This window comes from Colletotrichum acutatum, assembly GCF_030867785.1.
Source record: "Colletotrichum acutatum strain CBS 112980 chromosome Unknown BDZ83scaffold_111, whole genome shotgun sequence".
In the NCBI taxonomy this organism is placed as follows: Eukaryota; Fungi; Ascomycota; class Sordariomycetes; order Glomerellales; family Glomerellaceae; genus Colletotrichum; species Colletotrichum acutatum.
The window spans coordinates 1-65,173 of NW_026849105.1; the positions used below are offsets into that span (position 1 = coordinate 1).

At 52.6% G+C, this 65,173-nt stretch overlaps 21 protein-coding genes across 21 annotated transcripts in view; 13 read left to right on the plus strand and 8 right to left on the minus strand.

Moving 5' to 3' along the window:
• Window positions 1–1,404, plus strand: BDZ83DRAFT_634206 (uncharacterized protein; the record flags this gene model as incomplete). The annotated part of the gene is made up of 4 exons (XM_060509082.1): window positions 1–229; window positions 293–673; window positions 738–860; window positions 918–1,404. Coding segments are annotated over 4 exons (1,044 nt in total), but the record flags the coding sequence as incomplete, so codon positions are not given.
• A 738-nt stretch (window positions 1,405–2,142) lies between these two features.
• BDZ83DRAFT_587077 (heterokaryon incompatibility protein-domain-containing protein) lies at window positions 2,143–3,756 on the plus strand (the record flags this gene model as incomplete). The annotated part of the gene is made up of 2 exons (XM_060506005.1): window positions 2,143–2,653; window positions 2,735–3,756. Coding segments are annotated over 2 exons (1,533 nt in total), but the record flags the coding sequence as incomplete, so codon positions are not given.
• Window positions 3,757–3,993: 237 nt separating this feature from the next.
• On the minus strand, window positions 3,994–7,179 carry BDZ83DRAFT_634215 (uncharacterized protein). The gene is made up of 7 exons (XM_060509083.1): window positions 6,707–7,179; window positions 6,252–6,654; window positions 5,950–6,166; window positions 5,565–5,894; window positions 5,407–5,478; window positions 4,310–5,351; window positions 3,994–4,254 (listed from the first exon to the last, which is right to left on the minus strand). The coding sequence occupies exons 1-6, from the start codon at window positions 6,886–6,888 to the stop codon at window positions 4,450–4,452; spliced, it is 2,106 nt and encodes a 701-aa protein (XP_060360721.1). The 5' UTR covers window positions 6,889–7,179; the 3' UTR covers window positions 3,994–4,254; window positions 4,310–4,449.
• A 1,376-nt stretch (window positions 7,180–8,555) lies between these two features.
• BDZ83DRAFT_587089 (P-loop containing nucleoside triphosphate hydrolase protein) lies at window positions 8,556–10,697 on the plus strand (the record flags this gene model as incomplete). Its single annotated transcript, XM_060506007.1, has 7 exons — window positions 8,556–9,473; window positions 9,528–9,699; window positions 9,772–9,960; window positions 10,022–10,081; window positions 10,150–10,197; window positions 10,246–10,401; window positions 10,453–10,697. Coding segments are annotated over 7 exons (1,788 nt in total), but the record flags the coding sequence as incomplete, so codon positions are not given.
• A 1,153-nt stretch (window positions 10,698–11,850) lies between these two features.
• BDZ83DRAFT_38219 (5-methyltetrahydropteroyltriglutamate-homocysteine methyltransferase) lies at window positions 11,851–13,764 on the plus strand. The gene is made up of 2 exons (XM_060502715.1): window positions 11,851–12,925; window positions 12,973–13,764. The coding sequence occupies exons 1-2, from the start codon at window positions 12,265–12,267 to the stop codon at window positions 13,539–13,541; spliced, it is 1,230 nt and encodes a 409-aa protein (XP_060360723.1). The 5' UTR covers window positions 11,851–12,264; the 3' UTR covers window positions 13,542–13,764.
• A 412-nt stretch (window positions 13,765–14,176) lies between these two features.
• BDZ83DRAFT_707548 (uncharacterized protein) lies at window positions 14,177–16,224 on the minus strand (the record flags this gene model as incomplete). The annotated part of the gene is made up of 5 exons (XM_060511549.1): window positions 14,177–15,119; window positions 15,174–15,257; window positions 15,319–15,404; window positions 15,481–15,648; window positions 15,709–16,224. The coding sequence occupies 5 exons, from the start codon at window positions 16,222–16,224 to the stop codon at window positions 14,177–14,179; spliced, it is 1,797 nt and encodes a 598-aa protein (XP_060360724.1).
• Window positions 16,225–20,443: 4,219 nt separating this feature from the next.
• Window positions 20,444–21,312, minus strand: BDZ83DRAFT_634225 (uncharacterized protein). The gene has a single exon (XM_060509084.1). It carries the CDS (start codon window positions 21,262–21,264, stop codon window positions 20,995–20,997), a length of 270 nt encoding a protein of 89 aa, XP_060360725.1. The 5' UTR covers window positions 21,265–21,312; the 3' UTR covers window positions 20,444–20,994.
• Window positions 21,313–21,871: 559 nt separating this feature from the next.
• On the plus strand, window positions 21,872–22,329 carry BDZ83DRAFT_755875 (uncharacterized protein; the record flags this gene model as incomplete). The annotated part of the gene is made up of 3 exons (XM_060514675.1): window positions 21,872–21,914; window positions 21,987–22,103; window positions 22,202–22,329. The coding sequence occupies 3 exons, from the start codon at window positions 21,872–21,874 to the stop codon at window positions 22,327–22,329; spliced, it is 288 nt and encodes a 95-aa protein (XP_060360726.1).
• Window positions 22,330–27,112: 4,783 nt separating this feature from the next.
• Window positions 27,113–27,889, plus strand: BDZ83DRAFT_722675 (uncharacterized protein; the record flags this gene model as incomplete). Its single annotated transcript, XM_060512492.1, has 3 exons — window positions 27,113–27,116; window positions 27,173–27,533; window positions 27,589–27,889. The coding sequence occupies 3 exons, from the start codon at window positions 27,113–27,115 to the stop codon at window positions 27,887–27,889; spliced, it is 666 nt and encodes a 221-aa protein (XP_060360727.1).
• A 1,530-nt stretch (window positions 27,890–29,419) lies between these two features.
• On the plus strand, window positions 29,420–30,939 carry BDZ83DRAFT_634235 (uncharacterized protein). The gene is made up of 2 exons (XM_060509085.1): window positions 29,420–29,796; window positions 30,283–30,939. The coding sequence occupies exons 1-2, from the start codon at window positions 29,623–29,625 to the stop codon at window positions 30,802–30,804; spliced, it is 696 nt and encodes a 231-aa protein (XP_060360728.1). The 5' UTR covers window positions 29,420–29,622; the 3' UTR covers window positions 30,805–30,939.
• Window positions 30,940–31,141: 202 nt separating this feature from the next.
• Window positions 31,142–36,009, minus strand: BDZ83DRAFT_587074 (glycogen debranching enzyme; the record flags this gene model as incomplete). The annotated part of the gene is made up of 3 exons (XM_060506004.1): window positions 31,142–31,249; window positions 31,300–35,683; window positions 35,780–36,009. 3 exons carry the CDS (start codon window positions 36,007–36,009, stop codon window positions 31,142–31,144), a joined length of 4,722 nt encoding a protein of 1,573 aa, XP_060360729.1.
• A 6,419-nt stretch (window positions 36,010–42,428) lies between these two features.
• Window positions 42,429–44,697, plus strand: BDZ83DRAFT_634252 (glycerol-3-phosphate dehydrogenase). The gene is made up of 2 exons (XM_060509086.1): window positions 42,429–42,916; window positions 43,036–44,697. Exons 1-2 carry the CDS (start codon window positions 42,780–42,782, stop codon window positions 44,255–44,257), a joined length of 1,359 nt encoding a protein of 452 aa, XP_060360730.1. The 5' UTR covers window positions 42,429–42,779; the 3' UTR covers window positions 44,258–44,697.
• On the minus strand, window positions 44,640–46,775 carry BDZ83DRAFT_634254 (uncharacterized protein). Its single transcript, XM_060509087.1, has one exon. It carries the CDS (start codon window positions 46,322–46,324, stop codon window positions 44,960–44,962), a length of 1,365 nt encoding a protein of 454 aa, XP_060360731.1. The 5' UTR covers window positions 46,325–46,775; the 3' UTR covers window positions 44,640–44,959.
• Window positions 46,776–47,178: 403 nt separating this feature from the next.
• On the plus strand, window positions 47,179–47,670 carry BDZ83DRAFT_38680 (uncharacterized protein). The gene has a single exon (XM_060502749.1). The coding sequence runs from the start codon at window positions 47,371–47,373 to the stop codon at window positions 47,629–47,631; it is 261 nt and encodes an 86-aa protein (XP_060360732.1). The 5' UTR covers window positions 47,179–47,370; the 3' UTR covers window positions 47,632–47,670.
• A 39-nt stretch (window positions 47,671–47,709) lies between these two features.
• Window positions 47,710–49,956, minus strand: BDZ83DRAFT_755881 (uncharacterized protein; the record flags this gene model as incomplete). The annotated part of the gene is made up of 1 exon (XM_060514676.1): window positions 47,710–49,956. One exon carries the CDS (start codon window positions 49,954–49,956, stop codon window positions 47,710–47,712), a length of 2,247 nt encoding a protein of 748 aa, XP_060360733.1.
• A 1,018-nt stretch (window positions 49,957–50,974) lies between these two features.
• On the plus strand, window positions 50,975–51,859 carry BDZ83DRAFT_722680 (mitochondrial import protein Pam17-domain-containing protein; the record flags this gene model as incomplete). The annotated part of the gene is made up of 3 exons (XM_060512493.1): window positions 50,975–51,571; window positions 51,634–51,706; window positions 51,759–51,859. The coding sequence occupies 3 exons, from the start codon at window positions 50,975–50,977 to the stop codon at window positions 51,857–51,859; spliced, it is 771 nt and encodes a 256-aa protein (XP_060360734.1).
• Window positions 51,860–52,083: 224 nt separating this feature from the next.
• Window positions 52,084–53,631, minus strand: BDZ83DRAFT_587081 (ThiF family protein; the record flags this gene model as incomplete). The annotated part of the gene is made up of 3 exons (XM_060506006.1): window positions 52,084–53,086; window positions 53,152–53,365; window positions 53,421–53,631. 3 exons carry the CDS (start codon window positions 53,629–53,631, stop codon window positions 52,084–52,086), a joined length of 1,428 nt encoding a protein of 475 aa, XP_060360735.1.
• Window positions 53,632–53,990: 359 nt separating this feature from the next.
• BDZ83DRAFT_587000 (ribosome biogenesis protein SLX9-domain-containing protein) lies at window positions 53,991–54,584 on the plus strand (the record flags this gene model as incomplete). The annotated part of the gene is made up of 1 exon (XM_060505996.1): window positions 53,991–54,584. A coding segment is annotated over one exon (594 nt), but the record flags the coding sequence as incomplete, so codon positions are not given.
• Window positions 54,585–56,497: 1,913 nt separating this feature from the next.
• On the plus strand, window positions 56,498–56,844 carry BDZ83DRAFT_548619 (uncharacterized protein; the record flags this gene model as incomplete). Its single annotated transcript, XM_060503468.1, has 2 exons — window positions 56,498–56,532; window positions 56,652–56,844. Coding segments are annotated over 2 exons (228 nt in total), but the record flags the coding sequence as incomplete, so codon positions are not given.
• A 3,247-nt stretch (window positions 56,845–60,091) lies between these two features.
• Window positions 60,092–61,644, plus strand: BDZ83DRAFT_761067 (Ulp1 protease family protein; the record flags this gene model as incomplete). The annotated part of the gene is made up of 5 exons (XM_060515175.1): window positions 60,092–60,130; window positions 60,456–60,483; window positions 60,731–60,780; window positions 60,831–60,850; window positions 60,922–61,644. The coding sequence occupies 5 exons, from the start codon at window positions 60,092–60,094 to the stop codon at window positions 61,475–61,477; spliced, it is 693 nt and encodes a 230-aa protein (XP_060360738.1). The 3' UTR covers window positions 61,478–61,644.
• Window positions 61,645–63,153: 1,509 nt separating this feature from the next.
• Window positions 63,154–65,173, minus strand: part of BDZ83DRAFT_722684 (uncharacterized protein) — a gene marked incomplete at both ends in the record, with an annotated part of 2,598 nt that continues 578 nt past the window's right edge. The window contains one exon of the mRNA XM_060512494.1: window positions 63,154–65,173. This exon is cut by the window's right edge and continues 578 nt beyond it. Coding sequence (XP_060360739.1) covers window positions 63,154–65,173 — 2,020 coding nt within the window.

The following is a 65,173-nucleotide window of genomic DNA, read 5'->3' on the forward strand; positions in this document are numbered from 1 at the left end:
ATACCCACCGGTTCTACGATCCTCGTTACCGGGGCCAATGGATTCATCGCATCACATGTAGCCGATCAATTCATCAAGAATGGCTACAAAGTTCGCGGTACTGTTCGCGACATCGAGAAGAGCAACTGGCTTAATGCCTACTTTGATAAGACTTATGGCAAGGGCCACTTTGAACTGGTCTCAGTTCCAGATATGCTTGCAGAAAACGCTTATGACGAAGTCGTGAAAGGTAGTATTTGAGTGCCTACTGTTAGGTGGATGAGCACTGTGTTAATATGCTGTTACCTGCCAGGTGTCTCGGCCTTCATTCATACGGCATCCATAGTCAGCTTCGACCCTGACCCAAACAACGTTATTCCGACCGCGAAAGAGAGCGCCTTGGTTGCCCTCAAGGCTTCATACAGGGAGTCGAGCGTAAAGCGCTTCGTGCTCACTTCATCATCATCAACGACATTGGCCGCGAACCCTGAAACTTTTATGAAGATGAAGGGAGCGGTTGTGACCGAAGACACCTGGAGTTCTGACGCGAAAGAATTGGCCTGGACGCCGGGCCCGTGGGGTCCTGAGCATGGCGCTTTCGTCTATGTTGCTAGTAAGGTTGAGCAGGAGCAAGCCGTTTGGAAGTATCACGAAGAGAAGAAGTCCAAACGCCCTGACCTTGTTGTCAATTCTGGTAAGAAAAGCTTGCATTGTGAGCTCCTATGCATTTCGGTCTCGGATATTAACCACCATACTAGTCCTGCCCAGCATGAACTTGGGAAAGAGTCTTGATGTTGTAAATCAGGGACACAGGTCTACTTCAGGTTTCATCATGCCTTTCCTCCAGGGACAGAGAATGCCTCCTCACTTTAGCCACCCCCGTAAGTGATGAAAGGGAACGCTGGACAGCCGGCGCTTTATGGCTAATTTTGTGCTAGAATACTTCATTGATGTAAAGGACGACGCTATCCTGCACGTGGCTGCCGCTATTCTGCCCGACGTCAAAAGCGAGCGCATCTTTGGTTTCGCCGAGTCGTTCTGCTGGGATGATGTCCTCAAGATCTTGCGCAAGCTGCACCCGGGCAAGAACATCCACGAAAACTTTGCCAGCGAACCTTTCCCAGTTATCATCAAGCCCGTCGACCGCGCCGAGGCACTGTTGAAGAGGCTGGGACAGCCTGGATGGACTTCTCTGGAGGACAGCTTGCGGATGAACACAGAGGACCTCAAAGCTGAAATTTCTGCCTGAAAACAGAGCTTGTATGGGTTTCGATATTTGGATGTGGACGTCAAGGGTTGGTAACTTGAAATCGAAGAATTCACGTTTGAATAGACAGTCTGAGGCTGAAATCTCACATTGATATCAACCAATAGTTACTCGTCAGCCTACAGGTCGCAGTTCAGCTGCGCACTCTAAAGCATCCAGCATCACAAACTTACCCCTCATGTGCGCCGACTGCTGCCTAGACTCGGGGGATTTGTAGCCAAGCTGCAAATTCGATCAAATTGGATTTCTTCTGGCCAGCATTGACATCAAGATCTTCCTGATACTAACATGTATTGTTTTAGTTTCCTATCGTAGGCTCAGAAACAGTACCGAGAGTGGCCGACTGACTTAAAACCACAACATACCGGGGCAGACATGGATCCATGTAAGATTTGCCGATATTTTATTGAGTATACAGCCCGTTTGAAGTCTCCTTTCAAGTTTCAAACACCATGGCTCGTCTGGGAGCAACAAACCAACGAACTCTACGTTTCTAAAAAAGACTGCCCGTTGTGCGCGGCTCTTTGGGAGTTTCCGATTGAACATAGTCTGAACCAGGCTAGAGAGCGTTTCAAACACGTCACAACCGAAAGCTCACATCCCATTTCTCTGAAAGTACTAAGGGTAAACAACACCGATGGGGTTCTTTGGGCAAACCTTGAGATTGCATTGGAGATCTCACGAGACAGTTTTGTGTATCTTTCAGAGGCATCAATAGGCATCTCGTCACAGGATTCAGATGAGGGTAAATCTCCGCCCAGTCCTCGTTTCTAGACTAATACGACAGAAAGCTTCACACTCATGTACTGACGACTGGCGACTAACTTCTGCCCGTAGCAAACCAGCATCCTTCTTTTTGGACATCAGGTCGAACATATCCACATCGGACTTTGGCAGAAGACAGAACATTATGCGCGAGGACTTGGTTGAATACTTGTGAGAGCACGCACGGTAGCTACTGTCAACCACGCAAGGGAGAATTACCAAAACGTTTTATCGATACGATACCAGGTCAGCCTTTACGCCTAGTGCATACTAGTCAGCAACTCTCCGGTTCTGTGCGTTATGCAACATTGAGCTATTGCTGGGGAGTCTCGATTCCGTTAAGAACTACCAAAGTCACGGACGAACACTTTAGCGTTTCTATACCCGAGAACCTTCTTCCCAGAACTTTCCGACACGCAATAAAATTTGTCCGCTCATTGGGTATTCGCTATCTTTGGATCGACTCTCTGTGTATAATACAAGACGACCAGGCAGAGTGGGAGTCGGAGGCATCTCGAATGGGGGATTTCTACGCTGGAAGCCTCATCACCATAGCAGCAAGCGACGCGTGGGATAGCGAAGGAGGCTGTTTCCCAGGCGAAGACGATAGCATGGAGGCGGTCATAGATGACAAAGGCTCAAGTCAAGAAGACAATACCAGCCCTGAGGATTTAGCAGAAGCTAAGGCAGATCATACTGTCCGGACGTTCGTCTATAAGGAAGAAAACGGCTATTCCCAAAAGTTCTGCACTAGGATGATCCGTTTTCAATCTCTCGACCCCCGCGAAATTTCACGCCAGGCACATCTCAGCACACGTGGATGGGCCCTTCAGGAACGAATCTTATCCCCGAGGATTGTTCACTGTCTCAAATCGGGAGTTCACTGGCAGTGTCAATATCTATACGAAACTCAAGCGACTCAGACCTACGAACTCCACCATTTTACAGCGAGTGATTCGATATACCCAATCTCGCAAATTTCTCAATGGTGGCCCGAATGGATCGAAGATTACTCTAAGCGAAACTTCACTATCGCCTCCGACCGACTGCAAGCTTTCGCTGGGATTACCAAACACTACACAAACTTAACGTCAAAGAAACCGATTCTCGGAATTTGCCCGGGCAATCTTGCTCGAGACTTGGCTTGGATCAGAAATGGCCACATCAAGGGGCCTGGTGTTTGCGGCGCACCCTCTTGGACCTGGTTCTCTTGTAATGCCCCAATCATGGTAGATGATTGGGGCTTCAAACTTCAACGCCGATTCAAGGTCTCCAATGACGTGGAATTGGTCGCCTTTGGCATCGAGTGGAAAGGAATCCCGATGACGTCCCAAATTGAGTCTTGCCATCTCATCATACGTGGAGTTGTCAAAAGTATTTCGGTCCGCATACCGCCAGAGGCCATGATATACAATCCACCATACATGCTGCTCAACCATGAGGAGACCGATTTCTCCAAAGGTCCAATACCTTGGACCTGCTCAGGACGATTTGACGATCCCGGTCATCCGACAGATTCCAGACTCTCATACCCTTGCTTGCTTCTCAGGACGAGGATAATCGAGGAGGCCAAAGGTGGCACGCTTTTCAAGGAGACGTTTCTGATTCTCTCTCGCGACAATGAGTCACCAAGAGCGAAGTCGACTGAGCATATAAGGTTCCGACGCATTGGAATTGCATCATCCAGAGGAAAGGACAGACTTTTCGCGGACGATATCGACAGGGAAACAGTATTTCTCGTCTAAAGAGGCTATGCCAGAAAGGGCCATGCCGTGTACCTACATCGAAAAGAAATATTCAACGCTCAAACTTCTATTTGAGAAGGTGATCCTAAAAAGTACAGAATAGGCCTCCAACATTCCATCTGGTTCCTACTTTAGGGAATAATGTTGCATTATATTGTCAAAGATATCAGTCCTTCCACGACTGTCATGCGTAAGATGTCACGTAACAAGGATAGGGACCGCAATCCACAAAGTGTCTGTCACGTGCTGTATCACGTGTATTTCACTTACATCCTGTACATATACCTTTCTCTTTTGTCCATTTCCACTTTGATAGGTTAAGCCACTTTACCACACTCCGTATGCCCATTGCTGTGTGCCATAACTCGTGACATAAGAAGAGGGTTTGCCACTAGGGAAAAATGTGCAAGAGTCCAGTGCCAGCTGCTGTGAACATTGAATACGCTTGCTCAGGGCTTCTGAGGGGAGATCAAACTGATGACTCAAATGTTAGTCGAGCTAACCGAAATGATTAGATTATACCTCTTGTATATGATCCTGAGTTGCAACATACCTACTTGATTACGCTTGAAACAGTTTCGGTGAATTTTATGTAAAATAGCGCCTAGGAAGGGCTAGATGTATTGTAGTAATGTTCACTTGCTAGGAACTCTCAGCCTCGACTCAAAAAACCGTCCGGTACTTTACTATGCTTTAGCGATCGTCCTCGTTGCAAAAGAATACAGCTGGGGGACTTCCTGACTGTGCTCTATCGAATTGCCTTCGCACAGGTGTAGTCGGCTGCAAGCCATAGGTCAAACCGGATCTTTCCTGCCTAGTGACGGTAGGAAGAAAGACCACCATCTCTCCTGGTATCCGCTGCGATATGTGCTGAGGGACAGGAGACGTCAGAAGAAGCTTCAGCTTCACAACGGGAGATTGTTCTTGGCAGACCCAGAGTAAATAATGCATGGTGTCCTGCAGCTCATCCTCGTCCGTGCAACGTGAACACCCATCAATCACGCAGAAGATCACCGCGCCTGGCATAGACAGCAAAGCGGTTTCGAATAGCTGCCGCAAGACGTTAAACCCCCACTCAGACTGTCGAGCATAATCGACATCCATGGCAAATGCTTGCTCAGCTGGAAATTTCTCAAGCAACTGAACGATCAGACTACGCAAAAGATGGAAGCGACCCTGCTCGCTATCCTTGCGGAGGATACCACAAAAGTAGTGAAGAGTGACTGTCGGCTCCAAGTCTTTGAGGCTAGCAAGCAATGAAGAGCAAACACTCGAAAGAGGTGTGATCAGTTTCCCAGGCTCATAAATCCGGAGTAGCAAGACCTGTGACTGGTTTGACTGCATCCACGCGCGAAATTTCCGAATTTGCGTCAATTTCTTCACGAGATCGCTGCCGCTGATTCCTTCTACTCTGCCAATTGACCTGACGCTTTCTAGTGACCATTCTATGCGCTGAATTGAGACATCAAGCCTGGCTTGAAGATGTTGCCGAGTAAGTTGTGTCTGCTGCGGTGCTTGTTGGGGCCATCTGAGAAATGCTTGCTGTGATGATGACATTTGCTGAGCTTGTTGCTGACTGAGCAACATCATTTGTTCTGCTCAGTCGGGTGGTTAGCCTTCTTCATAATAATCACGCCCAATTAGACCTACGTTGTCCTTCCAAGATTGCGCCTTGGACTGCCCTGAAATTCGCAAACTCTCTCTCCAAATTCGCCAGCTTCCCTGTTCGATTCTGTGATTAGCGTACATCATGGTTTCTGGTAAATACTCGCATTTTAAATTCTTCTCGGATACTAAGGATTACTTACAGTCTGATTCAAGCGCGATGGAGCGAAGTGCGTTGTTCTCATCGCTCAGGAGAGCCAAGGTGCTTCCATGGGCCACGACAGCTGCCGTCATGCTTTGAACAGTCCCTTCAGTCCTCCTCCCTTGCTCAAAATTCCGAACGCTATTCACAAAAGCTTCTTCCACAAAGGGCTTGATTTCTTTTGCTGTCTTGAAAGTCTGCACCACAGCAAATTCGGCACATTCGCTTGCGAATTGGCGAAGGTCAACAGAGTACTTCTTAATATTTTCAACATACTCTGCAACCTTTAGTCCATAGTTGTCTTGTAACATAAGAGACTTCAACATCTTTTCTGAAATCCGGTAAGCGTCATAATGTCTCTCCATGATATCTTTACAGTCACTCACTGAACGCATGTTGATCGAGCCAAGCCAGCATAGCCTCGATGGCAGTGAGAATGCCAACATATAGGTTTAGTGCCTTCATTTGTAATGCTTCCCAATAATATTGATTCAATGCCTGGTCGAAACGGGCGAGACACTCTCTTGTTGTCTCCAAGTCATCTGGCAGGCGTTCGATAGCGCCTATGATCTTGGTCCTGATATTCGCTTGGGCATTGGCTGCCTGTTATTGTGTGAAGATTTTGTGTTAGTTGACCATAAGGTAGGAATCAAATGAAGTTTCAGCATCGATACTACTAAGCACTTACTCCGAGAACGAACTTCAAGCCCCCACTAACGACAGAAGAATAATCGCTGCTTGGTATGAGGGCGACCCAGGGGTCGACGTACTTCGCATGGTCGCTGATGAAGCGGCCTGCCTTGGTCGCCATTCCTGATTTGCCTGCTGCCTTACTTTCGTACGAAGTCTTGGCTTCTTGGATCTGCTTTACGACCTCATCCCAGGAGTGGGTGCCTCGAATGTTGAAACTTTGGTCACGGGGGGCAGGATCTTCCGCTTCTTGCCTGCCGAAATGGTCCTTCATTCGGCGGAATAGATCAGGCTTTCCCGAGTCCGTCTGCTGTTTGACAAACTCATCCATCACTTGCTGGAAGTGTTGTGTTTTGTTCGACGCTAGCCCCTTTAGAGCTTGAAGGTTCTGCGCGCTGCCGCTGCTTTGATTTAGAATGAGGTGTTCAGTCGGGACTAGAATGCCCGACGTACCTCTTGAGAGTTTCATTACTGTCATCAATAGAAGACGCAGTAACAGTAGCCAGGGAGGGGTTGCGCAAGATCGGGTCCCTGTATATTGGATGAAGATTCCGGCCCTGGTCTTCCATGTACCGAGAAGGCAACGAATCCAAGAAGCCTGATCCTCGTACATCTTTAGACGGATTGCTTTCCATCGAATCGATGGTTGCTATGAACTTTATCCTCGCAGAAGAAAATTTAGCAAGAATTCAGTTGAGTTTGGGTAATCGAGTTGCTGACGGGTATTTCGCCGTTGCAGAATGAGGGCGGCATGGTCGTGGCCGCAACTGGGATAATGTGGAGATAATGCATTTACCAGACGTACTAAGAACCAGGCTGTCAGGCAGCTTCGCAGAATTTCTGCGCTTTCGCGTCTGAAGCCCGAAGGGGTTGCACATCCATCCGTCACTGCATTTACCGGTCAGGAACGGCAGGATGCACAAGCTGCATTCGTGTTGATGCTTATATCGGGCCGAAAATATCCCAAAAATTACACGTCGTAGATAAGCGCCCCTCAATCAGATATGTCGACTGGCTGATAACGTCAGACTGATGGCTCATATCTGTGCAGATGTGCATGAAAAAATAAGCTGATGTTACCTTAACAAGCAGGCTGCGATTCAGCTGGTCACTAGTGTATCATAGCCTGCAGATGAGTTGAGCAAACTGGACAGGTCTGTTGTTCGTGCCACCTCTTAGCCGCATGCCACGCCCTAGATAAAGTACCTCCGAAGGAAATGATAGCTAATTTAGGAATCAGGTTCTCCAATTTCTCATTGGTTATGAATGGATGCTCAATGCATTTCAAATCGAAAAATCTCCGCCTCAAAGTTACCAATCTGCCAAATACTGGTTTCGTCCACTGCACTGAACAGGCTTCAAGTCGTGGCAGAATACTTCAGAATTGCTATAAAATAACCGGATTGACGAGGAACTCATCCCGTCTAGCTGTGCGACGATGTGTTCTACGATGAAGAGCACCGGTCCTATCTCCGACAGCGGGCCTACAGACAACTCCCGCATCACAGCCCGTCCCGAAATCCATAATGGGTTGGTCTCCAGTGCGCAAGGCATACCAAGCCAGATCACTCCAGTCGAGAAGAACCTTGCGAATGAACAGAGCACCACCGATCTAGAGGAATCAGCACAGAGCGAGAAGCTGGACGACGCCGATGATAAAGATAAAAGGGACGTCCAGGATGAAGAAGACAGCGTCAATGCAGCTGACGATGAAGACGATGGCTACGGCAGCCCAGGGTCTTCTGTGAGTGACCCATTGTCGGATCCTGATGTATCCTATGGGCGGCAAATTGGAGGGAAGCGACTTCGACAGCATGCCCAGCATCTCACAATCACCGAAAACCGCATTCGCTCTTTGGAGCGAAGACTCGCTGCCCTCGAGAAGTTGCCAACGCGACCCTCAACACCCGAAGTCAACCTTGAAGATGAGCCTAAGCCTATCTTTAAGCCCCAACTTAACTTCGTTAAATGGGCCCAGTTCAAGGCCACAATGAAGATCAAGGAAGGGGAGGTACGGCATGCCATTGATGTTCTCGTTGGAGAGCCAATTCTCTTTCACCAGCGACACCGTAAAAATGCAAGAACAATTGTCACAGAGTCACGTTTTTCACAGGCTGAAGACGACAACTTTCCGTTGGAATCAATCCCAGAGCGTATTCGTATCAACTCGCCTGTACTACTTGACGTTCTCAAAAATGTCATTGGAGGCTCATTCCGCATGCAAACTGAGCCGACAGTTGTTCTTCGGCCGTACAAAGCATTCACTTTCTATGAAACTGAACTCCGAGAAGCTTTGGAGGCCATGGAAAAGAGCTTGACCGAACAATCCAAGCAGGCGATCTATACCCCAACTCAGGAGAAGATCCACTCCAGTGAAGGCTTCGATGAAAACCTCGACAAGGCTGAGACTGAACGTGACAGGCCTGTTGAGGCAGCATCAGAGACTGAGATCGAAAGACAGAAATCTGTGCAAGCCATTGAAGAATTGCGTGGCTTAGTTCGGTTCGTCGAGGCTCTTTCACCATTGGTCAAAATCATCAAGCAAAAGCCAACGCAGCTCTTGAAGGCTGGCGATGCAACCACCGACAGTGAAGAGACTCCCACGCAGAAGAGGGAGAAAATTTCTGTTCCCTTCAAAGATTTATGGTATATATTCCAGCCTGGCGAATACATCATCTGCAAGGGCAGCAAGGAAGGCTACCAACGTGTTTGGAGAATTGTGCAATGCACAGGAGGCCGGGCATACCTCTCAACTGAAGGAAACCGTGATCGGGTTGATGGACCTCACTTGGCTAAGCATAGTCCGTTAGTATTGGATTGCTACTACCTCGACTTTGACGGGAAAAAGTTTGGTCCGGTATACCACAGATTCGACATTCAGCCTTTCGAAAACAATCGGGACGTATCTTCGCTGGAAGTATTTCCAATCGCATATGCAGCCGATTCGGAAACCATTCTCAATGAATTGTCCAAGCAGGGAGAAGATTTCGTTAATGCTATACGAGCCTGTCAAAAGTATTGCGTGGGACGAACACGCACGTGGACACCAAAAGGCGAAAGGATAGCTCATCACTTGCACCCAGAAGACGTCGATGGTCCGGTCATGGTTGATTTCGACCGTGCGATCCAATTCAACCCTACGTGGAGTCCCGACTTCACGCTGCCCAACTTTGCGGACCAAGATAGGCGAGAAACTCGGGAAATGACAATGCACGAGGATGTCACCTGCTCTGATGACGGCAATTGTGTTGATGCCAACTGTTGTCAGAATGAGAACATTTTGGATGACTACGAATGGGATCGACAGAGAATGGACGACTTCATAAGCACCGAAGACATCCTCCGCTCATTCAACGACAGCAGTGACTTTGTTTCGCCATTGCCCGCGGACTATCGACTCTGTCCCAATAGGGTCTTCGGCTTCATTCTCCGAAGCCGTAAATGGGGTCAGTTACCGTGGCGCCTTAAACTTGACAAGATTTGAGGTATACGCTGACTTCGGGCTCGCCATGACTTAGCTTGTCTACCTGTGAGTGGGCTTAAGGAGATCAAAAGAGAGACTTCGAATCTCCAGGACCTTGAGCTTCCAGGACACCATAAAGATATCGTCACCGGACTAGCGGAGTCTCATTTCCGAACCAAAGCGAAGGAGAAACGTGCTCAAAGATACGAGGCCCAGAGGGAATTTGACTTGGTGCGGGCAAAAGGTACTAGACTTAACCGCCAAGCATTTTCAAGAGATGGCGAGTGAGTACTAACTAACTCTAGGCAAAGGACTAATTATCCTACTCCACGGGGCTCCTGGAGTTGGGAAAACCTCAACTGCAGGTACGTATTACGAGAAGAGATGTGATATTTATGGTAAAGCATTTGTAAATGGCTAACTTGGCCTTCAGAGTGCATCGCCGAAGCCAATGCAACCCCATTGTTCCCAATTACATGTGGTAAGCGTCTTTGAAGCCAGGCTGACTCATTCTTGCTGATTGACTCAGGTGACTTGGGCCTGAATCCTGTAGATGTCGAACAAAATTTGGAGCTCAACTTCCAGTTGGCTGAGTCTTGGGGATGCGTTTTGCTTCTCGACGAGGCCGATGTGTTCCTTGCTCAAAGGACCCAGAACGATATCAAGAGAAATGCGCTCGTATCCAGTTTGTTACAATGGACCTAATATAGCTTCATCTCGCTAACAGTTTGCCTAGTTTTCCTCCGTGCTTTGGAGTACTATTCCGGGATCTTGTTCCTCACCACCAACAGGGTTGGGACCATCGATGAAGCTTTCCGCTCCCGCATCCATATGAGTCTCCTTTATCCTATCCTCAGCGAGGCCCAAACCATGAAGATTTGGAAAAGCCAGCTCGCGAGAGCACAGAAGCGCGACCCGACTCTAATCGTGAAGGCCGATGATGTCCTACTATTTGCCAAGAATTTGCACGAGCAGCAGATGAAAAAGCGCAAGGTTGGCTGGAATGGGAGACAGATACGGAACGCAATGCAGACTGCTGTTGCATTGGCCGAGTATGATAGCGTCATGTCCTCCCCAAATCCGGAAACACCACAGTCTCCATCGCTGGAGATCAAATGGTTCAACATCATCGCAAGTGCATCATGGCAATTTGAGGCTTATCTAGAAGATGCTTTGCAACTTTCGGCTCGAGAATACGCCCAACAGATCTCTATGCGAGCCGATAGAGCTTCCACCGATCATCTAGTGATGCCAGAAGTATCTACACTTCCGCCATCGATGCAACCGTTGTTCGGCATCAAGCCCATGGAATCCTCGCAATCAGTCCATCCTCAAACTGGCTCACTATTTGGCGTGGCAGGTGATAGCATTCTTCAGCAGCCATCGTCGGCGGGCCATGATGCTTCTCCGGCACAACAGTGGATTCCAAGGACTCCCAACAACCCTCCCGCGTCTGCCCCTCGGGCGCAATACACACCAACGCCCGTATCGCACTATATACCACCGCAAGCTCCCGGCAACATCTTCGGATCAACGGGAGACGTACCATTGTCCGTGTCTCAGCCATTTACGCTATCTAACCTTTACGGCACTGTCAACATGCCAAATACTCTGCCACAGGATTCTTTGTTGTTCCCAGGTCAGCGGCGGGCGGTCACGCCGACTCACCAGCACTACCAGTACTATGGAGCCATGGACCCGTCATCAGGTCACCCAGTGACTCATCCATGGCGAGACCCTGTTGTTTCCTCTGGAAGCCCAGCAGGCAACATGACAATGTCTGGTCCAACTCTCACCCAACCAGTGAAACAATACCCTCAGCCGTCTATGCCAGAGTCCGGAAACAGTGCCCAGTGAACGGATCGTGGCAGACTGAAGCATCAACAGACTCAAACAGAATCCACACTGCCAACAAGTGAATTAGGGCCTGGTAGACAACGAGCGGGAAACAGGATGCATGCCAAGACATCGCGAATATTGTAGATGCTTACTAGCAGTCAACTTGAAATTGATACACGAGACTTTTCCTTATTTTCGACTAATACTTGTCGCCAACCTCCCAGGCGACTGCCGAAGTACTTAAGTGGAGCATGAGGGGTAAAGCTGCTTCTCGGACAATAAGAAGAGGGGACAAATGCACCCCAGAAGCTAGTTAATTCTTCAGAGCTCCGACGAAGAGTCGGCCGCGCGGGACGGCTTCGAAGGAGACAACATTTCGGCCAATGCTACCAACTCTGGATTCCCATCTATTTGGGTTTTCACACTGGCTGACGTGAGCTACTCTGACCCCTGGCGACTAGCTTTCAGCTCAACCTTGGCCATCAATTGGCAAACAATACATGTCTGAATGAATTGACCCCTCACTTTGCCCCGCCATGTAAATCCGTTTGCTATAAATCCGGTTGCCCCGCCTTCGACACTAGGAAGATTGGCCACCCACCGAGATATCGCGACCTTTAAAATTCTCGACGTGAGGGGTGTTTTGCAGAATACAGAGACAGACATCTTATTCCCCAGCAATTCTTTGATACCAATAGTCGTTCCAAAAATGTCCACCAAGCTCCACCAAGCGCCCCCTTTCAGGGCAGAGCACATGGGCTCTCTCCTTCGCCCTCAGAAGCTCCTCGATATCCGCGAAGGCAAGATCCGCGATCAGGGTTTGTCCGAGGAGGAAGCCGGTCTTCCCGCCGTCGAGAAGGAGTCTGTCGCTGAGGTCGTTCAGCTCCAGCGCGATCTGGGCATCAAAGGTGTCACTTCGGGCGAGTTCAACCGCACTCGTTTCTGGGGTCTCATGTGGGATGAGTTCGAGGGCTCTACCCGCTTGCAAGATGCCGAGGCCAGCATGTTCCGGTTGTACCACCCCGATGTGGTGAGCCTCATTGAGAAGGACCGCAAGGTCATGCCCGGCGACTCCGTCATCGCCGGCGGAAAGCTGTCTCACTCGCCCTCAAAGTCCAAGTCGAACTTGCACGAGCTGCGTTTGGTGCAGGCTGCCCTGCCGAAAGAGGAGTGGAAGGGCATCAAGTTGACCATGATCACGCCGGCTTGGTTCCACATGCGCTACAAGCAGGGCAGAGCATACACCAAGGAGGCGTACGCCAACGATGCTGAGTACTTCAAGGATGTTGCCAAGGTTTACCAGGCCGAACTCCAGCAGCTCTACGACGCTGGCTTGCGCAACGTTCAATTTGACGACCCCGGCATGGCTTGTGAGTAAGCAGAGTCCGGCAACAGTACAATTGCTAATCTCTCGCAGACTTCTGCTCGCAACAGTTCCGCAAGGGCTGGGAGGAGGACAAGGACAACGAAGGCACCGTCGAAGACCTTCTTGATGCCTACATTGCTCTGTATAACGACACAGTCAGCAAGCTTCCCGAAGACATGCACACCGGTATCCACCTGTGCCGCGGCAACTTCATCGGGGGCCGCCACTTCGCCGAGGGTTCTTACGACATCATCGCGAAGAAGCTCTTCCAGAACCTCAATGTCAACACGTTCTACCTCGAGTACGATACCGAGCGCGCCGGCGGTTTCGAGCCCCTCCAGTTTCTCCCCAAGAACAAGAACGTTGTGGTGGGTATCATTAGCACCAAGATCCCCAAGCTCGAAGATAAGGAGGAGATGAAGGCCCGCGTTCTCAAGGCTGCGGAGTACGTCGCCAAGGGAAGCGGTGAGACCAAGGAGGAGGCGCTCAAGCGTATCTGCGTGTCTCCCCAGTGCGGTTTCAGCACGCATGAGAGCGGATACCCGTTGAGTTTGGAGGACGAAATGAGCAAGCTTTCTTTGATTAGAAAGATTGCTGACGAGATTTGGGGCGAGGCGTAAAGAGATATCCGTAGGTGCATATGAGAGGCATGAAGGCCAGAGTGGCGGTGTAACATTCAACATGACAGGCTCGAGGGAGAGCGGGTGTAGATTACTTACTGCAAGCGTGTCTAAAGATGTATGGTCTTTTTTCTTTCAACCTAGTCTTAGGAATCCAATGTCTTTGGTGACAAAATATTTAAAATGATGTTGGTCTAAAGTCGCTATCGAGTTCAATTCTGCGATGATGTTGGTTTTTATAGACCGTGAGAGTACCTGCCCCCTCGCTAACCTCAAGCGCCAGTGTCAGAGGTCTACTTTACTCTAGTAATATGCAAAAAGTTTCATCCGTTTTGCAATTTTAGAAGTGTATGACAAAGAGACCATGCTGTACATGTTGGTAGACGTAGTTGAGGCCAAAATTGAGATGATACAGTAGTGAATTGATGGCTGACTGCCAACTATGGACTAGTTGAAAGATATAAAGAATGGTACTAATACTAGAGTATGTTGGTTGAACTTCTTCAGCCGGGTATTGAGCAAGTTATTGAAGCGAAAGAAAAATGGTCGGCCACCGTCTGTGACGTAGTAGGAAAAGAAATTGGTCTTGCAAGCGTGCCGCCTTCAAGGTCAAGAAGGTTCGCGTACTCTCAACCTTATACAGCCTTGACAGATCGAAGGAGGCTCGAAACACTGCTTGAGACTTTGGTCAGAAGCGAAGACTCGGATTTTGTAGTATCGGCTGTCATTGCACTCCGACTGGTCTCGCTGGACCGTCGCCTGGAGTGCATCTCCCGAACAAACTTTGGCCAGGTATTCGTCAATACAAGATATTTGATGTGGCCTTGTGCGTTATCAAACACCGTAGAGTTGAATCCCGCGGGGATATCACCAGTGTATCGAGCTTGATGCCGGATATCCCCGCTGCTTCCCGAGCTTGACCCCGTGCGTGATCTCAGGTAAGCATCATCGAAGGGGACAGCAATGTTGACAGAAGCGTCTTCCCCAAACAAGATGCGGGCAGGCTTGTCAAATACCCGAAACAACTGCTTCATATCCTGGGAGGGAAGGTTCAGGGGGAAGTCGGCATGCTCTAGTGAGATGAAGTCGGCGTAAATCTGGAGGGCGAGATTGTATGCATCAAGTTTCTCTTCTTGAGCGAGAGACTCGCGAGATTCCGAATCCGAAATGGCATTCGGCCAGGATCTCGACTTCCACTCGGAGACGCGAGCGAGGAAGGCAATGTTCTCGCCGGAGAAGTCGCTGAGGGCAGAAAACTCTTGCAAGACGCCTTGATTCTCCCTCAAAGCGTGATCGAGTGCGGTCATTGTCAGCAGGCGACTATCGATATCTGGACCAATATCGGCGGAATCCGTTTGGCAGATAACCGGTTGCCCCTTTTCAGCTTGGCTGGAAGAGGCTGGACTTTTACTGCCACGAAACGACGCTATGGTCGACGCCCTTAGTGTTGTCTGTGATTCAGTTTCCCATTTTGCGTTGGCTTCCGTGACGTGCTTCAGGAGGATACGGAGTCGAATGATTTGGACGAGTGGGACAAAAATCGTGAAAATCTCAAACATCATGGTTGAAAGATGAATCCTAGTCTCTTGTATCAGCAACTACAAGGCTTTCGAGTAAGAGAGGACCACTGACCATTGACTCGGGGGAAAGTACATGTTGATGGTGTTGAAGGCCGGTACATATGATGCAATGAGAAACATTGGTGTTGCGTGAAGACTTGGAGTTTAGTGCTGTCAGCAAAGTTTAACCGCGGAGACGGCTGGGAATTGTAACGTACCCTGAAAGGCAGCAACCGATGGTCTGAGTTCGCCACCCCATTGTATCTCGAATACTCCATGCTCGCCAGATGAGCGTCGGCGCAACCTTTAGGCAGTCAGCTATCAGTGAATCACGCGGAGCCGAGGGTTGTGAATCAAAGCCAGGAAGGAGAAAGTCATACAAGCCAAGTCCAAATAGACTGCCAAAGGAGGGTTGGCCACCACTCCCATCCGCGGCCCAGGTCAATCAACTGCTCTACTATGTTGTCTCCGCGGATCTCTGTGCCGGGGATGCCGAAGGTAGGGTGGTACTTTTTGCAGGCAACCCACATGCCAGTTGTGAGTAGGCACTTGAGAGTGTCAGTATCGCTCAGTCGAACAAGACATTTGAGTTCGATCATCTCACATACCTGGAATATCGCACCGATACCGATGAAAATGAGAATTCTCCTCCCATAGTCCATATTCCTGAAGCGACAAAGCCACGACGTCTTCGAGCCATTACATCCTCTCCGGAGACTACCAGCGCCAGAGCCAGTGAAGTGAAGCCTCTGCAACTTCGCAACGTGCAGAAATCTGCTGTTAGAGGCGTGGAAGCACGCGATACCGAGCGGGAACCAGACGCCCATCACAAAGTACTGAACGTCGTACGCAATGACCACGGGCATCGTTCCACCGATCGGGTATGTAATCTGAGCCATGCACCAATACAGGTGCAGGAAAATAATGGAACCAAAGGCCAGAGGTAGGCCGCGAAGTCTCAAGATGGGGCTCCCCCGGTTGGCCCAGAGGAAGGCCATACCGGCAAAGACGATGGCGGTCCATGTTGCGCAGAATGTGATGTAGAATATGCCAATTTTATCCCATTTTGGTGGCATGGGCGGGAAGTTGTAGATCGTGAGGCCGGCCAATGCTGTTGGATCCATTGTTGAGGTGGTATGTTGTAGTGTCTGTACGTTGCATGAAGAAGGCAAGGGAGAAAGGGGGGTTGTCGTGATCTTCCTGCAGTTCAGATGCGGACTTGGGCAGGGGATAGTCGCACTTTTCAAGACAACAGCATTTTCGTGGATGTGGGTTGCAAGACAAAGTTATTACCGCAGTAAGACCTCGTCCACGCTTCTCAAACGACAGCATCGGCACCTGAGAAGTATGGGGATCGCCCATCTAAGATCGCTAGATCCAGCCGTGGGATAGCGTGCTTGGCGATAATATCAATGTGATACAGAGGCTCAGTCCCTCCGAGGCAGCGAATCCCATTGTCCCGTGCTGTTCTCCTCGCATTGTGGCGTCCTTCAGCTATGGCGAACACCTTGTTTTGGTATTTTGGCAGGCCCACAACCCTTGAACAGCAGGGTGTTCGTCTCGGCCTGGGCTGCCTCTGTTCCTCCCCGTCTTCTTCGCTTCTCTTCTTCATCATGATGATCTTTCGATACCGTCTGTGCTCCAGTGCCCCCGGACCAGACCGAGTTCGCTAGACGTTGCGACTAGCTCGCGCTAGATGAGAGATGGCCCAATCAAAGGAGTACCGTTCTGTCTTGGATTTTGCGATCTTCACGACTCAATCTCACCCAGGAAAAGCGAGATGGGGTGCCTTGCATGCGTCAAGTTTTGGAATCTTAGTACTCAACAATGACTTAGTCTGAGAAGTCCGAGTCGAACAGCCTGCCCGAAGCCCCACGAGATCCTCTCATCCAAACGGCATGCATACTTGCTTACTTTGTTTGGATGGCTACGTCCTCGACCTGCTAGATGTGTATTAGCGTTGTGATTGACGGCAATAGACGCCTGTTGATCTTTTCTTAGAGCTCCAATTTTCCTCAACGACCGGTTCGCACCGTCAGCTTCTTTGAGACACGGCGTTTACGCAGACGAATGAACAAATAAGGAACGGAACTGTAATCCTCCTCCGCAAACCCGGCTTGCTTAAAGGCCCTCAAGCCCTTTCGCGCCCGTGTGTGGATGATGGAACCACGTGGTTGCACATATAGAGAAAGCAGATGTAAGTCCAGGATTCTCACCAGGTGGAAAACCTTACGAATAGATGCATGTGTTCCTCACATTGGACAAAATCTTGTATTATTAAACTCATGACGCACAGTCATTTTTCAGAATACTCATCTTGTAGAAATCGGGCCCAGAGCGCTGGAGTAAGCCGATGCAACCAGATTCAAATCCATCCCAAACCCAGAGACTTGAGACCCCAGGGCATTCAGGGGTCCTTGTAAGATGTGCAGGCTTGGGCAGATCCTGGGCATGCGGCTGTCTCCCCCGGTCGATACCAAGAATGATTCCATCGGAGCCATCGAATCCGATCGTGCCAAGGCAGTCAGTGTCACTAGTCTCGAGTGTCATGTCTTATTTGTTTGGTCCGATGAACCAGTTCTCACCTGGGAACCGGCATTTCAAGAGCCCGTGCATCTGGGTAACGATGCGATCGTCGCTGTCAGCTCAAATCCCAGTCTAGGTCTCAGCAAAGAGCCATGTATGACTTTGCAAAGACTTCAAGATACCTTCATATGATAGAATTTCGTCCAACGCTGTGATGACTTCATCTTAGGCCCCAATTGCCTCCAATTTTGCCCAAAGACGACGAAATGGTGCCCCATTTTGGTCCACGACCCTTCTCTCGCAAGGTTTGACAGGAAGGGAAACTACCCTGCGCCACCACGCATTCTACTGCCGACGCACTTTCGAACAAAGACGGCAACCAAGCATCCGTCGACCGTTCCTAATGCCAAGGAATCGACCAATCGGCTGTCATTGTAGCGGCCGGCTGCGCAGATGAACAATGCCAGTCGAAAGTTCGCGGCTCAAGCGCAATTCTAGCTCACTGTTCAACTGACCACAAAGGGCCTCGGGCCGGTTTTATTTGATGACGGCGCATGGGTGGTATCAGTAAAATACTACGTTGCCTACCTATGTCACGCTATCAGTCGCCGATCGTTATGGGATTTTAATACTCCGAACAATGATAAGTCTGGAGTCATACTTAGGGTTTGTAGGACCACCAGCTAATCACAACGCCACATACGAAAGACATCTTAGCATCGCCAGTGCCTCCCCTGAATACAAATATTCCGGCATTGATATGGAGATAACTCGATGCCCCGATTTCAATTAAAGGCTCCAACGAGCGCCCAAGAAATATCGAAGTCCATGTATCGCCAAGGCGTAATACAGTTAATACTACAGGTTCATATCTAGTACATTTTGTCTACCTTGGGTACCTATACATAAGGAACTAACGTGAAGCCGGAATTATACTTTCAACTTGACTTGATGGAGTCAAAAGTCAAGGCTTCCCGGCTCCTCCAGTCTGAACTTTGGCCTAGTGCACTATGCCATGCAGCATGTGATTTTACTTGCTCCGTTCTTGGACGATTGAGAGTGTTCAGGAGGGTTGATCAAACACTCTCATAAACAAAACAGAGTCATCCGAATGCTCTGATATATCGACGGCAACTGATCCTAGGCCTCCGCGATCTGAGGCAAAATATGACAAGTTACCTTGCTACAAGCTCCATGAGGGTCTGTTGAAGAAATCAAAGGTACGGCAAATGGCGTCCAACTGGAAAACAGCACTGCCTTAATAGCATGATCGGACTGTCGTCCCTCGGTTGTTCCTGTGCCAGTTTAACACACTTGGAATTCTCCGCAAAGCCATCTGGCATAATATCTGGGATAATAGTGCAGACAACAAGTGACTTTGCATATTTACAGCTCAGGTGATTTCAAACTGCTGAAGAAACTCAGAGGTTTAAACATTGAGTTTTGGAAAAGCCCAGGTGCTCAATTTGTCGTGTCTCGTTTCCTACTAAAAGTTGTTGTCCTAAGCTCATCACTCTGGACGTGAAAGTTGCTCAAAGTCCGTAGAATCCGGTGCATTGACTGCAAGTTGTGAATGATAGACAGAATTCTATCTTTAGGAGCCTTGAGCAATGCTAGACCGACCAGAAGAAGCCATAGACAAAGTTAAATCGGCAATCCGTGTCGAGGCAGTCCGCAATAATCGAAAAGTTTTCAACCCGATCTTCCCTACACGGACCGTTCGATTTTCGCTAGAAGTTGCATTTCAGCCAGCCCTACCATCGGCTCAGCGCAGGAGCTGAACTATCTCCGTCACGATAATTCTATCTTTTCCCAGACCAAAAGTTCCAATGGGTCGAGGAATCCGGTAAAAGCTTCTCTCAGGGGATACAAGCAAACGTAGAAGCCTTGGCCTCCAGGCTCCAGCTCACTTCCCGAATGTCTCTGAATCGACTGTTGTGGCTAATAGCCTCTGCCGTCTTCGGGATGCCTCATTCACCATTCTCTCAGGCTGACGAGCGCCACATTTCGCTTGCCACGGATTCTTCGTGGGTTCAAAACCATGTGGCCGCAGTCGTACGAGCACGTGGCACCGACCCCTGAGGGGCTGAACGGTTTCCTTCCAGAACTTCCTTTCCGTGGAGAAGAAGAGATTAGCAAGAATGGCGTGGACGAGAACTCCTTCGGTTACCCTTGGCGTTATCTTGCGAGAAGGAGGCTTGACCCCCTCCTTGCTTCTCTTTGCTGCGTTGTGTAGTTGTGGCTGGATGGACAGTGGTCTGACGGATGATGCTTGGCTTGAGGCCTGGTCACACCTGTATATTGTGTACGACAAGGACTCTCATGTCTCAAGGCAAGGTCTGGGGCTTCGGGCAGAGGAGGGGCAATAGAATGGGCAATCGACGATGGTCTCTGTTGAGCCGTTTGTTTTTATTTCCAACAAGGCTAATCATGTTTCTCCCCACTGCTCAGGCTACCTTCGGTCTCCCCGATTGGACCGACGGAGTGTCTACTGTCTCGACTGATGGATGATTGGAGGTGTCACGACATAGAGGGGTGGGATACCGAAACTTTCCGTGCCGCTTCGTGGTGAATCACGATCTTCCGGCCGAGATGACGCTCGCGTGCCTGGCACGTCGCTCAGCTGGAGGTTCGATGCTTTTCACGTCTGAAGTTTATTGACTCGAGTGCTGTTGTCCCACGTCACTCTGCCAAGGTGTCACTATTCCGGTGAACCTACGGGGGCCACGGTTGAGCTCCCGGACACGTCAGAATGATCCTCAGGGGCGGGCAATAGGATTCTGCTTCCAAGCGTAACTGTTTCGAGATATGTTGATTCTGTATCTCATGGTGTTTCCCGGTGTGTATGCTGTCCACAGCCTTGGCTGTTTTACGGACAGCGTTGGATTTACGTGTTCACCACCCACAATATTCATGACATCCCGAGGAATTACAAGCCTATAAAGGCAGTCAGTGAAGAAGTACAACAGATAATAGACCGGGCACAATTAATAGATCATCATATCGATGCAATCGCCCTTCGTACCCGGACCCAAACCATGCAATCCATGTCGGACACAGAGATGTAGCTAGCCGCGGGCGAGATTAGGTCGACCCCAGGGCCGGGCTTCCGGTCAAAGCAACACGGCACTACGAGTCTATAGCAGCCCTAATTTTAACGAATCGCGTATCCTTCCGAAGAGGGAGCAACTGGTCCCAAGATGTTGGTCGAAAATGCAGGTCTGCCCGAGCTTCCCACTCCGGCTCCTGCCCCTTGCCGCTCCCCGGGTGCGCAAAGGTAGATGTAGCTCCGAGCGCATGTCTCGGACGGAAAGCGAGGCCAATATTTCCTTCTTCTCAATATTCGACGGCGGCGATGCGCAGCTGCACTATGCCGCGCGGGCGTCTTCGGCGGGAGTTGGGTGCCTACCGGGTTGTCTTTGCAGGCGATGCTGAGACATGACAACGTGGGAAGAGTCCCACGAGAGCCAGGTGTGAGAGGCAGGGCGTTGATGCTCCGAAGATGTTGACATGTTTGTAAATGAGTGGTGTCTTTTACGAAGATCTGGGATTACTCGAACACCTAGTAAGAGATTACATGTCCAGGGGCCAGGACATGGGCATTCTTGATCTTTGTAGGAAACGTATGCTATGAACATCCTCTAAAGAGAAGACTTCACTTCCAAGTCAACCTCTAAGTTCCAGGCTTTTCTCTCAGTCACATGTTGATATGCAATCCTTACGCAACAGTCTGACGACCTGCGAGGGGAAGAGAAAAAACTAGCATGAAAGCCACTAGCGCAAAGCAACACCACAAGTCGTACTTGTGCTCACACACTTGACACTTCTCATGGGGCCGCACAAGAAGCCATGCGGTTTTGCGACACTGAAGCGGTTCCTGGATTCGTCGGGCAGCCTCCTCGACAGAGTATGTCTCACTGGTGGCGTATTGAGGCCTTGGCTAGACGTGACTTTTGAACATCTTTTTGCTGAATGTTGTTGTCATGAATAAAAGCTACCAGCAAGGCGGGTAAAGCTGATGATGGGAAGGAGATCTACGCCGGCAAGAGAGGAGTATAAAGAGAGGCTGGAATCTCACGAACTGGGGATCAGAAGATGAAAAGATATCACAGCCTCATTTGGACAATCATCTCCTCAAGTAACGATTGCCAATCGACAACTGCACTCTCATCCTTGTTGCCAAGTTCAGAGCATTCAGCTTGATCATTCTCAAGTAAAACCCTTTCTCAGAGTAAACGAGACAAGATGGGCAAGCACACCTCCAAGCAGTCTTCCTCGAAGTCCAAGAGTAAGCCCCCCCCCCCCCCGATATGTCTTCAAAACTCCAAGACCACTGCTGACTGAACCCTCCGCCTGCCAGGCTCCGGCGCTAGGGCAGCCAACGGGCAGAACTCCTCGTCCAGCACCGTCCCGGTTGACCGATCGCTCGGCAGGAGCCAGACAACGACGATCATGGGGGCTCACGACAGTCCGATGGGTATGTGGCTGACGCAGCCGTTCCATCAGGAGCCATACCACAACATCGCCGCGGTGTCGGCGGACGGATCGGCGGCGGGGCAGGCTGACGGACGTCAGGGGTCCGGGGCCTCGGCGACGTACGCTTCGTCCCGGCCGCAGCAGCAGCAGCAGCAGCAGCAGCAGCCACACTGAAGTACGGCATGATCCTTCAAGGAGATCCTAGTCTGACTATGGGACTGTTCTGATTCGTTGTTGTTAGAAAAGTCTCGTCATTGGATTAACGTCGCCTATTTTCTCTTCTGTCACCACGCTTCACTTCAAAGATAGACTTAGATGCACTTTGCAATAAACAGTTTCTCCCGCAACTAAATGGAAGAGCCTCTCGATCCTCCAATACCCCGCGCGGCATCGTGGAGATGAAGGGGTCCAAAATCCGTGCGCATACTGTCAGAAGACATAGAGGGCTATGACTGACTTGGTGTCATGGCTTGGCGATGGAAGTTGGGATGTGGCTTGGAAGAAGTCAGTGGATTCGGGGCTAAAGTTTCATGAGGCTGATGAGGAACTCTGAGAGATTGAGACCAAGGTGGCTGAGAATGGCGCGCTTTGATTAGCGCCATCAGCCCCGACTCAATCGAAATGTGCAACATAAGTTGCCATTAAGCAATAATTTCTTCTACTGCTCCGTCTGAACCTGCGAATCTGGTATCGCCCCCAATAACGAACATTGAAGAGTAATACCTAATTCTCTTCTTCGGAACCCGCGAGCGCAAAGTGCCAAGCAAATCTTCGTATTTGCTTTTTTCGGTTCTTCCCCTGCCTGGCCCATCTCTTGGCTGTTGGCCCTATTCGGCACTCGTTCTCTCGGACGCATCCGGGCAAGCGTGCCGAGCCCAACGGCGCAGCTTGGCAAGGCCTCCCAAGGACCCAAAGCACAGATGGAGACGTCATGCAAGTTGCACAGTCACTTGCCGCTGTCCCCCGCGGGCTGCAAGCAGGCGGCCAAGAGGTTTAGGAAGCACTTGAGAACTCTCTCGAGGAGTTGAGAGAGGTTGGTCAGAAGATGCGGAATGTTGGGGAGGATTGTAATTGAGATAACACCCAGGCAACCCTGACGGTGTGCGTGATGTCCGATGCGAGTGTGTGTGACTTGTGAATTCGATAGTCTGGAGTTTGAGTATCAAGTTTGGATTTTGGCGAGATTGAAGAGTTGCAGCGGTGGTCGTAAGCTGACTGAGAGCCGAATTATTTTTGGGGATGGGCGAGGAATTGTCCGGGGTTCAATTTCCTTATTCTCGCATACTTGGGATACAAGCTTCGACTTATGTCAGCGGCACAAGTCGACGAGATGAGGTCAGCAAAATACGTACTCTCTCACTCTCTGTACGGCGTTGCTTTACGTACTCTCACTCTCACTCCCATTCTGGCTCACCTTGCTCACCTCTCACCTGACTCTGAGTCTCAAGAGTCTCAACCATCTGAATTGCTTTACTGGTCCAGGCTAGCCTATATCCACCCTTCCCTGTCGGCGAGGAACAGCAAAAAGCATAAGCATAAAAGCAGAAATGAGACGGGCAGCACACATGACGTCAAACACCCTAAATCAGAAGGCCGCCATCCTCAGTAAGCTTTGACCGAAATTAATTGGCAGCGGACGATGGGCACTGTTTTTGGTTTCACACAGAAATGAGTTTTTCTCTCAAGTGTTCGCGGTTGCTTGTGTTCCCCAGGTTCAACGCCCTCTCCCCCCCCCCCCCCCCTTCAAAGCGAGCCTAACCTAGCGCGACCATCGAGTCTATGTAAAGAGGAGGGAAGGGAAAATCCTTCGAGGTAACAGATCTCTCTGTGATGTGCACTAACTGCCCATGTTTTGCATTGAGATCGCTTCGCTTCGTCTCCCATCATCGGCCCCCTTCTCCACGTGGATGCGCCTCCGTTCCCCGTCGAGAGAGGGTCGAGAGCCCACCTCTTTTGCGCCTCAGTTTCAGTGATTTTTATGAGTGTTCCGGCAGGGAGGACGGCACCATGGACAATACTGTATGAGACTTGAGTAAGTTATGTGCGGTAGTTGGACAGTGGAGACGGTGCTTCAAGGGGCGATGAATTTTGTTTAGTTGCAAGGGGGCAGCAAGGGAAAGGAGAGGAAGAGTGGAAGACAACTGCAACACAGCGACGAGAATGTCACTGAATGATTGACTGAGAAGTGTTTGCAGCATGCGCTGATCGCTGGATGCAGGGCCGCTGAGACAGAGAAACGACTGTTTGGGAACCAGGAAGACCCTCTCTAGAAGTCTTCTCTCAGTCTCAATCCTCGCCCAGTCAATCAGTCTCTGACTTCCGCTCCCGCTTTCTGCAGAGTTCCCAATTCATTTGTTCTCGACCAGTCCACTTCGTCCCTGATGAGCTTTCCTCCACAAAATTCCTGCAGAAAAGATTGGAAAACGAATGACTAGATGGGCATAGCGCGCCCCCCCTCACGCGAAACCCAGCCACCCCCTGCACCACTTGACTCTTTCCGTCCATCCGTCTTGTCACTCTGGAGTCTGTTGTTGTCTGGAGTAAGAGACGGCAGGAGGGGAACCGAAACGGAGAGCTAAACGCCATAACATAGGTAATAACGGTTGAGAGCACTGAGAGCTAGTTATAAAGCCCGGAGTTTGGCGCACCTTTTCAGCTTTTGTTATTGACGCCTCGTGCAACACGCGCGACACCTTTGTTGGCCGAGGGCCTTTGTTCCCTTCTTAAACACCTAGATTGTGTCGAGCAAGGCATTGTCCGCGTCTTTGCAACCACAAAGAAGAGTCTGGTGGCAGGAAACGCAGTTGACAGGACAGCAAGCCACGGGAACGCCCTGTGCCGCAGAGGTGCCGTGATGGTGTCTTCGATAGCCAAGTCTTCTTTTTTCAGATGGCTGGCTCTGCCGTAAAGAGTGCCCAGCTCGCTCGGCCGGCCCGGGGTAGCTTAACTCTGTAGCTAGCTGGCGCTGCACAGCCCGGTTTGTGCTCTTCCTTCATCGATATTTGGGGGCCAGTAGGCCAATCAGTCAGAGACATACGCGGCAAAGTCAGTGAGTTGATGAGCACCACGGACTCCCGTGTTGCGTGCATCAGGCTGCAGGAAGTGTCAGCAAAACGACATTCGGATACGTTAGAGTGAGAAGTACGATGAGAGCAGGATAGTGCCCGAAGACCGCTGACAACAAGTCGGAGAGAAGAAAAAGACTGCAACCAAAACATGACCGAGCCTTCCGAGCTACGGCGGGACGACTCCCCTAGGAGATTCCACCATTCAGGCTCCTATGGATACGGTGCTCCGTACAGAACACGGAACCCAATAGAGGAGGGGAGCCACAACCTAAACCTGAAGATGCAGCAACCCTTGTCCCGCCCTCGATCAGGGACCGGACTGCTTTTCGCAGCTCGCTAGAGGGGAAACGCTGGTCAAGCTGGAACCCCGGACCCAGTTTCTGACCCAGCCGGTGGCCACTGGTCCGTCGAGTTGACGAGGAGCCCGTCGTTCCCGCAGCGCTTCCCTTGCTTTCAGCGTAGCAGGGCCCCGGTGATCGTTAGTGTTTCCCCTCTTGGGCCCGTCGACAGTGTGTGTTGTCACTGTGGTTAGGGCCAAGTTTGTGTCCGTCGTCGAGTGTTGTGCTGTGCTCAGATGTGAAAGTAGTGGAAGTGGTGGTGCCGTGGATGATGGATGGAGGATGGGGGGGATGCAGGCGCTGCTTAGCCGTTTGCTGGGGCTGGCGCTTCTGCATCGGCAGGTCAGGACAGGCCGGAAAATGTACTTGTGCACACACTCCGAAAGTGGTGGCATCAGAGGTATCACCCCTGGGTCGTACCATCCCATCGATCCATCGCCCGTCCTTGGCCGGGTGTCTTACCGCGCATTTCTTGCTTTTTCGCCCTGTCGATTTCTCCCAATTGCCCATGGCCCATCGGCGCTGCCATCCAAATTCAGTCCCATCATCAATTCTCCGTTTCCCTCATCTTGTCTCCTTCTCACCACCTTTCCTCCCTTCCGCTTCCTTTTCCTGTTCGTCACCTTCACTTTCGCCAAATACCCGACACATTTCAACAAACCACGACCAAACCGGCCACCGTCTCCCCGTCTCCTTTTCCTCTCCTCTTCCATTCCCTCCTCCACCTCTCCACACACTCGCTTCGTCAAGGAGGAGCCCCGAACCTCATTACCCGTGCCGACCGATATCGTCAAGCTTCAGACTCCGAGGTCGTCTCTCGATTATCGTCACTAGCTTGCACTACCTCGCCCCTAGCCGACCGACGTACAAACGACGAAGGATCCAAATCAAAGTCCACTGAAACGCCGCTTCCACGACCCGTCCCACGTATAGGAGAATCTCGCTTCCTCCAAATATCTACGCCCCATACTCAGAAACCCGAGCCGACCGAACGCTGGTGACAAACACCCGCAGTCGTTCGAATCCACGCCTCCACGCTTCCTCGACGTGACGAACCGAACCTCGAAAGTATCAGAAGGAATTGCATACGCACGGAATCTCTCCCGGAAAATTTTAGAACTTGGCTTTCCTGCATCCAGACGCACATTACGACGTTTTGAAGCAATCTGTGCGGCAGAACCTGGGACGGCAGCTGGACCTGGCTCAACCTCGACCGACTTGGGACGAAAATCACAGGCTGACGTGCATATCCGCCAACGGGCATTGCTCACAACTCGGGATTTTTTTTGCCGCGACCAAATTCAATCTACGAATTCACTGCTGCCAACTGTGCATCGCATTCCTCTCCGGCCGCCAATCTTCTGGGCTTGACTCGCTGGATTGTGGCTCAATTTCGCACTCGTGCCACCCAACGTGTCTTGGACCACCGCAATAAGGAGAGAATACCTACCATCGATCGCTTCCAACGTCTCCGCATTCCAACGACTTGTTTTGGCCGCAACGGCTGACAAGCTGCCTACTTCTCTCCGAGTTCCTTCTCCTTTTTTCATCTTCATCGCTCCATCTCTTCCTTTTCCCTCCAACGACTCGCCAACACCGTCAAGATGTGTAAGTGGCAATCGAGCAAACCTGGACGATAACGCCCTTAGCTAAACATAATGCAGCTGGCCTTTCAACAACGATTATGCCCTTTGCGCAGTTGCCCGCGTGCGCTGTGAACTGTGGCCCCCTCTACGACGCCAATGGCGCCTGTGTTCCTCCTGCCGTCGCGGCGGCTGATGCCAACACCTACGACAGATGTTTCTGTAGCCAAGGCGCTCTGCAAGCCTTCTCAACAGCTGCCGGCGGTGTCTGCCCTGCTGCTGGTTGCGACGACGCTGGCTTCAGCAGTATCCAGGGATGGTACACTTCATTCTGTAACTCCGTCACTGGCGGCGCTGCCACTGCATCTTCGTCCTCAGCAGGATCTTCCTCAACAAGCGGAGCTTCAAAAGGATCCTCCAACAGTGGAAATGGCGGCGATTGGTGAGACTATTCTACAACCTTGCATTCCCGGCTATCACTAACACGTATGATCTAGGCTCTCCAACCACTGGAGATGGGTTGTCATGCTTGTCATCCTCGTTGTCGCCATCGCTGGCATTTGGGTTGGCGCCTGCATCTGGCGCCGACGCTACCTCCGCCGCAAGGATCGCATGTACGAGCTCGGCAAGCACGCACACAAGGGACCTAGCGGCATCATCGCCGGTTCTGGTGTCAATGTCAACCAAGCTGGTATCGTCAACTCTCCCGGCCAATTCATGCCCGGCCCGCCACCGGCCGTATACGACGAGAAGCCCCCTAAGGAGAAGAAGAAGTGGGTTGTCAGCGAGCGGACGTAGAAGTGCGACTTCGGTAGACATGTTTGTGCGGCATCACTCTTCATCACTATCTCTCCACGGCTTAACGAGACGGCGTTACATATTTCACGGCATTGGTGTTTGGACATTCATACATACTTGTTCCCAGGCAATACTTGTTGCTCATTTCTTTTCCTTTGGTCATTGATTAGGCGTACGGCTGAAAACAACGGAGGATTCTGTCGTCGGACACAAGCAGCATTGGTGGTCCTGGTTCTTGACGGTGAAACCACGCAATCAAAAAGGGCGGGTTTGAAAGGGTGGAAACAGGCCGATGGCAGGAGGCTCACAGTCTCACAGCTGCGTAACAGAAGCGGCCTGTATTCCTTGGACCTCGGGAGGAATGTTCTTTGAGGACAGGCCTGGAAAGCGGGAGGACTCGTGTGGTCAGCTTAGCATCCAAAACCAAATGGTAATTTCTTTATACCTGTTCACAACCACAGCCACTGAAACGCTTCACATCAAGGGCAGCATCAATGTTTCGTTTTGCAACTGTAACTGACTCGATGCCGATATTTCCTGGTTTCTGTGCGTGTTTTCTTTTCTCAATACCTTGCGAGTTACCAGAGGGTGTTGTCCACATTCATGAGGCTTGTCTGAGCGGGTCGATCAAACAGTGTGCCATATGGGCGCAGAGGTCCTGGTACCTGCATGATGTATCGCAGGCATCGCGGTGGATTTTTCGATGGTCCTTCTTCATAATTGGTTCGAGCTTGTGTGCGGGACGAGTATCGTTTATGCTCCGCTGCAACTTCACTTCTTGGAAGAATTCGGCGTCCGCCATGTTGGAGCTCTGCTCTTCAATTGATGGGCCTAATTACTGCTGCCAATTGTCATTCAAGATGATCAGACTCTACAGGTAGGTTGGACGAGATACGTTGAAGGATACAGCCCCCTCCGCAACGAAGGATGGCAAAAAGAGGCGAGGACGCAAGGATGAGATCTCTTTGTTTCAGCAGTATGCTTACATTCTTTCGTTCCATATCTTGCCTGTATGACGTGCCCAACATTTCGAGTTGATATCTTAATCAGATCAAGGTTGTGGAAGAGGGTTTACAGCGTACATGGTGCTCCAGGTTGCGAAGGTCCTTGTGATGGTATATCAACCTACAGGTTCCTGTCAGCCACTTCCTGAAGTGTAAGTATCCTGACTTTCGTCCGAAAAACAAGTGAATACGGACAGGTAAGTTTCCACATCTGTTAAAGGTTCCAGCCGGATACATGATCTGCGAATGAAAGTCTTCGGCCATGATCATGTAACAGGATGCTTTTCGTGTACACCATAGGTATCAATTGAGACATCTTCACTCAGTCACGGGCGTGGACAATCATCCGACGGCTGCCGGCACGCGAGCTCAAACTAGAGAGGGCGCCCTTCATTCGTGCACCTATGAAAGGTACTGAGGCTGGCATGAGGGTTATCACACGCCATCAGCAAGTCCATCTGAGCACTAGATGTGCACTCAACATGGAAGTCTAATCAACTCCGATTATCAAATAAACCCCGACCGACGGGACTTCCCCAAGCTCACCAGCTCTCAGCTACCAGCGCACAGACACTGACAGCCATCCGCATGTCTTTGAAATACAAGACAATGACATCCCAAGAGATCTCTGACTTCCCTCGTCTACTCGTACATAAGTACACAGGTTAGCAAGCTGACTCTATCGAAATCCTTCCTACAATCACTCTACCACATCCCTCTTCTGCAACCATGGCCGATGAACCAACTCCCAACCTCCCAGCCCACCGCATCCCCACAGACAGAGACACAAACTCCCCATTCTGGACCGAGACTTTCCCCCCTCTCGAGGAACATACAAAGAGGCTCTTTATAGAATACGCCAATATTCCAGAGGATAAGCTCCAAGAGCATCTTGAAGAAGCAGTATGGGTCCCTTTTCTACCTCTCAAACTCACACACTCACACTCACATTCCCTCTCTTGTCCTTCTCTCCGTCGAACTTCCTAGGACCCCACCTCCTTAGCATCGTCAACGTAGCACTAACACACAACCTTTCTCTCTCTCTCTCTCTCTCCTCAGCGCAGAAAGGCATGGAACGACTGTCCCTACCCATGCATAGGCCTCTGGCTCTTCCTCAAGCTCCAACTCCGCAACAATAAGGAATTCGACGAAGCCGTACGGCGTACGCAACAAGGCGAGAATCTCCTCGACTTTGGATGCGCCATTGGTCAGGATCTACGAAGTCTGGTGCGTCCATTCTTTCCCTTCCCTTTCTTTCTCCTTCTCCCTCCCTCCTGACTGGCATCTCACGTTCCACGCAACTTCACCACCAACTGCCAAGAAAGCCTTCAACACGTAATACCATGAAAATCACCTCAGCTAGCATTCATTCAACTTACATCCCCCCAGGTCCACGCAGGCTCCCCCCCACAAACCCTCCACGGCATAGACCTAACCCCCAACTTCTTCCCCGCCGGCAAACACCTCTTCAACGACCCTCACACCCCAATAGCCTTCCTCCAAGCAAACGCCCTCTCCCCGCCCTCAACCCTCCCGCCCACCTGGCGTAACAACTTCACAATCATCACCGCAAACTACGTCCAGCACTGCTTCAACCTACAAGACCCAAAAACCTACGCCGCCTTCCTCTTGGCATTACTCTCGGGAAACCCAAACGATCTAATCTTCGGCCGCACGGCGGGCACGACGGAGGGCGAGGCGCGGAGGGAGGAGATGCACAAGGGTCAGAGGCTATATCGGCACACGGAAGCGAGTTTTGTCGAGTTCTGGACGAGGGTGGCGGCGCAACATGGGAGGAGGGCGAGGGTTGAGACGTGGGTTGATGAGATGCCTGCTTTTGAGCTTAAAGGCGAGGGGATGGAGAGATTTGAACCTGTGAAGAATCTCATGTATTCGATCCGGTTTGAGTGATGTGTGGTTAGTGAGTGGGGGAAGTCAGCGAAGACTTTAGAGAGCGCGGAGGAAGAGCCGATAGCATCTCGTGTGCTGCAATGACGTGACATTTACGAGTGTGACATAATCGAGGAGGACGCAATTCAGGTGAACCATTCTAGGTTATTAATGCAGTCTATCTATATACCATTAAACGCGTGTCGTGTTCGGATCCAAAAATCAACAAAGTTCAAACTGCTTTTGATCGGGCCCAGGGTGTCTTCTCTGCATCATCCGCGTGGAAACTCTCAAAGCGCCTTACTAATTTAAATACGGTCCCCAGTAGGAGTTATTAGTTTTCGCAACGTCGAATCATTTACTTGGTCCTTACAGGTAAGGCGATTTTGGCTTTGTCGCTTTGCTCCTCAGCCGCATCCATGTACAAGTCAATCAGACAACCGGCAGACCACGCCTGTGTGGGGCACTGTGGTTTGTTAGCAAGCAAGCCATTGTCTACAATGGGAAACAACTTACAGAGTCGGGGCAATCTTCGCCATCCTTCTGCGTCAGTTCCGCGAGCCCGGCCCAAACGCTTTCCCGGATCATCTGCTTGCAGCCCATAAGTCTCCGCGTGACTTGCTGGAAGGCCTCGATACGTCCAGCCTGGTCACCTCTTCTGGCGAGGTCAAACTTGAGCAAGGCACGGAGGAAGAAACCAGTAGGCCAGAGCCATTCCGGGCCCTGGTGGTAGTTTCGTCCCTTGCTGGTGGCGAAATCCTCACTGTCTTCGCTGTTGCGGTAGTAAGGCCTGTAGTTAAGATCGGCGGGGTCGAGAGTTGCCATGCCTGTAGGCCCACGGATGGATTTGTCGGCAACCAAGAGGGCGTGCAGTGCATGCGCGGGGTCGAAGAGCTCGGGTGCCGCGCACATGGCGATGGGGAAGTTGGCACGCAGCTGGTAGTCCTCGTACTCCTTGCCAGACTTATACAAGTCCTTGTAGATACCACGGCGATTAATGACCTGAGGGTTGACGTCGTACTTGGCGTCTTCCTCAGAAGAAAGAGGAACCCAGTAGCATCGCTCAAAGTTGTCGCGAATCAGGTTGGCCCACTCTCTGTGAGAAATTGTCGACTCGTCTGCCTTCTTCACGGACGAATACTGGTACTTGCCTTGCTGGTTGAGCGACGCCACCCACCTCAGAGTGCTGTATAGGAGACCAGTGATCTCAATGGCAGCGCCGTCACGGGGTGTGCCGGGAACACCCTTTGAGCCAGCCTTTTCGCTTTCGCCCATCTTGTCCATCCATGTACCGCAGTTGTTCTGGTTACCACCAAAGATGATGCCAGTGTCCCAGTCAGTCTTGATGGAAATGTTAAAGCCATTGTCACTCATCTGCGAGTCGATCGAGGGACCAGCATTGGCCTCACGGAAGGACATGCCAGATGCGTGTCTCTGCAGCGCTTCCTGGATAATATCCTCGATGGTGCTCTCCTGGGAATAGGTGCGGGAGTCATCGACATCGAACCAGGTGTCGTCGTAAGGCAGGAAGCGTCTCTTGACCTTCTCCTGGAGCAGGTCTAGTCCATTGGGTGCGAACTTGGTGTAGTCTTGGATGCACTGAAGGAAGAACCAGATGGAGTCGCGAGAGTTGTAACGCGGCAAAGCTCCGCTGCTGAGCAGGTTGGGAATCATGCCGTGCTTCAGGACGCTGGCAAAGGCAAGGATGTGCTCCTTTGCTTCGTCGAAACGGCCGGTGCCAAGGTAGAGACCACGCAAGGAGATGAAGACATCACGTCCCCAGCATCTCGCCCACTCAACGGCAAAATGAGGCAGACCGGCAGCCAACGATGGGACCTGCTTCTTGGGCCACAAAGAGCCAGATTTGACCAGACCAGTCTCTTGCACGCTGACCATGGCGAGACTTTGGAGGAACCATTGTCCTTCGCGAACGTTGTCGTTCATGAGTTCAAGTCCACGATCCCAAGAGGCAGTGTACAAGGTGCGCAGAACGAGGCCAAAGTATCTCGGCAGCAAGAAGCTGGGGATCTTGCGAATAGCATCAAACCGCTCTTTGAGCCAGACGGCGGGTTTCTCAAGGTTCTCAAAGTCGGGAGTCTTGCTGATGCGCTCCAGGCGTCCGACAATGTAATCCAGAGCCCATTGGCCGTCACGGAGATTCTGGCACAGAGGATGAGCAAGGTTGTTGTCCCGGATGATATCCTTCAGAAGACTCCACCATCCCTGAAGACCGGCATAAACGAGCTTGCCGTAGCCGGGAATCTCGTAGCAGCCATCGTTGCCACCGCTTCCATCACGTTCCTCGGCCTCACATCGGTAAAGCAGGAAGTTGAGATCCACCAGGTTCAGGTCCTCAACCGCGGACCTAGCACCCGAAGTGACGTAGTTGTCGAGACCAGATGAGTGCTCAGCTGCCGGGATCCATGTCTCGAAAAGAGCAATGCTACCAGGAGGGAACTTGTCGCGCACAGTAATAATGGTATCGTCGCCCTTGACCTCCATGCGAACGCCGGGGACATCCACCACGCGGCTAGGCAGGCCGCGCAGCAGTTTCTTGTCGTCCAGGGCCTCCTTGCGAGCCTCGTCGCTTGCATCCACCTCAAGCATCCAGCTGCCAAGATGACGGGCTTTGGTACCTCCAAGGTGTACCGCGTTGAAAGCGCCATTGCCGTTGCCGTAGCCAGGGAAAGCAGTGTGGGCAATCAGGAAGTATCCCTTTCTCGACTCAGGGTGTACTCTGTGAACAGTGATGTACTGATCCTCATGGTGAATGTGAGTCTCATCGTATCCGTCCTTGCCCATGAGGGTGTGGATCTGGTTCAAGAGCTTCTTGATGCCACCAATACCGTTTCCGCCGCCACCAATCTTAACAGGCTTGGAGGATGACTCAGACGTGTACAGCCTGGTCTCGTTGACGAGGTCAACAAGTTTGGGATAGATCTCATCATAACCCATGACACTGCCAGTTGCACTGGCGCACATATTGACCAGAGCAGCGTTCGGCAGGGTATCGCGAGCATCACGCTTCTGAGCCGGGGTCTCGTTGTCGTGAGTGCAGTCCATGAAGAGGGCCTGAACTGGTACAGGCTTGATCCTCCGGATGATCTCTCGCGAAGACGGGCTGCTCCCGTTGAGCAGGTCGCTGCCTTCGTTGGCCGGGCTCATGGGGCTCATTGGAGACTTGGGGTCTGCCTTTGAAATCTCGTCGACTTCGAAGCTTCCGATGGGACGACCGCCGTGCTTATGGACCAGGCGACTGAGCTCTCCAGTGCTCCATGCTTGCATGGCCTCACGGATCAAAGCACTCAGGCCCAGCCTCTTCACGAAGACGTAGTCCATCTCCTCGGAGCCAGAGAACAACTCTGCCACGACATACAAATCCGGTCGGACTCGGCGTGCCTCGTCCAGAATGTGCTCGGCCACATGGATTGGCGTAGAGTGGCAGTTGTCAATGCGGAAACCGGCAAAGTACTTGGCGAGCATACGGGCATACTTGGTCATGAACTCCCACAGGAAAGGACTGTCTGAGGGGCCCTTGCCGTAGCGGAGCTTGACGCAGTCGCCCCAGACAATGACCTCGCGCCTCAGGTATACGCGAGAATCCGGGCCGGCGTTGTCGACCAGGGCGTTGCCGCCCCAAACCCAGCCATTGTTGACCAAGACATTCTCCTCAGGCTTGTTCTTGGCCGTTGTGTCGTTCTTGGGCAGACGAGTGAAGTAGGTCTCGATGAGAGGGAACTCCTTGTTGATGGGGCCCATGCGCGGGCCATGCTCATCAAGTCGGCAGTATTTAATACGGTTGAACAGCTGCTGCAGGATCTCGCTGAGCTCGTTGTCGTACTCTTTGTAGAACGGCAGGTTGATCTCGTCGAGAATAGACACCAACTTTGACTTGGCTGACGCCTTTGTCGGGCCGCTACCCTCTTCACCCTCGTATCGTCCAAAGATGGTCGACAGAAGTCCAGAAGCCACCTTGGGATTGACCTTCCTCCTGAACCTCTCGCCCATGCGGTCACCGGCCTGAAGACCGTTCTTGATGAGGAAGTCCGCCTGGTCTTTGAGAGACGCGTCTTTCAGTCCCGTCACATTTGCGTCGCCAGTGGTGTCTTGCGGCAGGGTGGTGCTGCCGGCAATCCAAGCCTCCAAGCCCGCCTCAACGTCGCGCTCGACGTCAATGGCGTAGTATTCCCAGAGGCGAATCTCAGAGATCACCTGCTTCTTGATGGCGTCCATAATCTTGATGAGGTCATCGTCGCTCTTCACCTCGGTGGGAAGTCCAAGCTTCTCAAGGTTCTCGCTAAGCTCCAGCAGCTTTGAGTCCAGCAGCCACGCCGACTCTAGCCAAGGTGCCGTGACCAAGTTGTATCCGGCATCCGGATGATCTTGTAGCCATGCGGTGTTGTGTGCCGTGTGATTAAGGACAATATCGGTTAAACTAAGGAGGGAATACTGCTTTTCTAAGCTCTCCACCAAGCCCTTAATGTCTTTCTCGCCGGCAGGGAAGCATTCGGGATCCCAGCCCAATTGATCATACAAGCTGTATGGGGAATTGGAAGCACCGCGAACCTGCAGCGGGGTGAAGTGAATCATGTTGTAACCGCGATCGCTAATACCGCGAAGATGCTTTTCCCAGTCGCCTGGGTATTTGCCCATAAACTTGCTAATGACTGAGAAGATGGACAGAGCGGGCAATGGCAGCGGGCGGCCATCGAGACTGAGACGCGGGGCGACATCGATGTAGTAGAGGGGCGTCTTTTTATTGGTGGCGCCGGTCTGAGGAGTTGAGTCGAGCTCCTCTTCAAGCTCTGGCAGCTCGGCATAGGTGGTGTAGAAGGCGTAGGCGCCGGCCTGGAAAATGGGGATGGAGATTTCAATTGTCCGATTGAAGTCGGGCTTCAGTCTAGAAAACGCATCAGTCGCGAGCTACACACACGAACACACGCCAGAATCTGGACAATGACAATGAGGAGCAGTGGAAGTCGCAGAGGAAGCTTACTTGAACTCGCGAAACTGGTCCCTGTGAAACTCGGCGCCCTGCTCTGGGATGTTGACCCACAGACTGCCATGGCGACAGATGGACGAGGTACCCTCGATTGCAAAGCGAATTGTTACAGGATCGTTTGTCTTTGGAGCGAGATAGATGTATTCGCCGGCGACCTGAGGCGAGCCATCGTCGTTGAGGGGGAGGAGGTATACTTCGTTGGACACCATGGTTTTCGGGACCATTTGCGTAGGTTGTAGGAGGCAGCTTTCGTGCCCCGCGGACAGATCGGCGACGTGGGTATCAATGAGGGCGAGGTCGAGGACGGGGCCTGGGGACGACGGGCAGCAAGCTGTGGCCGTGGACCGTGAACTTTGGGCGTGGATGGGGCCTGTAGACGACCTGGACGTGGGAGAGAGCGCACTGGCTTATGCGGAGAAGGTTCCGGCCAGGAAAAGAATGGGCCGGTTGCTGGGGTTTGAGCGAGGGTGAAGACGCAGCTGGATGGAGCGAGTGGCAATTGCAGATGCAATTGATTGAGAGGCGACAGAGACGGAGGAGAGATGACTCGACGACAGGATGGACAGGCCGTGTGCCTCGAGGATGAACGCGCTGCTGGAGAAGAGTGGAATAGATGAAGGTGCTAGGAAGAGAAGAAGTTTGAAGAGTGTGTGTGTGGGAGAGAAGGGGGAGGAAAAGAAAAACACGGCCGAGGACGGTGACGATATGACGGACTGGGCCAGAAAGAGAGGCAACACCATCAGCTTAACTCAGGTACCTGGCCTCACCTTTCCAACAGCTCCCAGCCCGGCCGTTTTTCTCAGGGACCTTCATTACTTCTCACCTCGTACCAAAGTACGGCAGGTAAGATCAGGAAGGGCAAGGCATGGCGGGGCTTTGCTATGCCTTTCTCTCTACCTAAGGCCTTAATTTCTTTCCAGGGCCAAAGTAGCAAAGCTCACCGAAGAAATTCGAAAAGCTCAGCAAAGCAGCAGAAGATCCAATGAAAAATCAGGCCAACCCAAGGCACGGAAAGCAAAGCATGGTGCCGGGGGCTGCGGAAGCTCTGGTCAAAGTGCGAAGAAGCGATGGATTTCCATGTATCCCGTGTTAGTGCTGAGAGCTATGCTAGGCCATGTCACTTCCTTCTCGCCGATACAGCTACGGACAAAGCAGATTGGATGAGATTTTGGTGCCTCAGCTCATCTTGAGGTACTTATCCAGCTATACTTGGAGTCCAGTACCTTTTGCCAACCCACCAGGTTGACTGCAAGAGCATGTATTGTCGGTCACTTCGAACAGCCAAAGGAACGAAGGAAAAAAAGTCTCCAGTGAACAGAGACTCGAGAGACAGGCGGGGGGCGGGGCAACCATGTATCTCTCCACCAGCAGCATGCGGAGAGGGTACATCCATGGATACCATCGCCCGCAGCAAACCCGCAATTGTCAAAGCTGCCAAAAATCAAAAATTGACGGGCACGGCAAACATGGGAATGTTTGGCAGCGCCCGAACCGGATAGCTTGGGCGGGGACAGCACAGAGGCTCGCACGCTTGGTGGGGTCTCCCATGCTGCTCTAGACGCCCTAGCGGAGTTTGGTCTTAGCGCTGCGCCGGTCGTGGGCCGCCATCGCGATCCTCTAGATTCCAGACCACTGTCGACACTGAGAATTCCCACTCTTTGGGTGGTTTTCGGATCGCGATGCAGAGAGAGTGGTGTGAGTTGGCCAGTGAAAAGCCAGCCGGTGTGCCTGTGGCCCAGTGCGGCGAGTGTTCCATATCGTGTGTGCAACAAACTTGAGCGGTAACAGGGGGGTTTTAATGTCGCATGCCGGGAATGGAGACTCGGACTGAGACGAGACTGGGAGAGCACGGCAGGCCGCAGCAGAGATGAGAGAGCAGGCCAGACCAGACCAGGATCAAGGCAGAGGGAGGAGGTCGACAGCTGTAATCCATGCACAATCTTTGTTGGAGTATTGCCGTCGTGTCCCAACGGTTTGTAATGCCATAGTTTGACTAGTCGAGATGCCGTCCCAGATCATCGTAACGATACTGAAGATGTTCTCCGCATAGCCTGCCGGCGGTGTCCTTCACTTGTTCTGGCTTGAAGGATTGCATTGGCACTGGTAGTGAGGCTCGTTCGTATTAGGGTGTCGGGAATCCTCAGGTTTGGGCGACCATGATCTGACTCGGAAGGTGTGCGATTCTCGGCGCATGCTGCGGTCCACGTCGATGTACACCAACTAAGGCAGGCCCTAGTATGATCTGATGCGTCTGCCATGCCATATCTCGTTGAAGACCTTCGTGTTCTTTTTTATTGTCTTTCCTTTCCTTGAGTTCCAGTATCAGAGTAAAGGATACCTTAACAGAAGTGGGTGGAAATGAAGGAATCGGACGAAGAAAAAAAGATAGAAGGTTAGAATCAGAAAAAGCTCCATCCCAGTACTCAAAGGAAAGTGACGTCACCAGCTCTACACCCTCATCAGCTCTAGCGGCTCGCCTTGCTGCACAGACGCGGTTTCATGCCCCTCCTTCCTTTCTCTTTCCCTGCCATCTTGCACCTTCCTTGCTCTTTCCGGAAAGATAGCTCCAGCTCAGCTTCCAACGCACAATCTGCAACCACTACCTTACCCTCCTCCTGCCCTCGCCTCGTCGCTAGCCGGTGCTTTCCTTCTCCCACCCATTCGAGGTGTCAGTAGCAGTTGCACTTTCCCATTTCCTGGTTTGTTGTCGCTGATCAGCAACCAGCGTTCCTCGTACCTGCCTTCCATGTGTCCCGTACCTCGTGCCAGTCCAATTGACTTTCCGTGCCTGAATATTACCCGTCGCAACGCGACATCGAATTCTTCATTTCGCATTCTTCACTCCCATGCTCCGCACTACCCAAGGTCAATTGAATATTTCTTCCCGACTCCTCCTTCGTCCTAACCCTTCTTCTCCGACTGGTCCACGTCTTCACTCTTCTGCAAATGCTATGGAGTCGACACCGCTTTTTGCTCCCTTGTCCATTTCTCCCACCATGACGTACCTCAGCAAGACGCACTTAGTGCTCATCTCTTATAGGAGTCTAGCCCTTCCGCCCCCTGCAACCAGAGATAGCCTCACCGTGCCGTTGCGCGAGATAGCCAGGCTGGCAGAGTTGCTTGGCCCGGCTCGTTCACAATGTGTGGCTGGACAACATCAATGAGGTCCTTCGCTCCTATCGTGCCGCGCTGTCTAACGCGGTCGTCCGCTTACAATATCAAACTTGCTGAAGGAGCTTGCCCCGTCGGCAGTCTGATCTCCATCTGCACCATGATATCTTGAATGCGACAAAACCGTGAGAAAATCAGATATAGAGGAATCTAGGGACTTCCACTTCCGATCAAGGGCAGTGATTTCATTTGCTTGTCCACTAGATATTGCCTATAACCTCAGAACAGACAGGTGCCATGTCGGATTGCCAAAGCGCGTCTAGGCTGCTGAAGCAGTCTCGACTTGGGTCAGAGTGCAAGTGATAGAGCCTTTGTCTGTAACTATCTATCTATATTAGGGTTTAAAGCCAGCAGAAGATATGCAAAACCACAATATGCTATCTGCCCGGATGCGAATGTGTACTTGAATGATCTGTGGTGTCAGCAAAGGGGTGTCACAGACTCTGACCTTCCGGCATTGTCCAGGGCTAGTGAATCCGGCGTCACTTCTGATACGTCATATAAGTCATGTCAGCAGAGGATGAATGTTCTTGGAATCAGGAGACTGTGAAGATTCAAACGTTCCATACCCTCATAGTCAAGATCACTATGCAGAGCTTAGTCTGTTGATATTGCAAGCCGGCACACATATTCGCATTCAAAGCGTTCAACGCATTCGCATCAAGGAGATAAGTCGATTCGTATTCACGATCCCACGGCAAGTCAGTGTATTTGCGCGTTCTTCATACTCGCCGGACAAACGGCGGCTGAGTGAAGCAAGCCCGTATCACGGTCGGACCAGTAATGAGGTGAACCTCCTCCTCAGGTGTTCATCGCGGCGTGAACCGTGTACTCCTGGAGGCGAGTGCGGGTGTCTCGCAAACCAACGACATGTCTCAACACAACATACCCGTCGGAGTCCTATGCGCGTCTTGCCTAGCTACCATCCAAGTCGGGAATTGGCCCAACAGCAGCGCTGCTCTTGACTGTGGGCCATGGCTCAACGCTTGTAGCTGCGGAATGCTGAAGTACTTGAGATGATGAGAAATCGGCATTATCCCAGAAACTATTGTATTCCATGAAGATAGCTCGCAGCGATTCATCAAGAAGCTGGTGCGACGTGATCATATATATAGTGTCATGATGATTGACGTGTGGTCGAGGTTCCTCTCGGAGCCAACTCCGGGGTACCCCAAGAACAAAGCAGCCGGTTGAAAGTGACTGACAAGACCTTATTGTAGCGCCACATGCGGTCTACCCTCATCGTGCATGGTGGGAAAACTAAGCCCGCGATATGTCGGTCTTCTTTCTCTTGGCCTTGACGTGAGTCTCAGAATCTTCTGGCTGGACATATGCTTTCCAACCGTGAGACTTGACTTGGTGCGAAGTGGTACTCTCCGACGACAGAAATTGATCCTGCCTCCTCTCCCCTTTTCTTGAGGTTTCACTGTCACAACGTCTAGTAACATCATAACATCAGGGCCAGATCGCTATGCAAAGTCAACGAGACTACCCCGTGACCAGACCTGTACCAACAGGCAAGAATCCATGAACATATCAAGTAATTTCTTTAGAGCATTTGCATTGTGTGAGTCACTGGCCGAAGTCGACAGGACATCTTAGTTGCTCTGAGCTCGATGAAGAGGTTTCAGCCAACTGGCTCTAAGCCCGGACGTACCTGCTCATCCATGTAGCAACGGCTATGAGCGCCCGTCAGGAATGACTAGCCTCAGTCTGGCATACTCCATCAAGCTACGAGCAAAGGACTTCCTTGTTGCATGAACGGCTGATCCTGAAGGGTATATGGAAAGAAACAAAATGACGTACATTGATCGTGAACATGGTACTCCGGAGATTCTAGAATATGTCTGTAGCTTCACTCATTGGCTCATCGACGTTTCTGGGAGTGGACGAGTGAAGACTCATAAAGTAATACAGCCAGGAAGACGCGGAGCTACCTGGCTTCCGATGGTCAAGAGTCTCGATAAAAGAGCCTTGGAACAATCATATTGTTAGAAACGAGTACATATTGGAGAAAACGGTCACATGTCCATCTTCGCGGGGGATCGTCATCAGACCGCAAATGCGAGAGAGAGAGAGAGAGACAACAACGGCAGCACCATGCCACTTTGAGGCAAGGCGGCAAATCAGATGTTGATCAGGAAGAAGGGGCAATTGGGTTTAGTGACGGCCCGCAGAGGACTCGCGGCGGCCAGGATTTGGTGGCGAACGGGATGGTAGTAGACCGGATAGCTGTCTGGCGTCTGCCGCGGCGCGGCCACAACCGCACGCCGCATTGCCGCGACATCTCGTGAATGTGCCAATGAGGAAACAACAGAGACATTTGAGGAAACCCGAGCTTCGTTGACGTTGACCCGCGTGTGCCCCATGCGACGATCGGCATCGTGGGCTAACGATTTTCCCCCGGGGCCGGGATTCAGGCACGCTGGCCGCCGCACGAAGTTGACAGGTGAAGAAACGAAAGCGAAAAGGCGAGCTGACATTTTGGCATGTGATTTCCCATGGATCCTGGCAGTGGGGGGCAAAGTGGGAGGATTGGAGTGCCAATGGTGCATTGCATGTAATCTTGGATCGTTTTTATTTGTTTGGGCAAGAGGAATCCACTTTTGAAAACATTGGAACTGTGGACATGGGGTGGCGGAGGCAGAAGGGACAATTGATAGGGACGGTGGGGTGAAAAGCAATTTGTTGACTTTTTTTTTTTTTTTTTTTGTCTTGTGACAAGCCGAGCTCTGGGCTCGATGGGGAGACCATGATGGAGACCGGGAGATGAAAGTTGACTCGCTGTTTTCATGATATAAACAAACGTGCAAATGTCAGGTTCATGGGCCCCGACTTGCCTCGGTCAGGGCCGGAGGAGGCGGAGTGTCCGGCCGAGGCTCCCCGGTGGTCAGGAACCTTCGTCCGCCCGGGCCAACTCAGCACTCAGCTCGGTCCTGCCTGCCCAGAAGTTTGAACAGACAGCAAGTGCTAAAGATGGATCAGCAAAAAAAAAAAAAAAAAAAAGGGAAGGGGCCCGCCGACTCGGCCTCAACCCCCTGGCATTTCGTTGAGCGACTATACCTGATTGGGAAAGCGGTCACGACTGCTGCCGCGACCCTGCTGGTCTGGATGTGCGTCATGCTGGTTCTCAACACTGCCGCTGGGCAGGAGCATCCTGGTTCCTTAGGTACTAGGTAAGGTAGGTAGAGTTGAGCTGACTGCGGATTCTGGCTACAATTGGTCGCAGCTTCCCTCACAGGACGGGGATGGAACTGGGGTTGACTGCGGCGGTAGTTGTAGTGGCAGGAGCAAACCGACACCAAAATGCAACAGCATTGAGTGCGGTGGGCGTTGGTGGATTCCCGGAAAGATTCAAAGACACTGGACAACCGGGATAGCTGGAGACAGACAGGGGGAGGAAAGATGGAGGGGCAAAACCACATGCTGAGCTGCACCCTTTTTTTTTCTGCCATCTGCTGCTCACTGCTAATCAACTGCTTTTTGCTTGCTGCTGCTGCTGCCGCGCTTCCATTCGTGACCGAGTGACCCTCCCCAGAACCCGTGAACCAAGACAAGCACAGAAGACACGACACACACCGAAAGAAGAGCCGATGCCGATACCTGTCTGGACCCTCCCTTACCGTAGCTGTCTTACCTGAACCTCCCGGCTTTACCCTTCCTCCACTTGACCTACCTTACCCTTGGGCCTTACCTTACCTTACCTTACCTGACTGTACGGATACTTCCTCCAGGTCCCGGCCAGTACACTACTTATTAAGATAACCTTCACCCCCTCCTTTTGGCGCGTTTCCTACCTTACCCTCTTGCTCCACTGTACCTCATGCTTTTCAGACTGCGTCCTGTTGTTTCCATCGCCAGAAGCAGCTTTCCCTTACGACGATTCAACTCCACATCTACAATGGCTTCCCTCGGCGTAGAGAAGAAGCACAAGGTGACGGTCGTGGGCTCCGGTAACTGGTGAGCTAGCACCTCTCATACACCACCCCAATATCTCATATCGCGACCCCCATAGCTTCCTCCCCGATAGCTTTTACCGCATCGGCCAGATAAACAGACACTAACACAACCCAACTCAGGGGCTCGACTATTTCCAAGATCGTCGCCGAAAACACAAAGGCCTTCCCCGATCTCTTTGAAGAAGATGTGCACATGTGGGTGTACGAGGAGGACGTCACCCTCGACTCGACATCCCCTTACTACGATGCCTCCCTCGGCGAGAAGCCCCAAAAGTTGACCACCGTCATCAACAAATACCATGAAAACACAAAATACCTGCCTGGTATCAAGCTCCCCCACAACATCATCGCAAACCCCTCCCTGCAGGACGCCGTCAAGGATTCCACCATCCTGATCTTCAACCTGCCCCACCAGTTTATCGGCAATGTCTGCAAGCAGCTCAACGGCCACATCCTGCCCTTTGCTCGCGGCATCTCCTGCATCAAAGGCGTCAACGTCTCCGACGACGGCGTCTCCCTCTTCTCCGAATGGATCGGTGATGGCCTCGGCATCTATTGCGGTGCCCTCTCCGGTGCCAACATTGCCTCCGAAATCGCCGCCGAGAAGTGGTCCGAGACCACCGTCGCCTACGACCCTCCGCCCATGGATAACTCGCGCGCCCCGACCCCGCGTGCCACCTCACCGAACCCCAACGCCAACGGCGGCAACGGCCTCGCGCCCCTGACACCCGTCGACATGCAGCACAAGGACGCCCGCGGCCGCACCTCCAAGACGAAGCTCACCGCCGTGCCCGCCGAGTACCCTCCCCTGGACCACCAGATCTTCAAGCACCTCTTCCACCGCCCCTACTTCCACGTCCGCATGGTCTCCGACGTCGCTGGTGTCTCTCTGGGCGGCGCCCTGAAGAACATTGTCGCGCTTGCTGCCGGCTTCGTCGACGGCCGCGGCTGGGGTGACAACGCCAAGGCCGCCATCATGCGCGTGGGTCTGCTAGAGATGGTCAACTTTGGAAAGGAGTTCTTTGGCCAGACGGTGCACACGGGGACGTTTACCGAGGAGTCGGCCGGCGTGGCGGATCTGATTACCTCGTGCAGCGGTGGCAGAAACTTCAAGTGCGCCAGGATGGCCGTGGCCGAGGGGCTGAGCGTGCAGGAGATTGAGAAGCGCGAGTTGAACGGCCAGCTGCTTCAGGGTACGAGCACGGCGCAAGAGGTCAACAGCTTTTTGAAGGCGAGGGGCCAGGAGAAGCACTACCCTCTCTTCACCGCCGTGCACGGCATTCTCGAGGGACGATACAGTGTCGATGATATCCCGACCTTGGTGTCTGCTTCGGAGAATTGAGGACTATGTGGTGGGAATCTGAGATCGTCAAAAAGAAGCATGGATAATACGGAACATTATTGGTCGTTGACGGAAAGAGGTACGATGGCACGTTGGTGTGTTTGTGTTTGTGTGTGGGGGGGGTATGATGCAGAGGCCCGGAGTCTTGGGTTTTTGGTTTTTGAAAGACATATGTTGATATCCCTGGATCATTTACCGCAGTGGCATGGTGTGAAGGAACGTATTTAGACAGGTTAAGCAAGGACGCACATTGTTCTGGTCAATCTTGTGGTCCCTAGTATCCTATGCGCTATCGAGTGAATCATCCATCCTCCGTCTTCTCCTCTAGATACCCCTCCAAGTCCATTCCTGTCACCAGCCAGCAGGCGCCCGTCTAGGTCGACGGATCAGGTCAAACTGGCTGGGTGGTGAAGTGCTTCATGGTCGACAATAGAAAATTCCCAACGCCAACCAGCCTACTCGACGACAGGCTTAGCGAGTACCCGAGTTCAAATCCCAGCGTGAGCACGGATAATTATCGCCAATAGATGTAGCCATGCTGGTGAACTCTTTTTGCTTTTCCAATATCTGATTATATGGATATGGGCCTCCTCGTGATCTGACGGAGAATATCATAATAACCGGAACCCAGATCCTTCAAAACGTGATTCTCTGCGTATATTACTTATATGCCCCTTCTAGTCACATTCTCAGAACATATGCTCAGTCCATATTCTCGAGTAATCCCATCTTCTCCTCATCACCACACCCAGCACCTCCACGTCCCCTCCACGACCTGCCCCTGGCCCACCCGTCCTTCTCATCGCCATCCTCCTCCTGCGTCCTCTCCCCATCCCCAAAGACCGGCCTCAACACAGCGTCATACCCCATCCAAAGTAAATTAAATACAATCCCCAACGTGACACCCAACCAAACGGGCACTTTTCCTTCTTTGTTGGCCACCTTTTTATTCAGCGCGAAGAACACCAGCAACACGGGGAGGAAGAGCGCCTTCAGCAGCCACTGCGCGAGTTTCTGTCGTGACGAGGTCGGGGTGTAAGGGACGAGGGAGTTGAGCCAGCGCTGGTAGTCGTCGGGGAGCTCGTGCTCTGCCGCGCCGGAGGTGATGAGGTGTAAGTACCGGGGAGAAGGTTGCGCGTAGGTAGGGTCGGGGCGGCGGGTTGGGCGGAGGAAGCGGTAGTACCATTTTTTGCGGGGGTCTGTTGGGGTTTTGTCGTCGTCGTTGGTGTTGTTGTCGTAGTTGTGGGTGTAGTTGTAGGATGAGGTAGAGGCGTTGTCAGGCTCCTCGGGCTCGGCGTCCGGGATGGACGGGGAAAAGAGCGTGTGCGCGAGGAACGGGCGCGGGATATCGATGGGCGGCTTCTCGGGGACGGAGACGCGGGGCGGGAGCGGGATGCAGGGGGTGAGGATGTCCTTGTAGGAGGAGCCGCCTCCCTCCGTCGCGACGATTGTGGCGTAGTCTTGGGGTGTGACTTCGTAGACTACGCCAAAGAGGCCCTTGTCCCAGCCCAGGTCTGGTGTCGTCGGTGTCGTGGCGCTCTCCTTTCCTCTGCTCGAGTGCTTCTGCTTCTGATTCGACTCGGCCGGAGGCGGTAGCGGCGGCACAGGCGGGAATTTGGGAGGATCGCTCGGATCCGGGAGGTTAGGGATCTTCCGAGGCGCCGAGTTAGCGAAGCAGGGTTCCGTGTAGGGCAGGCCGGGGAGGTCGAAGACGAGGGAGAGACCCGGGGCGGAGACGTTTACTTGGGAGATTGGGCGGATGCCGCGGGCGCCTAGGAAGGTTTCTGCGCTTAGGTTGGAGCCGTAGGCTAGGTAGAGGACTGATGCCTGTTCTGCTGCTGCTGCTGCTGCTGCTGCTTCGATGGTGGTGGTGGTGGTGGACAATGCATCGCTGCTGGATGAGTCTGGAGACGCTGCCGCTGCTGCGAGACGGGAGGGGGATGTGCGCGGGATGCTCTTGATGGAAGGGTATGATTTCTTTGAGGGGGCGGAGGAGGTTGAGAGGGTGGCGAGGTCTTTTAGGCGGCGGAGGAGGCAGATTGGTTCTTGGGGGAGTGAGGTCGTCATAGTTCCCCGTCCTTTTCAACGTCGATTGCGACGGACGAGGGTGAAGATGGTTGTTGAAGGCCAAGCTCGGTCGGTCGTGAATCTATGCTGATCAATATGGTTTGAGCTGAGCTGGTGTGGACCGGGCGTTCTTGTAGGGGAACGAGCTCAAGCTCAAGCTGTAGATAAGAAGTAGGTAGCGAGACCGAAAAAGCTGGGATGATGCCAGAAAGTCTGAGAAGTGATGAAGATGGGATGTTGAAGTTGGAAGGGAAATGCTGAAACTGGTGAGTTGCGCCAGGGCACTAGCTGGTTGTGGGTGGGCGCGGGAGACTTTTTGTGTCGACGTTCGGACTTTGGGTTTGGATGACGACGCTTTGAGGGAGGTTCCCGGCCTACGGTACTTTGATACTGCCTTATCTTTAGCGTCAAGTAGCATACACTGCGGGCGTGCCGGGGGAGCGGCGGAGGGAGAATGCGCGCGCGTCGGAGTTCGAGGTTTGGCTTATGTAAACCTGGGCGGCGGGATGCGGGATTGGTGGGGGTGAGCTGCGGAATCATGTTCAGACCATCGTTCAATAAGGAACCTACCTAGCTTACACATATCACCACGGTGGATGCACTTTGAAGCTCTTCTGGCAAGGTGGTATACGGTGTTTTGTTGATACCGTGCATAGGATACAATCCCTCACGTGAGATTGGAAATGCCATTATTCTCGAATCTACACTACTCTGCAGAGAACGGACCATCATGTATGTGCTGCATTATCTGCTCCTTTCTTCTTACTTTAAAAGTCAACGAAACTCCTTAGTAGGAAACCCTCAAGCTTGAAGGAACAGATATATGATTTGAATCACTCGACCATGCTCTCCATGTACCTCATTCGGATCGTACTTAGCATATGTAATTGACCGATGGTGAGTAAGTTGCGTTCTTACTGACTTGAGCCTCAGCGGGCCGACTCTTGGATCGTCATGCTCGCAAATCTCAACCGCAAAAGTGAATATCCAAGAGACCAGGGAAACATTGCAAACCTCTGAAAAGGTATCATTAATGCACTTTGCCTATGTCTACATCTTGTATTCACGGAGCTGGAAGATATGTTCCATGCGCGATGTGGGGAGCTTGTGGGACGTCTAGAAACAACCAATTGAAACTAGATGGTGACATGTTTCTTGTCCTCCGGGCTTGGATACAACTCGAGGAATTCACTTCTAGTGGGCGACCCACAGCGTTGCCTGCGAAGACGATGTCTTGGTCTCGGTATCGCTGTTTAATTCTTCTTTATTTGTTTATTACTTTTGTCATGTGGCTGGCTACCCGCTGATCGCGAATCCAAACCACCTAATGTTGATGCAACTCGATGCTCGCAGGGAATCGCTATCATAAACTTGGTCATTGCTATCTAGAACCTTCTCTCGGGGTCAAGAAGGTTTCGAAAGTCGGTAACGAGCATCATATCGTTGCCTTCATCATCATCGCCCTCGACTTTAATTTGGGCCATAGCATTCTCATCGCCTTCCTCTGTCGCAAGTGCAGCCTTAGCCGCAGCCGTAACCCCATTACCGTTACTGCTGCTGTGATGTCCATCGCCCCCGACAAGTTCGTCCTCGCCCTCAACCGCCCGCGCCACGGATGCGTACTTCTTCAGCACGAGGTACTTATCCATGGCGCCCGCCTGTATGTTCCTCTTTGGCGTGGTGCCCTTTTCGAAGTAGAACCTCTGAATCACGTGCTGCGGGATGTTGGACTCGGGCTCCCACGTCGGATTCATGGACGAGGGCCAGTTGCCCTTCCACCGGACCTGGAAGAAGCGGCCTAGTTTTTTGCCGCTGCGGCGGGAGACGCGGTCTTCGAAGCCTTCGATGCGGAGGACTTCGTAGACTTGTTCGTCTTCTCCTTCTTCTTCCTCTTTTTCGTCATCATCTTGTGTTGCTGTTGGTGCTGCTACCGTTCCGGTTTTCCGCGCGGTGTGAAGTCTACTTGTGGTGGATTTGGATTTTGTGGCTGCGCTTGTGCTACCTGTTGTCGTTGCGGGGGGTGCTGAGGCGGTTTGTGGTAGCGGTGCTTGTTGTGGTTCTCGTGAGCTTGGTATGATGTGTGGTTTTGAGGTTGGTATCTTGGGTATTGGTATAGGCGTCGTAGAAATGGGATGTTCTATTGACTGAACTGGTTGCGAGGGCGTCAGTTGTGAATAGGAGGTTGAGGATTTGGAGGCCGCGAGAGAGATCGTCCAAGGTGTCGTGTTTTGTATCAAAGGCGTAGAGCCCGGCTTCGGTATCGGAGTGTGAGTCCAGCCTGTATCCGTGCCTGTCCCGTTCTGTGTCGTGTTCAACGCCGTGGGCGCTGTCGCTGGAGGGGGAAGCATACTGCTCGCTTTCGGTGTAGGCGTTCGCACCTTTGGCGAGGATGACTGCTGGGGCGTGGAAGGGGGGTCTCGTATTGAGAGGAGAGACCTTTTCGGCGGTTGCTGTGTCTTTGCTATCCGCGGAGCCGTGGGCGTGGATGTGCGGTTCGCGGAGGCCGGGGGTATCGGCGGGAAGATAGGCAACTCCCGAGGCCAGCCACTATTACTCTGGAGACCCGCCGCCGGCGGTTGGGGTAGCGGCGGTAGTGCCGGTGAGCTGGTGGCTCCTCTGGACGAGTCAAAGGGAGTACTCCGACTGCTGGTGTCCGTCTCGATGCCCGGCATGAATCGCGATAGCGCGGGTCTCGGTGACCGGGTCCTCTGTTTCTTGCTCGGGGGTTCTAGGGCCGCGGGGAGACTGCTCTGTTCGCCAGAGTCGTATGAGTCTTCCGTCAGGAGTAAAGGTGTCGATGTACCAGTCCCGTTGAGTTGCCTAAAGATGGCCTCGTCGTCGGCCTCTTCGTCGGCTGCTTCTTCCATCTCGACGTCCACATCCCCTTCCGTATCGAACTCCCTGAAGTCATCCACCAAGGCGCTCTTGGACGGTGTAGAAAGCGAAGGCACATTCTTCCTCGGCCTGCCCCGTTTCTTCTTCTTCCCGTCCGCAGTCGTGGCGGGTGGTGGTGTCCTCAACTCTTCCGCCGCTACATGCTTCCTCTTCCGGCCCCTCTTTGCACCCTTTCCGCCCTTCTCGCCTGGTATCGCAGCGCCCCTCTCCCTCGCCACAGCCTCCTCAACAGTGCGCACATTCTCCGCCTCCTCCAGCCGTCGCTCCTCCTCATCCCGCTCCTCAGCTCTCGCGGCGCACCACTCCTCGTACGCCATGGGCGAAACGTAGTCGCATATCCGCTCGGCGTCGACCACGACCCGCGCGGCCGGCAGATCCATCCATCCCACCACGTATTGAAGACGCTTCTTACCGTCGTCAGAGAGCGCGGGCGGGACGAAGAACTCGTCGCGGATGTAGGCCGTCGAGTCGCGGGGCGGAGCGAGGGTTATCGGGCGCAGAGGAGGACCGCTGCCGCGTTTATAGCGGCGGTAGGTCGGGAGGTCTTCGAGGACCACGGCGAGCTTGCGCGGTTCGGGTTCGGGTTCGGGGTTCTTCCGGGGCTGCCGGGTCGAGGTTGAGGATGCAGAGGATGTGGTGGTGGTGTTGGTGTTGGTAGTGGCGGCGCCGTTGATGGTGTCGGCCGGGGTGGGGGGTTTACCACCGAACCAGACCAGTTTCTTTGAAGGTCGCGACATGGTTTTCTTGCTCCTTTCGGAGAAGTCCACCATGCCACGCCTGACCCCTTTTTGGTGATTCCGTTGGACGAAACGGCGTAGCGGTAGGTCGGGGAAGGCTTCGGTGGGATCGCTCGTCACATAAGGTAGGTACTTGTGGTTTGGGAATTGGCGTTCGTGTTCGTCTTGGGTCGTGTCGCGATTTCCGCCTGTAAAGACAACCCGTTATGTTCTCGACAACGCCGCGGGCTAGAGACGTCAGAAAAATGTGACACCAATTGAAGAGAGTCATTCATACCACGAAATTTCGTCCCTGTTATCTACGCGTGCTTTGCCGATACCTGCGCTGTGTTTCGTGGCAGCGGCGTCGCTCGGGTGGGAGAGGGAGGAAACTTAGAAGCCTTAATTCTTTAATTAGCTTTTTCTCCACCGTTACAGCCGCTACGATTTTCCAGACTCGTCAGAATAAAAATAATGCCTATTAACCTAATATTAAATATAGGATTTATTATAAGTCTACTGGAAATATTACAAAATTCTCAACCTTTAATACCATTAAAAGTAACGTTCAAAGTATTGAAATAAGTTTGGAATGCATTGATTTAAATAGCACTTAATCAATAATTTCTAGCCTAGTATAAAATTGAACTTAAATCATCCAAAGGTTACTCTATAATATCCCTAGGTAGTAATTAGTTGAGCGTAATCCTGTATTATCTAAGACACCAAGTACCCTTGGATTTCAGGATCATGCGATCCGGGGAAGCAGGGCCTGCAAAAAGATCCGTGCACAAGCTGCGGCTGGGCGTCTACCGGCGCGCTGCGCAGGGCGTCAAATCTTTGGTGGGCCGAGCTTGACCTCATCGCGAGGAGCACAAAGCTCTATCCACCACATCCCAGCTTCGGTTTCCATTTCTTTCTTCGCAAACCAAGCCAAACCACCAGAAAGAAAATCTCCCCTCTACTCGCGCGCGCACCGCAACGTGCATGTCCACGATCTCTCGATCCCATTAACGCACTTCGCCAAGGCCTCGCAAATATGCTGACGCCTACGAGCACCTTCGCCCTCCGCCTCGCCGGCCAGGGCGCCGCCCGCGCATCGATTGCCTCTTCCATCGCCCGCACCACCGCATGCCCGTACTCGACCGCCTCCATGAAGCAGCACCAAGCCTCTGCCCGCCCAATTGGCCTCGCCTCAACAGCCGGCCCGATCGCCCGAACCAGCGCCGCCTTCGCCGCATCTCCCTCGTCCTCCATCGTCGCCCGCGTCGTCCGCCAACCCTGCTCCCAGCGCTGCAACGCTACCGCTGCCGCCTCCGCTGCGGCGCAACAAAAGTCCGCCCCTGCGCCGGGGGACAGGCTGGACTGGGAGACCTTCTTCCAGCTGCGCAAGTCCCGTAGAAGGTGGCAGCTCGGCTTCAGCGTCATTTCTGGATTGGGATCCTTTGTTGGCGGTGCTGGCATCCTGGCTACTGGCATTGCGGACCCGCTGGTGACACAGATTCCTCTGGATCCTTTCATTACGATGGGTCTCATGACGATGGGCTTCGGTGCTCTTGGATGGCTTATTGGACCTAGCGTTGGTTCTCTTGTGTTCTACACGCTGAACAAAAGGTGGAAGACTCAGATGACGGTGGTAAGTGGTCCTTGCTGTGTTCTGGAAGACAATGACTGTGGCTAACGTGAATTTCCTGCCAGAAGGAAAAGGAATTCTTCGCCCGCATCAAGAAGAACCGCGTTGATCCCTCGGTCTCCTCTGTTGGTAACCCTGGTAAGTGCAAACACCATCAACAGGCCATGCTCCCTGTACTGATCTCTCCTAGTCCCCGATTTCTACGGCGAGAAAATCTCAAGCGTCAAGGGCTACCGTCAATGGCTCAAGGACCAGCGAGCGTTCAACAAGAAGCGTGTCAGCTTCGTGTAGAGTACCACCCCAACGACCTCCCACCACGGCTCTCTGCCAAGGACAGTTTCTTTAGGATTAATCAGGATCATGGCTAGCGGGCGAAGGCCGCCCTCCTCTCTTTGTAGCAATAGGGGTATCGCGTAGGAAAAGTATGTATCATGACGACCCAGCCCCCCTCGTCAGAACAAATTCAACTTTTTATATCCAAGCCTTTCCTCTACCGTCGCCCGCCCTATTCTATCTCAGGTAAAAGGCAACGTTGGGTCCACGTCTTTTTTCCATGCCCGCATACCGCCCTCAATGTCTCCAATGAATCTTTTGCCATTGTTATCCAGCGACAGACCTTTCAGACGCTTCGTTGCAAGCTGTGAGTCGTTGCCGACTCTGCAAACAAGATAGATGGGCGAACCCTCTGGGAAATCTGACGGTAGCCATTCGGGTTGAGGCCGAACCCCCTCGCTTGACGGCTGCGTATCCTTCATGAACTTTGCAATCGGTACGCTCACAGCGCCATCGATGCTACAAATATCAAAGTTCTCGCGCTCTCGAACATCCAGCAAAAGATGTCGGCCACCCTTCTTCTTGAACACCCGCTCGTACTCGGTCGCCGAAATGCGCTCCTCGGACGCGAGAACACTGACCGGCGCAGTAACACCGCAGAAAGACACGTAGTCAAGCGACCCCGATCGCAGAGTCTCAAGAGACAGCGTCGACGCCGCAGAGCAAGCGAAGCAAGCTTTCCTTCGGCCCCGCATACGAACTGACCTAAACTGCCCCGAAGTCGCCGCGCCCGAAAAGATGAGAAGAGAAGGCGCGGCTGCAATCGCGCTCTTGTCCATCACATTCTGATCCACCGCGCCCAAGGCAACAAGCTTGATTGCCTCGAGAGCCTGCAGCACGCCCATGACGCCGACCACGGGCCCGAGGATGCCGCCCTCACCGCAGCTGACGACGCTATCGGGCGGCGGCGGCTTGGGGAAGACGCAGCGGTAGCAGGGTCCGCCGCCTTCCAAGGTGCCCTGTGGCGCGGCGGGGGAGTTGAGGATGATGAGCTGGCCGTCTGTGCGGAAGGCCGAGGCGGAGACGAGGGGTTTCTGAAGGAGGACGCAGATGTCGGAGATGAGGTAGCGGGAGGTCGGGTGGTCGGTGCAGTCGAGGACGAGGTCGTATTGCGATACAATTTCCTCGGCATTGGTAGGTGTTAGGTGTGTTTTGTGTGCAAGGTATGTTACTAGTGGGTTGAGACTAGTTGGGGTGTGGTAGTGTAAGCTTTTGTAGAGATATAGTGTAAGGAAAGGGGGTTTGCGTACCCCTTTAGGTATGTGATTGCGCTTTCGACCTTTGAGATGCCGACTCTGTCAGTCGAGTGAGCGACTTGGCGGTGGAGGTTGGAGACCTCGACGACGTCGCCATCGACGAGGCCGATGGTGCCGGCCCCTGCTCCGGCTATATAGGCCGCTGCGGGGCATCCCAGACCCCCGGCGCCGATGATGAGGATCTTGGACTTTTTCAGTCTTAGTTGACCTAGTCTCATCAGTGAAAAGGGTTCAACTCAAAAAGTTATATAGTGAAGGCTGACCTTTGACGCCTACTTGCGGTATGATGAGCTGTCGTCCATATCTCTCATAATCCTCTGGTTGCAGGGGCCATTTCCAGGGTTGAGATGATGATGATGATGCTGATGCTTCCTCCTGTGCTTCTTTCTCTGCGCTAGCTAGTTGTTCTTTGAGGTTTTTAAGGTCGAGCTCTGCCTCTGCGACTTTCCGTCGCAGCTCCTCGACTCTGCTCATCTTGTCGTGGGTGCGTGCGGTGTAAGTGAGAATCGATGACTCCCCAAGCGCGGAATTTGTGAGCGGCGGGGCGGACCTCTATAGAATGTCGGAGGTTCCGCCCCCGATCTCCGACCCCGCGATTCCAAAAGACCCACTCCTCTCTCTTTGCGGCCCCACCACGAATTTTTGATGGAAGCGTTGGGTCCAGTCCTCAAACTTTACCAGCTTTGTTCCAGATCCGACTTTGGACTCGAGTTTCTTCAACCATATCCGTACAACTCTACAGAACCGCCAAGACATTGATCATTCAAAATGGTAATGCAATTCCAATCCCCGCTCCCTCCCCACCCGAATAAGCAAAAGCTAACGTCTCGAAGGCGCCCACAGCACCAACAAAAGCCCTCTCAGCCCGCGAGAAGCGCATGGCCCGCATCCGCGGCGACATCCACCCCCTCGCACCGCACAAGACCCTCCGCCCCGAAGCCCAAGTCGACGACGGCTTCCTCACCAACAAAAAGGACAAGCGAACGATGAAACACAGCGCCTTCCTCAGCAAAGTCGCCAAGACGGCCCCCGGCAGCGGCAAGACCCTGAAGCGCCGGAGACCGAATAAGAAGCTCGTCGCGACAATGGAGTCGCTCGCCGACGCGCTTCCTGAGCTGGAAGAGGGCGCGCAGACGCTGGATCAGCTGCGCGAGGGAAAAATTCGGCATAAGAGTCTTAAGAGCAGGCCGGGGGCGCTCAAGAGGAAGGAGAAGGTTGTTAAAGCGGAGGTGGCGAGGTTTGGGGCTAGTATGGCTGCTTTGGCTTCTGTGCCGACTGCTGCGAATGCTAGCGGTGCTGGTGCGATGGCGGTTGAGGGGACGATGGCGCAGGAGGCGGCGACGACGAGTGCGACTTCGAGCCGGTGGGCTGCGCTGCGGAAGCACATTTCGAGCACGATGGAGCAGAACCCTGCTTTCAGCACATAAAGCTTGATCGTGGTATATTTACTACTATCATCTGTAGAGAGGGATACTCGGCACATCTGATCGAGACAGCGGCTGAGAGGCTGGCGTGCCGGGGCTCGGGTATTTGCGTCGACGAAGGGGGCTCGAGACTTCCTGACGGTTCCGCGGCACGCTTGTGGCTTACACCCATCATTAGACGGCCTCTCTTTCGGAGATTTTCTAATGTCGAAGACATGGTCGCCTCTACCAACAGACCGTGTCGAGGATATCACTTCGAGATGCAAAGGAACCCCCAGAGGCTTACATTGCTCGCGCGAAAAAGTCAAGAGTGGCACAAGGATCATGCAACCCTTGATTGCTGATACAGTGGAAGTCGGCAACAAATCTTGATGGTATCCATGTTTCTCGTGCATGATGGCCGCGACGGTGTCTACGACGGTATAGAAGTGTCAGAGCCAGGGAGGCTCTACATCATATAAACCGAGTCAACTATACTATACGTATGCTGACGGAAAGGGCTCACGAAACTGATGGTATCCCTAGGCTTCAGTTGGTCCAATGCTATTTTACGATGCTCAGGCTGCAAAACGGGATCAGAATGAGACCCTCTTCGGGGCACTGGAACGTCGTTGAAGGGCTTTGGCATTGTGAGGACCTGATGAGGGCTAGATGAGTAGCCCAAGGTGGATAGACTATTGAACTTACTCCGCCTTGTTGATGGGAATTGTGTCTACATCAAAAGAGATATCCACCTGAATTGATTTGACGTGGTTCTTGGGTTTACCTGATGAATGACATGCTCAGAAGATTCTGTATGTCATTATCTGCATTGTTTACTCTAGCAGGGATATAAGCCTAGCGTTTCACAAATAGCAAATCAGAAAATATCCCAACGGCGATCTTGTGAGCCGACGTCATTTTTTGCACCTTGAAGGGAGCAAACGCGTCGCAATAAGATGTTCTGTGTGGTAAGAAGAAAACAAAAGTAAACAAATAGATCGCCAGCCTAGGATGCGCTGGGTGTCTTCAACGGTCTGGAGTGGTCCATGGAGGGGGTTTGTGGACATCTTGGCAGGTTTGACGAAGGGGTGATGTCAGTTGAGGTCCCGGGCATGGGGGCTGTAGAAGAGTTCGTCGCCAATCAGTTGTTCGCTGGGCGCATAGGTTGTTTAATTTGCACAAGATTCTAGCAGTTTGGGGAGTGCGTTTGTGAAGTTCTTCATGGTCTTATTTGGGGTAGAGCCTGCAGGTGTGGTCTTTCCTCGTCATATTATGCGGTCGGTAACAGCGATCCTCAGGAGGGGAAGGATCGTTTGCCTAGAATCAACGTCACTAGGAAGGAACGGTGCAGCTGAGCAGGCAACAACTACCCCTTCTCATTATTGAGCAGCTCCTTCTCTACCTTGGGTACTTTGGTACTCATCTCTTGTAGTTGATATAAAGATTCACGAGGCTGGTCTCTCTCAATTCTGCATTCCTACATCCCATCCACGAACAATCACTTCCCATCTCACAAGTCCAAACACCACCACTTACACAGGTCCCATACCCCAAATCATCAACATGGCCGACACCAACCCCGGAAACTTTGCCAACCGGTATGCTTTCAATTGTTCCACCCGCGTCTGGATATTGCATCTTGACTCTTGAGTGGTTGCTAACGGAACAAAGCCCCACTGAGGAGGTTCGCGAGATCGCAGCCAAGGGCGGCCATGCCAGCCACGGTGGTGGCATCCCACAGGAGGTGCCGAGCGGCAACACGAACCCTGGTAACTTTGCAAACCGGTATGTTCATCCTTCCGCTAGATAAATCAGCTTTTGGTGTCATGTGTCTAACAGTCTTCAACAGCCCCACGGAAGAGGTACGTGAGATTGCGGCCAAGGGAGGTCACGCAAGCCACGGCGGTGGAATCGAGGCCGAGACCCACTCGGCCACGGGCAACACCAACCCCGGCAACTTTGCCAACCGGTAAGCTGGCTTCTCTTCAATGGCCCCCAGCACCCGGCTCTTTCACATATGAAGCTTCACTCAACATGATACCTCGCACTAGCTTGTATCGCATGGGAACATCACTAACGCGACCGCAGACCCACGGAGGAGGTTCAAGAAATTGCAGCCAAGGGCGGACACGCAAGCCACGCGGGCGGTTTCGCCAGCATGGACGCCGAAAAGCTGCGCGAGGTTGCTTCCGAGGGCGGCAAGGCGTCTTCTGGCTCGTTTGAGCCCGGCTCAGAGAGTGCGCGCGAGGCTGGACGCAAGGGAGGTCTCGCGGGTGGATCGGACTGAGATGTTGTATTCGGTGCTTACAGCGCAACAGCACGAATAACTTCAGTGTACCAGGTGTGTCTGGTGCCAGTGGACAAGAGGACGAAGCTTCGATTGTACGATATTCGGAACGCAAAAGCATGGAACATGAGACATGATTGATGGGCGAGAAAGATAGGATTGTCTTTAGGACAGGGTCTACCTAAGCTGTCCCTAAGGAAATACCAACTGAGATTCTAGGATTCTAGACTTCTGACCAAAGGCGTTGCCGTGTTGCCATTGCATTACCCTGTCAGGCGTTTCGTCCCACTTCCGGGCCGTGAGCGGATGGCTCCGAGGTTTTGCGTGCTTTCGGCACCTCCCTTTCTCCTCTCTGTCTCACTCGGACCCCCGCCATATCAATCCCCCGGACAGTCCAAGAAAGATGGCAGGGTGGTGCCAAAACGCACGATTTTCAAAGTCAATTGTTCGAGGACCCCCTCGGCATTTTCTCAACAAGATTGAGCCTACCTACCTTGTTCCGAGATGAGAGTGTTGTGAGTGGTAGTGCCTAGCTGAGATGCATTGAGTCCTTCCTTTCCCGAACTGAATTGACCCTTTGGCTAGGCAATTCTCCAGCGGCACCCCATGTCGTCCACCAGCCCTGCGGGTGGGTTGCTTGGGCTGGTAGATAAACTTGGCGCTCTGGATCGGGGTCCTAGGGAGGAGCAAGCCACGTTCGGCAGACGTAGATGCAAGTGATGAGCGTTTTCCTTTCCTCATCCCCCGCCTGCGCTTTTCCACTTCTCCATGCTTGATGTACCTAGGTACTGTGAATGAAGGGTCCATTGCACCGGTGAGTGACTAGGTACCTACCTTGGCTTCGTCACTGAAGCCGCGAGCGTTTTCGTGTGACTCGATCTGTGAGCGTCAGTAAGGTACTTTACGCCAAAGCAATGGCTCGGCAAAAAGAGTATCGACCGGCGTATCTAGTCCCAGACGGGAATGGCTAGACGTGGTCGATGACACTGGGCGTCTTTTTCCTTTTCGTGACTTTCATCCAAAAAGGGTTTGCGGCGGGAAGTGCGCCAGGTGGGTGGTATCGTAAATTGAGCACCATGATGATGCCGCAGCACGGTGACGTAGACGAGGTGAAACTTGGCCGCCTCTTTTTTCTTTTCTTTTCTCTTGCCCATCTGGCTGGTGTTTTCCTTACCTTCAGGCCCTCACTGTGTAATGGAATCATGAGAAGACTGCGGGATGGCTAGACACTCACTCACTTGCCCACATTCAAGTGACCATCTTACTCTCAGTTGCGTCCCAGACAAGAGAGTGTGAGGGGAAAGAGGGAGGGTCTCTGAGTGAGACTTGACTGTGAGAGAAGGTTTTTCTCTGTTAGAGGCTTAGCCATGGCTCCCACCCCCTCCTTCTTCTCCAATGGTGACTCCTCCCTTCACCGTCTCAATTCATTTGTCACAAGCAGGTGGCAGGCACCAGGCAGAGATGAGGTTTCTTTGGTGGGAATCGTAAACAGAATCGGGATGCAGCGGCACTACGTAGAGTTTCTCCAGTCTCCAGATCTTGGGGAGCTATGAGCCTTTCTTTTTTCTCCTCGCGTACCTTACCTTACCTTGATTACAGTGGCATCCTATGCCTATCCCTGTCTTTTAGGTAGGTACGAAGGACTGAGAGGCAGAGAGGTAAAATAGGTCTTGCAGATGATCGGCCATCGAGACTAGCATGTTTCGTTCTTGTTCCCTTTGGACGCATGTTAAAGTCGTGTGTTCCCCCCTCGCCCACGCTGCGACACAAGTGCTTGTGGTCTTTTTGCAGCAAACACTCTTTTTTGACTCCTTACTATTACCCTTTACCCTACTACATTTTGCAGCTTTTGCATCCTCACCAAGAAGACCTTCTGCGAGCATCTCCCGATACTACCCAGTCCCTGGTACTCCATCGGACTTGGCTGGTGCTTCACCTTTGTACGATGGCCGCGGCAGTTGATGTTCAAACAGCAGCAGGTGTGCCTCATACGGGTATCAGCCGGTTGAGCAATTCAAGGTATGCTTGGATTTTACATCTTCTCACTATTACTCTCTCTCAGTCCTATCCTCTCTGCCTGCTTCTTCAAGTGAGAACATGACGGATACATCATCGTCATCCCTTGGGTTCTGGAGGGTGCGCCGGAGGCACCGTGGGAGAGTGGAGACTCCTTCCGAATCGAGTCAAGCCCGGAATAGAGGCCCTAGCTCCGCGGTTCCCCCACAAGTGTGGCTTGTCGGCACCTCGTCACCTCGTCACCTCACATTTTTCGTCTCTTCTTTCTTCCCATGGTGGTGCTGCGCCACTCCTGGGCCACGTCTCCCCCCGTCGTCACTCGCCGTTCAAGCCTCGTCTCTTCAACCTCTGATTCTCAGAGAGTCAGCACCTCTTCGCCTCTCTCATCCGAGCTGCACCGCACACACTGCCCGCTGCATGCACGGCACCACAGGCCGCAAGCGCAGAGCAGAGCCCAACTCTAGTGCAGCCAGTGCAGCCAGCCAGCCCAGTCAGCCCCGTTCATCGTCTTTTCTCCCCGTTCGCTTTCCCCACCGTCGTCCATAGCGAACCTACCTTACGCTCCGCTCCGTCTGCAACCTGTGACCAGGAGGATCCTGAAGTTTCCCACCGCCCACGCAGAAACAACAGAGACCCTCGTCCTCCCCCCCCCCCCCCGCTCATCAATCCCGAGCGAGAAAAAAAAAAAAGCAAAAAAAGAGCGGATGCGAAAAAGGGCCCTGAATTATTTTTTTTGGATTTTATTTCTTAGCCTTGGCTAATTATCCCCCCCTCGTCCTCCGTTGTCTCTTCCTATCCTCCTACCGATTGATCCTATTCCCGGGACCTTTTCCTCTTCTTCCTCCGTCCTTGTCCTCAATCTTCTTTCTACCCGTACTCTGTACCGGTTCCTCAAGTTCCCTACCGTACGCCAAATACACCTACCCTAAAGTCATTTTTGGAAAAGATCGCTGCTCTTCTCGAGCCGAACTAAAGCATCCCCCCTCTGACGCAACTCCCCGCGAACAATAGCCGCTTTCTACCTTTCCGCTCCTCTCGCAACCGACAACCATCGCCGCCCCGAGCGATCAACTCCTCCCGCTCCGGCTCGACCTCAACGACATCTTCGATATCCTCTACCGCATCGGCTTCAGCAGCATCACCACCAGCATCCCTTCAGCTTTCCCCCTCGACCTCCCCGACGAGCAGCACAAAGTCCGGCCACAGGTCCGAGTCGCGCTTGAGCATGCCTTTCAGGAAGATGGCCCGTCACTTTGGTGACACTGTAAGATCTTCTTTCTTGCCCTCCTGTTCTTTCCCGTCTTTGTCTTTGGACCTGGCCTAGCTTGCTCTCGCCTCGCCTCGCCTCGCCTCGCTGCCGCCGCCGCAACATCGGGAGGTGCAACCTGATGAGGTCACAATCTCTCATCGTATCCTGCACTCCAGGTCGGACGACAGCCGTGGACGGGCAAGCACATGCCCATCTCGTCTCGTCGCTGCTGGTCCCAAGTGCGGTCGGTGGTGAGGCTGGCAACGGCGGGGTAGTATGAGAGGGGCGGCCGTCCTGTTTCAGCGCAAGCGCCAGTGAACTGACCCGAATCGCGTCCTAGCTCTCCCCGCAGCAACCTTACTTGTCGTGTAAGTCGCACTCCTCCTCACTTCCCGATGATGCGCCGCAACTCTCGCGGTGTCGTCCCACCATCCCGCGGTGATCATGGCCCCGGCTGACAGCTTCTTGTGGACGATGCAGATCACGATATCCTCCGTACGTAAACCCTCTCATGGATCACGAGGTGCCGGGACCTTACCGAGTCCGCCCGTTCCGACTACTTGGACCCTGATCTAGCCTCCCGGAATATGTTGAGCTTACTCGTATTGCGTGCAGTCACCTATGAAGACATCAAGTCGCTCAAGAACGACTGGTTGACAGATAACGTGCGACTCCCCTCCCACCTTGCGCTTGCTCCTTGCTAATGAGTATACAGAACATTGCATTCTGGGAAGAGTGAGTTCTAACCGATCCCAAAGCCAACAACACCACACTGTCTGAACCCTCCTAACAACCGACAACCACAGATGGCTGGAACGCGAAGTCCTCCCAAAGTACCCCCAAGCCCGCATCATCCTCCTGCGGCCCTCAATGACCTTCCTCCTCATGAAGGAGCCCGACATGCGCCAGATCCGCTCCGCCCTCCCCGACTTCTCCAAAGTAACACACATCTTCCTCCCCATCAACGACGCCCGCAACGTCGCCCAGGCCGAGGGCGGCTCTCACTGGTCCTTGCTGCTCGTCAGCGCCATCGACGGCGTCGCCTTCCACTACGACTCCCTCGGCGGCGCAAACTACGCAGAGGGCCGCCTCGCCACCCACAAAATGTCAGAGATCCTTGGCCGCCCACTCCGCTACCTCAACCTTGACGACTCCCCGCAGCAGGAGAACGGCAGCGACTGCGGCGTGTTTGTATGCATCCTCATGCGCCACCTGCTCATAAAGCGCCTGCTCAGCGCAAACGCTCGCGAAAAGGTTAGCATGAGCATGGCCAATAAGCTGATTGACAGCCACGGCGGACGTAAAGAGATGCTCAAGATTATCGAGAGCTTGCGCAAGGAGGGCGAGCGGAGGAGATCGTAAGCGCCAATCCCTCATATTCCCCCCCTACTGAATTTCCGCCTGTCTTTTTGGTCTTTGCGACTTGTGGATGATGGCAGTGCCGTTGTCCTCTTACTGTACTTGTACTCCCTGATCTTGAAAGCGTAAAAACGTAAACTTGTCTTGAGGGTTCCCTGACACCCCTTCTTTCAAAAAGGAGAAGCGCATCACCATACTCGTCAAAGACGCCGCCACGGATCGAGTAGTCAACCATAGGCAACACTCCCTACCTTATCCTTACAAACTCGAACGAACGACATCGAGACTTTGATACAGACAATCACCGTCTTGTCGACGACTTTATTTAAATGTTTCGATATACGATATCCACGAACGCATGCACAAGTGTATTTTATCCAACGATATGAGAAAGGAGGCAAGGGGAAAGTAAGCATTTCGTAGGGGAAGACGGGTGTGACGAGCGGAACCAAATCTACCAGCCCACGTCCAAGAGGACCCATCTAGTCGAATCCCACCGCCGAAACACGAAACGACGACTCTGCGACGACTGGAGATAGTGGGCAAGAAGGACTGTGAGGTGTTGATGGTTAGTGAGACGATGGACGTAGAAGGCTGACGCCGCGGGCTATTCTGGCGGGGCCACGTTGGAGTAGAAGGGTCAAGACGGGTGGCCATAGTAGAGGAAGAGAGGGTCACAGATCAGGACAATGCAAAGGCGAGGCGTTTTGGCGTGCCAAGGTCGGATGATTAGCCAGGAGAGATATATTTGATCTTATTTGGGGTTTAGTTAATGTCAGGCTTTACGTACTTGAAAAAGCTTACGTTTCAATCAATTTCTTTGTGGAAGGGTGAGCTTTTTGACGCACATAGTACCTAAAATTAACTAAAACCAAATATGATCAAATACGTCTCTCTTGGCTAGGTAATCATCCTACCTTGAGAGATATTCATTTGATCTTGCTCCCGTTTATCCACGGCATTTTCTCGTATGGTGAATTGCTACACGTATCGCGCATGCAATGTCGCGAATTCTGGACGAGCATCATACCAGAATTATACAGTCAAAGCTGAACAAGTCGCTTGGGACCTGAAAGTCATGTAAACGGAATTAGCTGTATCACGCTAGTTAAGGACCCTTCTCCAAACCATTCTCTGAGCTGGACCATCAATTTATCGCTCTGCGCTCACCAACCAAAGCCCAATAGACCATCCACAAGATGGCAATAAAGTCGTCATTCCGACGTGCAATCACCAAATCCCTGACCGCACCCTCCCCGTTCCTATCCCCTCCCCTTACCAAAAGGGGCAATCGTCCTTGCGAGACTTCTTGTTGCTCGCTTCGCGCTTGTCTTGCGCAACCCGGGCTGCCAGCTTGTTGAATCCTGCCTTTGTGATTCCGTGTAGGGCTACACCTCCGCTCATGGCCGATGGAGCGACGGACGAAGGAGCATGGTTGATCTCCTGAAGACGCTGACGGAATGCCAAATGCGTAGTCGGTACATTGGTGTTCGGGATCGACGGAGCGTCTAGAAGAGACGGGACTCCCAATCTAGTGTTACCGCCGACGCGGTTGTACTCGGTGCCGGCAATTGGCAATACGGCAGTGACGGGAACCGATCGACCGTTGCCCCTCATACCAATGGACTCCGCGAAGGGTCTGGCCGACAGGTTGGAGCGGCGAGCGGCCGATCCGTCATTCAGAGACTGGTCTGCGTCTCCATCGACTCCGCCGTCATCAACGATGATTTGCTGTTGCTGTTGGCGTCTTGGTTAGCGTCATGGTCTTGCTCATGTTGCTTCTTGTTCTTGGTCCGAAGATAGGCATTCACCTTTCGTTGATCAATCGCGCCAGTGCTCTGGTATATCAAGTCCGCAGTCTGCTGGGTATAAGGGTCAGTGCTGTCGATGTTATAGTGCAGCCATTCCTTTTGCGACTGCTCTGTGGTGTAGGCCCAGCCAGCAGAATACCACATTTGAAAGGCACCTGATTTGGAATCTTTGCGGTGACGAACCTCTTTTCTCTGATCAGGGTCATAAGCCATGTACTCAACGGCCTCGTCCCAGTTTGCGCCTTTCTCCCAAGTAATGGGCTTCTGCCTCTCTCGGAATGCATCGAACTCTGCCTCTTCCTCCGGATCATTTGAGTGGGCATTCGCAAGCCATGCCTCTTGATAGCGCTGATCCTCGGCCTCGGCCTCTTCTTTGGTCTGGAAGCCGCGAGTGTTCTCTGCGGAGATGACATCGGTATTGAACGAGCGGGATGTAGGGAGGTGTCTAATCTGGAGAAGATCATCGAGCGAGGCATCGCACGGGTCCGGGCAGAAGATGACATCGTGCCCCTCGGGCGAACCGCTGTGAAGAGGGGATCCAATGATGCACTTACGAACAAGCACAGCTGACTCGATGCTGGAGAATGAGATCTGAAAGCTTTTCTCGTCGGCGTACGCAAAGTGCGTGATGACTTCAGCGAAGGTGGACGCCAGCCCAGCTCTCTTGAGAACCATGTGCAGATCCTTGACGGGAAATCCGGTGACGGCCAGGCAACGAGTACTTCCCTCGCGAATCATGGTGAGAATCGAGTCCTTGAGGGGAAATGAGTCCGTGTTGGGCATGCTGATGCGGACTTGAACCGAGTTACCATCAGCCGTGGTAAATCCGATTTCGCGACCGCGGTCCAGGCCGTATTGGTAAAACGCCTTAGCATCCTCCGGAGAGGTGAATTCAATGTACGCATGGTTGAAGCGATTATCACTAGTTCCCATCGGCATCGCGTGGGCCTTGAGAATTCGACCGCCTCGGATGTGCTCAAGGACGCGCTGGACGTGAACCTCGTCGGGAAGTCCAGTCATGATGATCGTTCTGGAAGACACATCTGATACGCCATTGTCGGCGGTTAGCTTCTGACCAGCCTCATTTCGTATATACCGAAGGCCGTATTTCAACATACCCGGCACCGCTGAAGGGTGACGACTTCCAACGGTACGCTGGTGTGTCTGCAGCGCGCGGTCCTTCTGGAATGGACTGTCCCAGATGTTATCGCTTCCATCACTCCAGTGGAGACCAATCTCATTATCGGCCGGGCGAGTTGCAGTCTCGATGTTCTGGTCATCAAGGTGTGCAATGAGGGGAGTAGGGTGCTGCTTTTCGGCCACAGAGTCGGGCGTGACGAGGGCTTCCTTGAAGGTGTAGGGGAACTCGGGCTTCGGAGAAGTTGCCTGGTTGGCTCGATTAACGTTCTGGGGCTTGGAAGGTGTCTGGAGAGCTGGAAAATGGTCCTCGAATGATATCAAAGGCTCGTCATTGATGCCAAGAACCGTCGGGAGACCGGGCTTCGTGGTTGCGCCGTCATCAGGAGAGACTCCAATGGCTGCGAAAGCTTCTATAACCTCTGGGTGATAAGTGATAAAGGAGCGCATGAAAGCTTCGTACATTTTGGCCCGCTCAACGGCGTTGAGAAGGCAGTTCTGCATGGCCTGGAGCTGAGCAACGAGAGGTGCATTGTTTGCGACCGCTCCGGCATACTTCGCCTTGTATTCTGTGAGCTGCTCTTGGCTATGGTCGAGATCGTCTTGGAGTCTGCTCAGTGCTTCCTGATCCTTGTTGTTTCGCTCATTCTGTTCGACAGAGTAAGTCTGCGCTCTGCATCTGAGAAGATTGGCCTCCTTGATATCGTCTTTGAGATTGGTGATTGTGGCCTGGTCCAAGTTCGCTTGATGC

What these genes read in the sequence shown, in the direction of transcription:
- BDZ83DRAFT_634254 (XM_060509087.1), bottom strand. Translation starts at nt 46,324, where the DNA reads ATGACGACCTCACTCCCCCAAGAACCAATCTGCCTCCTCCGCCGCCTA.
- BDZ83DRAFT_634225 (XM_060509084.1), bottom strand. Translation starts at nt 21,264, where the DNA reads ATGTTCATAGCATACGTTTCCTACAAAGATCAAGAATGCCCATGTCCT.
- BDZ83DRAFT_634252 (XM_060509086.1), top strand. Translation starts at nt 42,780, where the DNA reads ATGCTTTTCAGACTGCGTCCTGTTGTTTCCATCGCCAGAAGCAGCTTT. An exon ending in GTCGTGGGCTCCGGTAACTG is followed by an intron (nt 42,917 to 43,035) that starts GTGAGCTAGCAC and finishes AACCCAACTCAG; the next exon opens with GGGCTCGACTATTTCCAAGA.
- BDZ83DRAFT_634235 (XM_060509085.1), top strand. Translation starts at nt 29,623, where the DNA reads ATGGCCGATGAACCAACTCCCAACCTCCCAGCCCACCGCATCCCCACA. An exon ending in AAGAGCATCTTGAAGAAGCA is followed by an intron (nt 29,797 to 30,282) that starts GTATGGGTCCCT and finishes ACATCCCCCCAG; the next exon opens with GTCCACGCAGGCTCCCCCCC.
- BDZ83DRAFT_38680 (XM_060502749.1), top strand. Translation starts at nt 47,371, where the DNA reads ATGTCTACATCTTGTATTCACGGAGCTGGAAGATATGTTCCATGCGCG.
- BDZ83DRAFT_38219 (XM_060502715.1), top strand. Translation starts at nt 12,265, where the DNA reads ATGTCCACCAAGCTCCACCAAGCGCCCCCTTTCAGGGCAGAGCACATG. An exon ending in TGACGACCCCGGCATGGCTT is followed by an intron (nt 12,926 to 12,972) that starts GTGAGTAAGCAG and finishes AATCTCTCGCAG; the next exon opens with ACTTCTGCTCGCAACAGTTC.
- BDZ83DRAFT_634215 (XM_060509083.1), bottom strand. Translation starts at nt 6,888, where the DNA reads ATGGAAAGCAATCCGTCTAAAGATGTACGAGGATCAGGCTTCTTGGAT. An exon ending in AGTAATGAAACTCTCAAGAG is followed by an intron (nt 6,655 to 6,706) that starts GTACGTCGGGCA and finishes AAATCAAAGCAG; the next exon opens with CGGCAGCGCGCAGAACCTTC. An exon ending in GCTCGATCAACATGCGTTCA is followed by an intron (nt 5,895 to 5,949) that starts GTGAGTGACTGT and finishes ACCGGATTTCAG; the next exon opens with AAAAGATGTTGAAGTCTCTT.